Below are 72089 nucleotides of genomic sequence, written 5' to 3'. Positions count from 1 at the left end.
GCACTTCACTCAAGTGAATCAACTGATAATTCAGTAAAAGGTACTGTCAATGAAGCTGTAGCATCCAACTCGGCCTCATTCTTGCGGATATGCGATAAACGGTGATCTGAGTGCTCTAGCAAATCAACAAGTGACATTCTCCTATCCAAATTCTTATGAAGCCTAGAGTTTAGGCTTTCGCTACGCTGATTGCTCTGCATGCCAAGGAAATATCTACCTTTCGTATAGGCCCTAGACCACTTCTTCCTTAGCTCGTACATCCTCATAATCCAAGCATCTTTTTAAAAGATATCATAATCCACCATAAACTCAACCCAACGTCTCTCAAACTCATCGACATCCTAGATTTCATAAACAAATTTCCTAAAATCCTTGAGCTTTTGCTTCCGTAGGTGTCATATCATGTTTTGCTCGATGTGCTAGCTGCACAACCGGCAATCTGTATTGGGAAACACCACCGCTATTGCCTTCGCAATTGCATGGTCACCATCGGTGATTACTGATCTAGGATGTTTCTGCTGCATTGACTCCAAAAATGCTTCAAGAAACCACACAAAAGATGCCTCAGTCTCAGCTGAAATAATACCGAAGCCAAACACGGCCGTGCCGCGATGGTGATTCACTCCTATGAAGGGGACAAATGGCAGGTTGTATTTGTTCACATGATAAGTTCTATCAAATATCACGATGCCACCAAAGGCATTGTAGTCAATCCGAGACCGTGCGTCTGCCCAAAAGATGTTTAGCAGATGCCCTTCACTATCTGTGGTGTACTTGTAAAAAAATAGACATCCATGTCTTTTCGGGCTGCCATATAATGGAGCACAAATTCAGCATCACGGCCTTCTATCATTTCCTTCTTGTACTTGGCAACAAAATTATACAAGTCCCGAGGAATAAAGCCTACCTTGCTGAAACCACCACTATCCTTCTCCATTAGTTCCATTATTTGATGTATTCAAAGGCCACCAATTCCATACTCAATGACATCAGCCTTTTGCACGTCACTCAGCCCATGATGTGACCTTATGTAAGTTGTCTGCTCAGGCTTAGCGAGTGGATGGTTGTGTTCGTCCACAAAATCTTTTACAAACCATTCACCATTATCCATACGAAGCTCAATATGCATCCGAGCGCCACATCCACAATGTGACAGCGGCCTAGGAGTTCACACCCGTTTACTTTCTTCAAAGTGCTTCCTCGCCCGATATCCTTCTTTAGAGCAGACGTGGAGGCGCAGAAAAGCTATGTTCATGTCCGACTTCCTAGTCAGTTCTTCCTTTCTAACACCAAAACCCTTTGACCGAGCATATACATTATAGTAATTGTAACCTTCTTCCTCACTGCCAAAATTTTGACTAATCACCGTGTCATATTCTGCAATGTCCTCCAGGGTGGCACTCCCATATTCCATGTCAAACACTGCAATTAGTCAACTTTGCAACTACAATTCATCATCTTTTCAGGAAGGGTCACATATCGGAGCCATTAGGCAAGTCCACATACTCAACCATCATTTAGTCTTCTATGACTGCTAACACTCATCGCATACACATGAGCAAAACGTTTCAACCGGACACAGAAAGATAGGGGCTTATAGTTTCGCCTCCCAACGAATTCACCTCAAGGGTGATGTCAACAATAATAACTCATGCAACCCATATTCAGCTGGACATATGTGCCTAGATATTTCCTCACCACATGATGCTTGCCAAAGGAGAAAAATAAAAATGAATAGAGAGTAAACTTTGACTCTTTGCATAAAAGTAAATACATAAAAGTAAATGATAGTCCCTTCGTAGAGGGAAGCAAAGGTCACCATGCGCTTATTTGTTTGTATGCTCAACCCCTTAGTGTAAAAGAACATCACGTTGTATTGCCCCTTGTGATGGCAACCTTTATTATGCAGTCTGTCGCTTTTATTCTTCACCATTGTCGGGGGTTGGGTGCGACATATGCCAAAGGATGGCTTATCATGGTGGGGGCGAGTAGAACGTCGCCGATGCCTGGAAACGGGATAAGGCGAAGACATGCACGCCGGCAAATCATACCCAGCTTCAGGGCTCTCCGGGGAGATAATACCCCTACTGCTGCTCTACGGGGTCTCCACATGATCACTATGGTAAAGTGTTTACACAGTTGCTCCTTGAGCTATTTCCTGGAGGTAGGAGAAGGCAAGGCTAGCTCTCTCCTTCCTATATGATCTGGTCTAGTGCTAATGGGTTCCAACCCTTTGCATGGATGCCTTGGGGGGGTTTATAGGCCTGCCCCCTAGGGGTACAATGGTAATCCGGCTGGGCACGGGCCCAGCCGTCAGTCCCTCTGCTCGCCGTCTTATCCGCCGACTACTGGGGCCCGCCGACGGGTGGGCCCCGCCGACTGGCTTGGTGTGGGGCCGACGGGCCGCGTCCGCCGCGGGCGGGTCTTTGCCGGCTGCAGATTACTGTAGCCGTGCCTCTAATGACGCATGCTCGGTCATGAGGTCGTGGCGACAGCCCCACCGTTTGGCGGGCGATCACTGTGGCCACTACTTGTCATGTCTGATTAATGGCGTGTGGGGCCCGTGGGAGGGGTCGGCCGAGTTCTGGTGGCCAACTCCCATCCGGGCCGACTGGTGGTGCTTTTGCCGTCTTTTGTACGCCCGCCGACTGGTGGGACCCATCGTCCCTGGGTCGTACCAGCAGGCCGTCGTGGGCACAGGGCTCCGGCCCCTGGGGCTGATGTTAGGGCCGGCATGGCAACAGTGTCGCGCCGTGCGGAAATCTTTGCGGGTACGGCATACTGTAGCCATGCCTACCCTTGGAAAAAGGGGTGGGAGTGGTCCTCACTGTGGCCACACCCCGTCTCGTCCCTCTTTATGAGGGCATGGGGGTTGTTGGCGTCGCGGGCCGACCCCCCAAGGCTGGCTTCTCTGGAAGTCGCCGGTCAGGAGTCGGCTTATCCTGTAGTCGTCCCTGGGACTCAGCCGTGAGTGAGCAACCGGCCGCCTCGCCGCCGACTCTCAGAAGGCGGCTCTTCGTCTTGGGGCCTCGAGGGGCGCAGTCTGTCGCAATGTCTTGAAAGGTTCTGGGCCTGGGTTGGCCTACCAATGGCCCATTACTCCGACAGTAGTCCCTGAAGCTGGTGAGGCTCTGAGGGCGACATGTCGTGGAGCCTCAACAGTTTCCTGTTTCCGGCGGTCGGATCTGGGCTTCGCTAGCCGTCTTCTGTCAAGCCGATTAGTCGGAGTCGGACTTGCTCAAGGCCGACTTGCCCCTTAAAAAAGTTTGAACGCGGCGGCGGAGTTCAGGTGGCGTGCCTGATAAGCTTCCGGGCCACCACCCGCGGTTGACCTATCGCGGGGCGCCACGTGGCAGAGCTAGTCTGATCGCCCACGCACGCGACAGGACAGGCCTACAGGCGGGGCCCGCCACTACCGCGCCTCGGCATGCGAACGGATCCGTTGCGGCCGCGCGGACGGTTGGGGTTCCCGCACGGTTATTGCGCGTGGTAACTTCGTGTGGTAAATCCTGGGGGTTGTGGGGTCCCGGGCGCAGTTAATCCCACGTCCGCCCCCTCGACTTCTTAGCCCACGAGCCTACAAGTAGGCAGGGGGAGGGGAGCGGCGAAGCGCGCGCGCCCATTCTCCCCACTTCCTTTTGCTCCTTCTTGCTTCTTCTTCTTCTTGCCGCTGCTGCTCCGAACCACGCCGTGCCCGCAGCGATGAGCTCCTCCTCCGCCGTCGTGCCTCCTGCTGTTCGCTCTGGAGTGTGGGACTGCTCCGAAGTTGACGACGATGACATCGAGATCCTCCGCCAGACACAGCGGCTGCCTGGCAGGGACTTAGTGCGGGTCCGCCTCGCGTCGGAGGGAGAGATATCGCCGGTGCCGGAGGAGGGCGAGCGGGTCATATTCCACTCGCACCTCTTGCGCGGCCTGGGACTGCCGGCGAGCGGCTTCTTCCGCTCCTTCTTGGAGTTCCACGGGCTCTAGCCGCAGCACCTTACTCCGAACACGGTGGTGCTGCTGGCTGCCTTCGCCACCCTGTGCGAAGGCTTCCTCGGCGTACTCCCCACCATCGAGCTCTGGGGGAGTTCTTCCAATCCAAGCTTGGCACACACGTTGCCGGCGTGCCGGCCCAGTGCGGTGCATTCATCGCGATGCAGAGATCAGTGGCCGACAATCCGTTTCCCACCATCACCCTGATTAAGTTGGTGAAGATGTGGCAACGGTCATATTTTTATGTGAAGAACGTCGCCCCAGAAGGTGACTGGGTCAACCTGCCAGCTTACGAAGCCGGAGCGCCGGTCGGAAGGCTCCCCAGCTGGTCACACCGAGCCAGGACGCTGTCTCCCGCTGGTGCCGCCGCCGTCGCGCGACTCCGAGTGCTGACACAGTCGGAAGGCCTGACCGGGGCCGACTTGCTGGCCGCCTTCGTGGCGCGCCGAGTCCTCCCACTCCAAGGCCGACCTCACCTGATCTGCCAGATGAGCGGTCATCGGGACCCGAGTTGGATGTGCTCCAAGGACATGCCTCACGCGGAGGTGGCGAACACGGTGAACTACATCGCGAACTGCGGTCTCTCGGTGGACTGGCTTTTCGGCAAGGAGCCGTATTCACGCGCCAACCCCCCGCCTCTTGTAAGTCGTCTTCCTTCTTCTTCTATTTCTTTTGCTTCCGAGTTCGACTTGTCAAGTCTGAACGTTTTTGTTTTGAATCAGAATCCTCTCGTCCCTCCCTCTGCCGGCACCGCGGGGCCGGCTCGTCTCAGTTTGTCCCCGATCGGGCGGAGAGCGACGTCGACAATCTCGACTTGGGGGCAGCAGCCATGGAAGCCGACGCCGAGGGAGGAGGAGGAGAGGCAAGCAGCTCCAGGCCTTCGGCCACTTTCACCGACTGGCCTGACTACGAGGCCGAGGAAGAAGTCGCCCCGCGTCGCCAGCCAAAAGCCGGCCAGCCAAGCGCGAGTTCCTCCGCCGGCTTGGACACTCAAGGCGGTGCGAAGAAGCGCCGGGCCGGGCCGAGTACGCTTGGTGGCCGGTCGAAGAAGTTCAAGGGAGCGGCCGCCGCGACCAAGCGGGAAGAGGCGGTCGCGAAAGCCAACCGCTTCCGCAAGGAGGTGAAGAAGCCGCCGCTGGTCTCTGCGTAAGCGCCTCCATCCCTTATGTTTATTTTCTCTTTGTTAATCTTGTCTGAGTTTTTCATATGCTTTTCTCGCCTCAGGGCTCCCCTCACTCTTGGGAGGGTTGCCGCCACCTCCGTCATGGGGTCGGTGGAGACGTCTACCACCACTCGGTGGATTGACCCCGCCGTCGACCTTCGGGAGGCGACGTAGCGGAACGCGCGGGAGAAGCGCGAGGAGGACGAGGCTGCTTGCCGGGACAAAGTGGAGGCCGAGAAGGCGGAGGCCTCCGCCTTGAAGAAGCTGGAGGCGGTCGAGGCCGCCCTTGCGGCAAAGCAGCCGGCTAAGGAAGTCGCGCCCCGGCGGTCGGCGGTGTTAGTCACCCCTTTGAACTCCGCGCCGCCGCCCCCGGAGTTCACGGGGCAGTCGGGGGAAGCCGGCGGCGAGTTCCCGATTGTGGAGAGAGGCGGCGGCGATGCCCCCGTGCCAGACGTGGTCGCGCCGCCACAGCCGCCCCTGCCGCCGTATAGAAGCGCGCCAGGCAAACAGCTGGCGGATCCGCCCTTGCCACTGACTGAAGATGAGGCCGTGGCGAGGCTGCTCCTTCAAGTCAGCTCGCCAACGCGCCGTCGTCTTGGGAAGGCGACTTCGGCGCCATGCCCCTTGGAGACCGGCACCGCCAGCTCGATGATTCTAGACGCCAAGGCGACGAGTGCCGCGCTCATTAGGTGGGTGCGAGGAGGCGGCACGGGCCCGCTGAACCAGGCGCTTCTGGATGTCCAGACGAAGCTGCGAGCCGAGAGCGACGCCATCCAGAACTGCACCAAGGCACACCTGGCGTCGCGGGCAGCCATCCAGGTATGCTTTCTTCTTTGTCCCTGTTTTCTTGTTTCTCTCTGTGGGGGCGCGCCAGCGCACCCACTGGGTGTAGTCCCCGAGTTATGGGCCGGCTGCAGAGCAGGCGGCCCGGAACTCCAATTGGTAAGTTCCGGGTACTAACCTTTGTTCTGAAATACTTGTTGCAGGACTATCACAACCTCCGTGTCACCGCCTTCAACCGCAACGTTGAAGAGCTGGGCAAGCGGACTGCCGACTTGTCGGAGAGCCAGAGTGAGTCCTTTTTCTTCTTTGTGGGGGCGCGCTGGTGCACCCGCGGGCTGTAGTCCCCGAGATTCGGGCCGACTGCTGAGCAGTCGGGCCGGGTCTCCCCGGCGACCTTCTTCGTTGATGACTTAACGCCTTCTTTCTTCTTTCTCTTCAGAGTCCAATGCCGCTCTTCAACAGCAGCTGAGCGAAGCCAACTCCGCATTGCGCGCCAAGGGGGACGAGTGCAGCAAGCTCGCCGCCGAGCGCGATCTGCTGGCCGCATAATTGGCGGAGCAGAAGGAGCTGCTTACGAAGACGCGGAAGAAGGCGGAAGAGGCGGAAGCCACCCTCCTGGCCGAGTTCGCGAGCGAGCGCTCCTCCTGGACAGACAAGGAGGCAATGCTGGTTTCCGGCTTCCACGAGATCGAGGACCTTGTCAACGGTGAGCTTCTTTGCTTTCCTTCTTCGAGCCGCTGACTATAGGTCGAGCCGACTCCTGGTTTTTTTTGACTTGTTCTTCATTCTTTCCGTCTTGGCAGACTTCTTCCCCGGCCACTCGCAGGCCGCCATTCAATCTATTGAGGTCGACCGCGAGGAGCGGAGGAAGGGTGGCACGGAGATCGCCGCTGATGCCCCTCGGACTCTTGACTAGCATATTCTGAGCACTGGGGCTCGCCTGCGGCTGGCCCACCAAATGATGCGCCGGCTTCAACATGTCGGCGCGATCGCCGCCTTGTGGCTAGACGTGCAGGCTCCACACACACCCAGTCGGACTGCCGACTGGCTGGAGGTCGCGGTTGGCCGTCTTGAGGCCTGGAAGGGTTCCTCGGCCCGGGTCGGAGCGCGCCGAGCCTTGGAATTTGTCAAGGCGTGGTACCCGGGGCTGGATATAGACCGGCTGGCCACACTCCGGTCAGAGGCCCAGCTGGAGCTGGCAGCCGCGGAAGATGCCCTTGTCAAGCGTGCGGCGGCGATCGCCGAGTACACCGACACCAGCATCTTTGTCCCCGAGCGGGCTGAAGACGGCGAGGAGGTGCCGCCGGAGTGGTTTGGGCTGAACCCCGACTACGGCGAGGACTCGGCAGAGGTGATTGACTCCAGCGTCGAGGAGGAAGATGAGGCGGAGGAAGGGAGCGAGATGGAGGCACCGGAAGACGGAGCAGACGGCCAGCCTCAGCTCGACCGCGCCTCCAGCAACGAGTCGTGCCCGCCCGAGGCGACTACTGCCGGAGGTGATCAAGCCGAGACCGCCTAGCCGGCCGCCCCAACGTCCAACACCGCCGTCTCCTCCGATCCTCCAAACCCGTCTGCCGCCCCCTAGACTGCCACCTTGTCTTTGTTTTATCTATTCTAATAGTTTTTGAAGAACTTGTTAATTTGCACAATTCCACCCACGGGGTGTATTTTGAAATTCTGCTCGAAAATTCGGCCAAGGGCTTTTGTTATGTAAATATTCATCCGACTTCTATCCTTCTTGCTCATTGTTCTTTTGGCTTTTTTCCTTTGTCGTCTTCCCTTAGTTGCCATCTTTGTCAGTCAGACAGCCGCTCCTCAGACTGCTGCTGGATCAAATTCTTGGTCACTTTGGGAAGGCAAGTACTTAGCCATTTTTAGGGTTGTTTTAACAAGTCGGATAGAAGGCGGCAAGCCGACTATTCAAGAGTCGGTTTGCGAAAAAAGGCTGGAAGCCAGCCTTAAGCTATGTTTGTGCTTTGAGTCCTTAGCCATTTTTCATGTGGACGCCCATTCTTCCTCACTCCTGCCCACTAGACAGTCGCTCTACGAGCTGCGGCTTCTGGCAGGAGACGGTTTAGACGCCCCACACTACTTGTCCGGCTGCAGGAAGCATTTCATAGCGCAGGTCGGCAAGTCCCCGAGCCGACTAGTCGAACCCGGTGCCAAACAGCATAACAAAGAGTAATATACTTGAAGGCATATTTCTTATCATATAGATAAAAGAGGGCAGTCCCCGAGCTCTTCTCGGGGGGCCCGAAGTCTTGGTACTTTTAATACAAAAGGTAGCATGATACATACTACGTTTAAATGTAAAATTTTCGGAGGAGATTTGCATTCCATGGCCGCTCTGTCTCTTTGCCGGAGTCGTCCCTCTTGCGTGCTCAGGGGCGTCGATCAGGTAGTAGGAGTCGTTGCCCATCACTTTGCTGATGATGAAGGGGCCTTCCCAAGGTGCCGACAGCTTGTGCTGGGCAGCTGTTCGCTGGATTAATCGGAGCACGAGGTCGCCCTCCTGGAAAGATCTCGGCCTGACCTTCCTGTTGTAGTATCTGCGTAGGCTCTGCTGGTAGATGCTGGACCGGCTGAGTGCCAACAGCCGTCCCTCTTCCAGCAGGTTGACATCATCTTGACGTGCTTCTTCTGCTTCTTCCTCGGTGTACATGGTGACTCGCGGGGAATCGAACTCTATGTCTGTTGGGATGACGGCTTCAGCACCGTAGACGAGGAAGAAAGGCGTGAAGCCGATTGACTTGTTTGGAGTCGTGCACAGACTCTAGAGGACGGCTGGCAACTCATCGAGCTAGCAGCCAGCCGAGCGCTCCAAAGGCTCGATCAGTCGGGGCTTGATGCCGGACAGGATGAGGCCGTTTGCTCGCTCCACCTGGTCGTTTGACTGTGGATGGGCGACGGATGCTAGGTCCAGTCGGATGCCCTGTGTCACACAGAAATGGGCCAAGGCGCCTTTGGCAAAATTCATGTTGTTGTCGTTGATGATGTTGTGTGGTATGCCGTACCGAATTGTGATGTCGGAGATGAAAGTCACGGCAGTCGGACCGTTCAGTTTCTTGATTGGCTTCGCTTCTATCCACTTGGTGAACTTGTCCACTGCGACAAGTAAGTGAGTTAAGCCGCCTCGTGCCGTCTTGAATGGTCCCACCATGTCTAGACCCCAAACTGCGAAAGGCCAGGCAATGGGGATGGTCTTGAGTGTAGAAGCCGGCTGATGCAGCTTGGAGCGAAACTTCTGGCACCCTTTGCATTTTTGGACCAATTCCTTGGCCTCTTCTAAGGCCGTTGGCCAAAAGAAACCATGTCGGAAAGCTTTGGCGACGAGTGCTCTTGAAGCCGCATGGTGGCCGCACTCGCCTTGATGGATGTCTTTGAGAATTGCTTAGCCTTGCTCTGGCTCTACGCAGCGCTGGTAGACACCAATGACGCCGCGCCTGACCAGCTCTCTGTTGACTATGGTGTAGGCTGCCGCTCGGCGTTGTACTTGCCGAGCTAAGGTCTCATCAGTCGGCAGCTCTTTGCTCACCAGAAATTTGAGGATGGGCTGAGCCCATGAGGGTGCTGCTATTTCTTCGACTGCCAGAACTGCGACTTGGACGAGGGCGGCTGGGCTGGGAGGCGGCGGGTTGGAGTCAACAACCGCTTGCTGGATTAATGAAGTCCCCGGGCCGACTGGCGCGACTCTTGGGCCGAGTTCTGGAGTCTTCTGGCCGGCCGCCGCAGTCCCCGGGCCGGGTTCTGCAGTCCCTGGGCCGGCCTCGACTGTGGCGGCTTTGGAGCCATCTGCCAAAATCCCCGTACCGTCTGCCGGGGCTCTGGAGTCGGATCCGACTTCTTCGGGAGGAGCCGGCACGAAGATGGAGTCTGATTCTGGTGAAGGATTGACAGACGGCTTGAGGAGGCGTTGAAGGGCGACGCCGAATGGTATTGCTTGGCGGGTAGAACCGATTCGTGCCAAGGCGTCTGCTTGGTTGTTGTCGTTTCTTGGCACATGGAGGAACTCGCACCCCTCGAAATACCCGCTGAGTTGCTGCACGAGGAAATGGCAACTCGCCATGTTTGCATCTTTGGCGTCCCAGTCGCCAGACGACTGCTGGACTACTAAGTCCGAGTCGCCATAACACAGGATCCGGCGAATACCAAGTTCTTTGGCAAGCCGGAGCCCATGAATGAGTGCCTCGTACTCGGCGACGTTGTTGGAGGCGGCGAAATGGATTTGCAGTGCGTATTTGAGCTTGTCGCCTTTAGGAGAAGTGAGTACAACGCCGGCTCCCAAGCCGGTGCGCATCTTGGAGCCGTCGAAATGCATCCGCCAATGGGTGGTGTCGGGTGCTGGAGGTAGGTACTGGGTCTCGGCCCAGTCGACGAGAAAGTCAGCCAGTGCTTGTGACTTGATGGCGGTGCGGGGCTGGTAGTGGATGGTGTAGGGAGCCAGCTCTATGGCCCACTTGGCCACTCGGCCAGAAGCATCTCGGCTTCCGATGATCTCGGCAAGTGGGGTCGTGCAGACCACAGTGATTGGATGCTCTTGGAAGTAAGGCTTCAATTTCTTGGCGGCAAAGTGCACGCCATAGCACATCTTCTGGTAGTGGGGGTAGTTCTGCTTGGAGGCCGACAGTACTTCGCTCAGGTAATATACCGGTCTCTGGACAGGTAGTGCCTTGCCTTCCTCCTTGCGTTCCACTACAATGACTGTGCTGACTACCCGACTGGTGGCAGCGATGTACAGGAGCATAGGTTCCTTAGGAGTCGGAGCCGCCAGAACGGGTGGAGTAGTCAACATCTTCTTCAACTGGAGAAAAGCTTCGTCTGCCTTGTGGTTCCACTCGAAAAAAGTGGTCTTCTTCATGAGCTAGTATAAGGGGAGAGCTTTCTCGCCCAGCCGACTGATGAATCGGCTGATGGATGCCAAGCAGACGGTGAACTTTTGCACGTCCAGCAGTCGGCTGGGTACCTCCATCCTCTCAATGGCCTTGATCTTTACAGGGTTGCACTCTATGCCGCGTTCAGAGACCAGGAAGCCAAGGAGTTGGCCGGCTGGTACTCCGAAGACGCACTTCTCAGGGTTGAGCTTGATCTGGAATCGACGCAGGTTCTCAAAGGTCTCCTTGAGGTCTTCCAGCAGTGTTCCACGCTTTTCCGTCTTCACCACCACATCGTCCACGTAGACGTGGGCGTTTCTGCCGAGTTGCTTGAGGAGGCACTTCTGCATGCAACGCTGGAAGGTGGCGCCGGCATTCCTCAAGCCGAATGTCATGGTGAGGTAGCAGAAGGCTCCAAACGGCGTGATGAAGGCGGTCTTCAGTCTGTCAGCCGGGTTCAGCTTGATCTGGTGATATCCTGAATATGCGTCCAAAAAGCTCAACAGCTCGCATCCGGCAGTGGAGTCTATCACCTGATCAATTCTTGGTAGAGCAAACGGGTCCTTGGGACAGGCCTTGTTGAGGCTTGTGTAGTTAATACACATTCGCCACTGCTTGTTCTTCTTCAGTACTAGGACCGGGTTGGGTAGCCATTCTGGAAAGAATACTTCCATAATGAAGCCGGCTGCTAGGAGTCGGGCTATCTCTTCTCCGACGACTCTTCTCTTTTCTTTTGACAGGCGGCGCAAGGGCTGCCTGACCGGCTTAGCATCGGATCGGACATGTAACTTGTGCTCGGCGAATTCCGTCGGTACACCTGGCATGTCTTTGGGGGACCATGCGAAGATGTCCCGATTCTCACGGAGGAAATCGATGAGCTCGCCTTCCTATTTGTTGTCGAGGTTTGCGCCTACGACAGCGTACCTCTCTGGGTGCTCCGGATCCAAGGGTATCTTCTTTGTCTCCTTGGCCCACTTGAACGAACCCTCAGCCTCCGACTCCTTTGGGTTAGGCGACACCTCTAGCTGCTTGCCAGCCATCGCCACAACCCAGTTAAGGAGCCACTTCTCGGCCGCGATCACCAGGGACTCGGCCAGCCGACTACTCTCAGCCGCACAGGCAGACGACTTCCGGTAGTCGCCGGCTACGGTCAGAATCCCCCTGGAACTGGGCATCTTCATTTTGAGGTAGGCGTAGTGGGGGACCGCCATGAACTTGGCCAGGGCGGGTCGGCCAAGTAGTGCATGGTATGGGCTCTCAAGGTCCACCACCTCGAACCAAACTGACTCTTGGCGGAAGTGATCTTTGTCTCCAAAGAGGACGTCCATCAGGATCTTGCTGATTGGTGAGTAGGAAAGCCCAGGAACAATGTCATGGAACACAGTCCGGCTGTTCTGAAGCTGTCTTTGCTTGATTCCTAATTTCTCCATGGTGTCCTTGTACAGGATGTTGATGATGCTGCCTCCGTCTATCAGAACTCACGAGAAACGAGCAGCTCGTCTATCCATGGCAAAGGTGGCATCCAAGACCAAGGCATAAGAGCCCGAACTCGGCATCACCTCTAGGTGATCAGCCCTGCTCCAGCTAATAGGCTTCTCGGACCAGTGCATGAACTCCGGCGTCTCTGACGCTACTGCATTCACCTCTTGTCGCTGCAGCCGCTTGCTGCGTCGATCATCAGCCATGCTGGTAAATATCACATAGGCTCCGTGCTCTTTGGGGTACTCGTCTTGTACTACGCCGATTGGCCTGACAGCCAGCTGCTGGGGCGGAGGCGGAGGCTGCTGCCCAGCAGGCGGGCGAGGTAGGAGGCTGTCTCCTTTGGCGATCCTGGTGAGCCAGTGGCACTTCCGGGTGGTGTGATTCGACTGCTTCGCGCCGCTATGGAACTTGCAGGGACCATCCAGAGTCTGCTCGTATGAGAAGCCGGCAACCAATTGGGCTTGCCACCTTTCTGTCGCTTGGGTGGAGGCTGCCCATCCGGCTGCTGGCCTTCAACTGTCGCGACCTGCTGGCTGCTGGAAGCCGGCTGCGGGGCCTTGCGCTTGTGGTCGTTCTGCTGTTGCCGCCGACTGGCGTCTCCTGCCGGAGTTCTTGGAGCCTGTGGGGCCACTTTGCCAATTGCGCTAACTTGAATCTCCGCCTTCATGGAGGAGTCGGCCGTGGCATACTTGTCTACTATGATCAGCAGCTTGTCGAGGGTTTCTGGCTCGTCGCAGAGGAGCTTGTGCTTGAGGAGGGTGCCTTCTCTGCACCCGGCGGTGAAATATTCGATAGCCTGCACCTCATGCACGCCCTAGCAGGAGTGCCGAAGCTCGGCCCAACGCGTGAGGTAGTCGCGGGTCGACTCGTTGGGGCCTTGCATGCACAAGGAAAGATGACGAGGCTTGGGAGGACGCTTGTACGTGCTTGTGAAGTTGCGGATGAATGCTTCGATGAAGTCGACCCAGCTGTTGATGCTGTGGGGCTTCAGGCTGTTCAGCCATGTCCGGGCCGTGCCCTGGAGCATGAGCGGAACGTATTTTACGACGACACGCTTGTTGCCATTCGCTATGTTGACACCCGTGGAGTAGTCAACCAGCCAGTCCTCCAGCTTCACGGAGCCGGTGTACTTGGGCGTGTCTCTTGGGAGCGTGAACCCCTTGGGAAAAGGCTCGTCTCGAATGCGGGGCCCGAAACAAGGCGGACCCAACTCGTCTTCTTCTTCCAGCGCTAGGGATCGGTGAAGTCGATCGATCCGGTGGCGGCGTCGTTTTCCCTGACTCCCTCTCGGCGGCCAAGGCGGTCGCCGAGAGTCGGATGGTCAACAGGCGGCGGGGAGACTTGCCTTTCCTTGCGAGGAGGAGGAGGCGGACAGTCGTCCCGTCGTTCTACTGCTCTCGGGTGGCCGCCTTGGTCGCGCTCTATGGTAATGTGAGTCCGACTGTGGCTGACAGTCGGATCCTTGCCTTTCCTTCCTCGGGCGCCGCCAGTCAGCGTCCGAGACGTCGCACCTTGATCTCGGCGAAGGTCGTCGTTTTGCCGCTGCGGGGCCTCCGTGCGGCAGCCGGCCTCGTTCTGCGCGGTAGCCGCGTCGAGGAGCCGCTGGACTCGCTCCATCATCAGCGGCGCTCTTCGCCCTCGAAGTTGTCCAGCTCATCCGCCGCCGCCTGGGCGGCTCGAATGTTCTCCGCAGGCGTGGCATACACAGGGTGACTTGCCCCGAACAGGTTGGCGATGGCCACGCCGCGCTGCTGGACCGTGCCAAGGCGGCTAGGCCCAGCTGGGGCCGGCGAGCCACCAACAGCGTGATCTATCTCACGCTGGTAGGCTTCTGACAAGCGTCTCATGCTAGCCAGCTTCTTCGCGCCTTCGGCGAGCTGAAGCCGGCGCGCCTCCAATGTCTTCGCGTCAGCGTCTTCCGGAATGGGCGCAATCAGGTCTTGTAGTGCCGCGCCAAGTGGGTCATGCGCTCCTCCGCCGGGAGCCTCGTCATGACCGATGACGAGCACCTCGGTGACGGTGCTTCCGTCGCTCTTCGCGTGAGGGAGAGGTTCATCGTAGACCACCACGTTGGTGGGGAACGCGTCGAGCGACGCGATGTCGGAGTCGACCAGCATCGGGTCGGTGGAACCTACAGACTCCAAGTCCATGGCAGGCTAGCCAGCGACGTGGAGTTGGTCGAGGAGGCCCGCGAGGAGGCTCTTGGGGCCGCCCGTGCCTGCGTTGGATGCAGGTTCGTCGAAGAGGCGAACCTCACCGACAAGTTCGGCGAGGCAGCTGGCTGCGCAGGCGATCTCAACGCCGTGCAGCGCGTCAGTGCAAACTCCGTCTGGCGTGCCTGGCTGGCTGCACTCGCCAGGGAGGAAAAGGGTTCCCGTCCAGAGCAGATCTCCGGACGACAGTGCACCATGCCCCACGGTGGGCGCCAAATGTCGGGGGTTGGGTGCGACATATGCCCAAGGATGGCTTATCATGGTGGGGGCGAGTAGAACGTCGCCGGTGCCTGGAAATGGGATAAGGTGAAGACATGCACGCCGGCGAATCTTACCTAGCTTCAGGGCTCTCCGGGAAGATAATACCCCTATTGCTGCTCTTCGGGGTCTCCGCATGATCACTATGGTAAAGTGTTTACACAGTTGCTCCTTGAGCTGTTTCCTGGAGGTAGGAGAAGGCAAGGCTAGCTCTCTCCTTCCTATATGATCTGGTCTAGTGCTAATGGGTTCCAACCCTTTGCATGGATGCCGTGGGGGGTTTATATAGGCCTACCCCCCAGGGGTACAATGGTAATCCGGCTGGGTGCGGGCCCAGCCGTCAGTCCCTCTGGCCGCCGTCTTATCCGCCGACTCCCGGGGCCCGCTAACGGGTGGGCCCCGCCGACTGGCTTGGTGTGGGGCCGACGGGCCGCGTCCGCCGCGGGCGGGTCTTTGCCGGCTGCAGATTACTGTAGTCATGCCTCTAATGACGCAGGCTCGGTCATGAGGTCGTGGCGACAGCCCCGCCGTCTGGCGGGCGATCACAGTGGCCACTACTTGTCGTGTATGATTAATGGCGCGTGGGGCCCGTGGGAGGGGTCGGCCGACTTCTGGTGGCCGACTCCCATACGGGCCGACTGGTGGTGCTTTCGTTGTCTTTCGTACGCCTGCCGACTGGTGGGACCCATCATCCTTGGGTCGTACCAGCAGGCCGTCGTGGGCACAGGGCTCCGCCCCCTGGGGCTGATGTCAGGACCGGCATGGCAACAGTGTCGCGCCACGCGGAAATCTTCGCGGGTACGGCATACTGTAGCCACGCCTGCCGTTGGAAAAAGGGGTAGGAGTGGTCCTCACTGTGGCCACTCCCCGTCCCGTCCCTCTTTATGAGGGCATGGGGGTTGTTGGCGTCGCGGGCCGACTCCCCAAGGCTGGCTTCTCTGGAAGTCGCCGGTCAGGAGTCGGCTTATCCTGAAGTCGTCCCTGGGACTCGGCCGTGAGTGAGCAGCCGGCCGCCTCGCCGCCGACTCTCAGAAGGCGGCTCTTCATCCTGGGGCCTCGAGGGGCGCAGTCTGCCCCAATGTCTTGAAAGGTTCTGGGCCTGGGTTGGCCTACCCGTGGCCCACTACTCCGACAACCATCACAAGTTTGTACAACGCTCAATTTTCTCTTACACTAAATGATATCAGACTTTTAGAAGCAATTTTTACTGCCTTATTTTACCGATGACAACTTACTTGAAGGTTCTGACTCAATGCTTAGGTAGGTATGGTGGACACTTCAAAATAAGATTTGGGTTTAAGGGGTTTTGGATGCACAAGTAGTATCTTTACTTAGTGTGGAATTTTTGGCTAGCAAAGATAGGGGCAAGCATCACATGTTAAAGGATCCATGACAATATGACTTCTTTGTGAATATGGACAAACATAAATCATTAAGTTGTCTTCCTTATCCAACGTCAACAATTTTGGCATATAATATTTTGATGGGGGCTCACAATCACAAAAGATTTCTAGGATAGTATATTTATATGTGAATCTTCTCTTCCCTTATTAATTCTTTCATGAGTTGCATCATTGACCAATGCTATGTTTGTCAATCTCTAATAAAATTTTCTACTTATAGTTTTCCTTATGTGGTGTCGTCACCTACCATAAGATTAGCATATGATCTTCTTGATTATTTCCTTTCCTTTTATTTATTTCCTTTCTTTTTATTGCTACAAGAAAGTAAAGAAAGCAAAAACTCAAACTAAACTTTATTATATATCTCACACACGATTACAAGTATAGATCACTAAGGAAACTCTCGAAAAGAAAGGATCAAACTAGACTTTTATTCATCTAAAGCAAAAGATAACTATGGATCGAACTAAAATAAGTGAAGGCAACAGATAGTGGGGATGATACGATGCCGGGGCACCTCCCCCAAGCTTGGCGGAAGCCAAGGGGAGTGCCCATGCCTGATACTCAAATTTTCTTTCCGTGATGAAGAAGAAGATGGTGGTGGTGTAGTATTCTCCAATATAACCATGAGTAGATCCTTCAAACCTTGAATCTCCCAAAGGCTTGATGAAGTAACTCACTTTTTTTCTCCACTTCAGCCATTATGTGTTTATTTTCCGGCCCCAGGAGTTCGTTCTTGCATTGTTTTCTCTTGGGCGAGATATGTCTCAATTGGACGGTATGTGCCTACGAGGAGTATTCTCAAACCCATAATTGTGAATCATAATGTCAAAATTGCCACGATGTAACCTGTCTAGAGGCCTTCTTGGTGGGATTTCTTCTTGCACTTCGAGGCCCTCTTGATTATTTGATGATCTCGTAGCTTGATGAGGATTCGGATGAGTAGAGATATCAGCCAATGTGTCTCTCTCGGAAGCCGGAGAGTGAAACCCAAAAGGATTTTCCTCTTCTTCCTCCATAGCAACTTCTTCAGCTTCCTCTCTCCTTAGATCTCCCTAAAACACCTCTGCGTCTTCTTCTCTGTTGTTGGAGGGTGAGGAAGACATGATGCTAGACTTACTAAATCTGTCAGGAAACAGTAGGAAAAGAAAACAGAAGATTTCTCCGTGATAAGGTGACCAATAGGTTCGGGGGGTATATAAAGATTTTTTTATCTTGGGGGACAAGAAAACTGTAGAAAAATGGAGTCCAAAAAGTACACGAGGTGGGCACAACCCACCTGGGGGCGCCTGCTAGGCGCGCCCTGGTGTCTTGTGCCCACTAGGGTACGCTTCCTGATTGTTTCTTATTTTCCTAATTTTTGTTATATTCCAAAACTGACAAAAAATATTTTTGCAGATTTTTTGGAGTCTGTTTACTTACCGTATCACGTACCTCCTTATTTTCACGATTCTGGAGTGTTCCGGAAGGACTCTTTTATGTGTTCTTCCAACATCAAAGTTTGGATAATATTACTTTCAACATTAATGGGCGTACCTGGAATATAATGTTTTATTCGTTGCCCATTAACAACCTTCGGGTTAGTACCTTCGGCATTATTTATTTTGATAGCTCCAGACTGATAAACCTCCTCGATAACATAGGGTCCTTCCCATTTGGAAAGAAGTTTCCTTGCAAAGAATCTGAAACGAGAGTTGTACAAAAGAACATATTCTCCAACTTTAAACTCGCGCTTTTGGATTCTTTTATCATGCCATCTTTAACTTTTTCTTTAAATAACTTGGCATTTTCATAAGCTTGGGTTCTCCATTCATCTAATGAACTAATATCAAATAACCTCTTTTCACCCACAAGTTTGAAATCATAGTTGAGTTCTTTGATTGCCCAATATGCTTTATGTTCTAAATCAAGAGGCAAATGACAAGCTTTTCCATAAACCATTTTATAAAGAGACATACCCATGGGATTTTTATATGTTGTTCTATAAGCCCAAAGTGCATAATCTAATTTCTTAGACCAATTCTTTCGGGACCTATTGACAGTCTTTTGCAAAATTAATTTTATTTCTCTATTGCTAAGTTCAACTTGACCACTAGACTGAGGATGATAAGGTGATGCAATTCTATTGTTGACATCATACTTGGCAAGCATTTTAGGGAAAGCACCATGAATAAAGTGTGAACCACCATCAGTCATTAAATATCTAGGGACCCCAAACCTTGGGAAAATAACTTCCTTAAGCATTTTAATAGAGATGTTGTGATCAGCACTACTAGTTGGAATAGTTTCTACCCACTTAGTAATATAATCAAAAGAAATGAGGGCTCCTTTGTAATACCAAAGGCAGGGTTTCAAATTCCAAATTATGGAATTAGGGTTTTGATGGGGGTTTGGGTGATGCAGATGGGTCTTGGCCAGCATTCAAGACAAGGGCAAGGTTTTGAAATGTTGAAAATTGCCTGGATCCACCTGATCATCCAGCAAATTTCGGAGGAAGATTTTGAAAAAGAAAGCTAGGAAGGAATAACAACACAAAAATTGATAACCCAAGTTTTGGAGTGTTATAGATAACCACTCCGCCCAAGTTCCCTTCGCTGTTAGAACAAGGGGTCGCATCCTACTTGAGTTATTCGAGCTAGTTTTCTTCGGTTTTTATTTGTTTTCTTTTCTTTTTTCTTCATTTCTTGTTTGGTTTCCCTTTTTCTTCTCCATTCTTTCTTTTTTCTTATGTTTATTTTCGTTTTCACTGTATATTTTCTTATATGTCAAAAACATTTTTTAGTAAGTGATCAACATTTTTTGTGTACACGTTCAACATTGTCAATATTTTTAAATACTTGTTTAACATTTTAATACTCATTCAAAAAATTCAAATACATGTTCTACATTTCCAAATACTCGTTCAACAATTTTTTATTACTTATTCAACATTTTTGAATACCTTTTCAACATTTTTAGTACTTATTCAACATTTTGAAAAATGTGTTCAACATTTTTTGCAAATACTCATTCACTAATTTTTAATACTTATTCAACATTTGTCAAATACTTCTTCAACATTTTTAGGACTTATTTAACATGTTCAAATACTTGTTTAATATTTTAAAAATTCTTGTTCAACATATTTTAATACTTGTTCAACATTTTTCAAATGTGTTTTTAAACAGTGTTTTTTCTATATATCTATCTATCTGGGGCTCCTCCAGACACGAGCCACGAGAGCTATTTAACTATTTAAGCGATACAAAGGAATCTTCCTCCCATTTTCTTCTACTAGACTTAAAAACAAAAGAGAAAAACATGGAGGACTGGAGGATCAAACACCGGTCTCCGAAATGATGCGGCTCACGCCTTCCACTAGGTTACCGTGCTAAGTTGCTGGGCGCAACCTTTGTTGAAGGTGAAGATCTGGTTTTTCACCAGATCTCCTGTTTCTGTTTTTTCTTTTCTTTTTCTTCTCCATTTTTTCATTCTTTTTTTGCACTTTGTTTTCTTTTTTTTCTTTTTTTTGTTTGTTTTTTTTTCTTATCATTTTTTGTTTTGTTTTCTTTTTTCTTCTCCATTTTATGTTTTTATTCCATTATTTGTTATGTTTGTTTTTGTTTTCACTCTACATTTTCATATATATATAAAAGATAAAAATTGTAACAAAGTAGACATTGCCTAACGCCACACACGGCCAACAAATGTCCCTACTCTTTCAGGCTCACATCAAGCTCACATCCAGTCGCCACCATCAAGACGGTGTCCTTGACTTCAAAGAAATTCGTCAGTGGGCGGTTCTCAGGAACGGAGGTCGCAACAACATGAGTGGAGACCTTGCTACAGCGCGACTCGAGCGTGCAAGCACGAGTCGGGCTCCTTCCTTGGCGGCAGCTTCTTGGAGGTCGACCAGCGATCCCGGGCTCCGGCTACACGTTCGATCAACGGACCCAAGTGGACATCAACATCCTGCGAGATCCACACCGAACCTGCTGCACGGGTCAGCGCCTAGTGACAACACCAAGGCTGTCTTGATCCGGCACAACATACATTTACGGAAGAATACCTACAACAAGTAACCACAATTAGCAAACATGGCGAGACGTGTCACATCCCTAGCTTTACCCTGGCCTTGGACTAGCTTGGTTGCTGCATCATGTTTAAATTCAAATGAAATTTGAATTGAGGAATTTTCAAAGCCTCAGAATCCTTTAAAAAAAATGAATGATCAAGATAAAAATTGCTTCAAATAAGTCCAAGAAAATGTTCTTGTTATCCTCTGGAAATATTGGCAAGAGGTAAAATCCAAACCAATATTTTCGGTATCTCAAAAACATTTATTTTGGGTATTTGAATTAAATCAATAGCTATTTGAATTGGACTTATATCTACTGTTAAATAAATATAGGTCCAATAATTCTGAAATATTTTTGTGGAGCATTGTTTTAATTCTTTTAGCTCCTAAAAATATTATCAGAAGCAAAATAAATTGATTTGGTTTCAAAACCAAATTCAAAACAAACCTGCAAAATAGAAAACAGAATTAAAACAGAAAGAGAGAGAGAGAGAGAGTAAGTTACCTGGCGCCTACCAAGCCCACCTGGGCCTCACCTGGCCGGCCCAGCTAGCAGCCCGGCCACCGGCCCAGCCCACCTCCTTCCCCCCCCTTGTCATCTTCCTCCTTTGCCAGGAGGACAGACACCGCACGCACGCGCGCACGCGGAGGCCTCCACCTCCTGCTTCGCCGTGGCAGCCTCCCCGACTGCCTCGCGGCGCCACGGAGACGCCCTCGACCCCCTCGACCGCCTCTCTCTCTCTGGACCCCCTCCTCCTCCTATGTTCTCCCTCCCTCTCGTCACCGAACGCACCTGAGAGCGCCGCTCGCCGTAGCCATGACCACAGCCACCCCCTCTCCTCTCCGACGCGCTTCCGAACTCCGCCACGACGTCGTCGTCCTCTCCATCGAGTCACGCGGCGCTAGAAGCTCTGCTGCATCTCCAACGCCGCCGTTTCCGACCTCGGGTGCCGGTGATCCCCGCCGTCGATTCGCCGGACCCCGTGCCTCCCCTGCCTCGCCAGCAGCACCAGAAGAACCGCGGTGAGCCGCTGCACCGTTTCCCCCATGCCTCGTTGCCTAATTCGCCCCCTAGCCGCTCCCTCCACCGGAGCCGAGACGCTCCGCCGCACGGGCTCGTCGCCGGTGAAGCCCCGGTGACCAAATGGCCCCGCGCGTGCGTCCGTTGCACTCGCAACGACCCGTGGAGCAACGCTAGCGTGGCAGCTAGCTCGTTTGCAAGCCGCGGCGCTAACCCCGCACCCACCCGAGCTCCGGCCGCCGCCTCGCTCGCCGCCGTTGCTGATTCCGACCACCTCAGCACCTCCCGCTGCTACCAAACGACGCGCCTCACGACGACGCGTCCGTAGAGATCAACCGCGGCTCAAACCGCTGTCTGTACGCGAAACCCGAGCAACTCCGGCGTGTCGCCGCCCCGGGTTTGGTCGCCGCCGGCTGGTCTCCGGTGACGCCGACGTGGCGCACTTACTTAGTCGCTAATGACCCTGTTAACTAACCCTGTGACACTGACAGTGGGCCCCGTAGCGGGTCAAAGCCCGGGTCAACGCGGGATTAGCCCCCGTGTCACTGACGTGTGGACCCCACACGTCAGGTTTGACCCGAGCCGGCCCCTGTTAACTTGCTGACGTCATGCCAACGTCATGCTGACGCAGTAATGCTTTCTGGATTTAATTTAATTCTGAAATTCCAGAAAAATGCCTAAAACTTCTAAAATTCATAGAAATTTAACCGTAACTCCAAATTAAATAAATTATATATGAAAAATTATCAGAAAAATTCAAGGAATCCATCTGTACCATTTTCATGCATGTTAGAACAACTTATAGGTGCTGTTTAGCACAAATCAATTAAATGACATTTAAATAACCACATATGGAGTTTGAATTTGAATCTTGGATTCAAACCAACTTCATTTAATCTGGTTTTAGATGCATTAGCCCAAAACACATTCATTTTGCCATGTCATGATCATGCATCATATTGTGCATTGCATTGATTGTGTTCCCTTCTGTGTTGCCGGTATTTGTCCCCTCTCGATAGACGTGATACCGATGATGCGATCGTTGACACTGATGAAGACTCAATGCTATCTTCAGAAGTGCCAGGCAAGCAAAACCCCCTTGTTCATTCCGATACAATCCTACTCTCTCGCTCCTGCTCTCTTTTACTGCATTAGGACAACACCGATTCATCTGTTACCTGCTGCGGTAGCTGAACCCCTTTATCCTTTGCATGACTTGTCATTGCCACAGTAAATAGATGAAACCCACTAGCATGAGTAGGAGTTGTTTGAGCCCTGATGTGCCTACTCATTTATGTTTGTTGTCATGCCTGCTACTGCTTAGAGTTGAGTCAGGTCTGATTCATCGGGGATGAATCAGAGGCGTGTGAACATGTCCTACTGTGTGTGAGCTAAGTGTGTGAACACGTTTTGGTAAAGGTAGCGGTGAGAGGCCATGTAGGAGTACATGGTGGGTTGTCTCATTGCAGCCGTCCTCAGGAACTGAGTTCTGTGTTTGTGATCCATGATTCAGCTACTACCACGCATTGGGCCCGAAACCAATGGACCCTCTCGGCTTCTTGATCACCCTTGTCCTCTGTCCAGGAGTTGCAAGTAGTTTCTGGTGTTTGTAGTATGCTGGAGGCCGTGGGCAGCGCTGACCGTAGGGGTGGACTGTGATGCGGTAGGCACGTGGCACGGTGTACCGGGCGCCCGTTTGGTGTCTCAGGAACCCTGTTCACATCGTTTGGGGCTGTGAGCGAAACTCCGGCCGGATCTCCTCATGGATGGAACCCGAATAGGCGATAAACCTGGACTAGAGACTTAGGTGATTAGGTAGGTCGTGGCCGACACCCACGTTGGGCTTCCGCTTGAAGGTTGCCGAGTACATGTCGTGTAAACGGCGGTAAGTGGTGAGAGCGTGTGTGAAGAAGTACACCCCTGCAGGGTTAACATCATCTATTCGAATAGCCGTGTCCACGGAAAAGGACTTCTGGGTTGCTTATATCAGTTCATAGACAAGTGAAAGTGGATACTCTAAAATACGCAAGATAAGCGTGAGTGCTATGGATGGCGTTCTCGTAGGGAGACGGGAGCGGATCCATAGTGGTGTATTGATATGGTGAATATGTGGACTCGTGTGCGCCACCTCAAAAGAGTTACTCGCAGTCGTAGTTCAGGATAGCCACCGAGTCAAAGCTGGCTTGCTGCAGTTAAACCCCACCATCCCCTTTGTTGATAATGATGCATATGTAGATAGTTCTGATGTAAGTCTTGCTGGGTACATTTGTACTCACGTTTGCCTATTTATGTTTTTGCAGAGAGACTTCGGTCTCGCTAGTAGTTCCGCGTGGACTTCGACGTTTAGCTTGATACCTCAGCTACGATCTTGTGCCCTCGACAGGATCTGATAGATAGTCAGGCTTCTCAGCCTTTTTCATTTATAGATGTCTGTACTCAGACATGATAGCTTCCGCTTGTGCTTTGACTTGTATGCTCTGATTGTTGGGTCATGAGACCCATGATTGTAATATCTCGCTCCTCGGAGCCTATTGAATTAAATACTTGAGTCGTAGAGTCATGTTGTGATGCCATGTTGTATTTGCACATATCGAGCATACTGTGTGTATGTTATTGAAATGCTTGGTATGTGTGGGATCTGACCATCTAGTTGTTTATCTTTAGTAGCCTCTCTTACCGGGAAATGTCTCCTAGTGTTTCCACTGAGCCATGGTAGCTTGCTACTGCTCCGGAACACTTAGGCTGGCCGGCATGTGTCCTTCTTCGTTCCTGTGTCTGTCCCTTCGGGGAAATGTCACGCGATGAATACCGGAGTCCTGTTAGCCCGCTACAGCCCGGTTCACCGGAGTCCTGCTAGCCCAGTGCTACAGCCTGGATTCACTCGCTGATGACCGACACGTTCGATGCTGGGTCATGGATGCCTGTCCCTGTAGGTCTGTGCCACTTTGGGTTTACGACTAGTCATGTCAGCCCGGGCTCCTTATCATATGGATGCTAGCGACACTATCATATACGTGAGCCAAAAGGCGCAAACGGTCCCGGACAAAGGTAAGGCGACACCCGTGGGGATACCGTGCGTGAGGCCGCAAAGTGATATGAGGTGCTACAGGCTAGATCGATGTGACATTGAGTCGGGGTCCTGGCAGCGTTGGTATCAGAGCTTGACTGCCTGTAGGATTACCAAGCCAAACTGGTCGAAGTTGAGTTTAGAAATGCTTTAGTTATATAAGGAAATTGATTGTGGGATGGAACGTAAGGCTCTTTTTACTCCTTATACCTTATGCCCCTCTGATCTGAGTCATCTTATCTTTCCTACGGGGTTAAGGAACTAGGTCTTCTCATCTTTCTATCAAGATCACGTATTACTAATCCATAGACTTATAAGATTGTTGATTCAAGCCTCGTTTCAGTTCCTAGTACTTCTGTATGTTAATTATTGATCTCGAGACCTTGATATTGTGCCTCTGAGTGGTTATGCCACCATTTTTGTGAATGTCTCAAATCTTTTCTGAGCATTTACAGCCGTTATGCTGTCCGAGTCATCCCAGGTTTCTAAGTAGTCTGATGCATTTGCAAATCCTTTCTTCCATTTCAACGTTCCCATGGGCCAGATTAACCACACTAATCAGCGAGTTGAGGTACTCCGTTACCTTGGCATATATGTTGGAGATATTATTATGACCCTAGGTGTCTTAGGGGATCACCTAGTAATTTAGCCATGATTGGTGTCCCAGTGTGATGATTCTGGCCTTTATCCTCGAAAGCATTCCGTGATGCTACTTAGTAGTAGGTATTCTATTCCTGGGTTCTTGAACCCGAAATTCACTCTACTTACTTCATGTTGATAGTAATTGCTAGCGCCTTTAGGATATTAGTAACCTTTGCAGTAGTTCTCGAGGTCCGTGGTATATCCTTCTTCCAAATACCATGAACCACTTACGGCAAAAGTTTGTTGGATCAAAAGATCACAACAGGAGTGCTCTCGATGGGTTCTCCATTCAGAATTGTGACTCTGCCAGTTCTACCTTTCCGCATGGATTGTCCGGAAGAAATATGTTGAACTCGTTCGACATGCTAATCTATGCATTCACAACTCAGAAAATCATATGTTCCTTTGAGTTGTCCCTCTTTAGTTGTTTTCTGGCCCTCGTCTATCAATTGATAGTCAAGAGTATGCGTGCGTTCGTTTATCGATGCCTATTACTCTTGTGGTCCGTCAAGCCATTCTATAGCAGAATGACTAGGAGAAATAAACTCCAGTACCTCTTCCCTATCCAGGATTGGGTCAAAGAAGTTGTGCTCCGCAGATCAAAATGCCAGTCCAGCTTTTGTTCTGCTCTACCTTGGAGTATTACATATTTTATATCGAGATTGTTGTAGGAATTGCACACCATCCTATGAACTCTTGGTACCGTGATACTTCCTGCCATCATTGTCATTCCTCGGCCCTCATGTTGATGCAACCGGAATACCGACAAATGAATTGTGATGTGCGAAATCAATACTCCTAGCAACTCCGTTGCTTGGTAGTTAATGGACAATATTCTCATTCTTAGCATGCTGGTTATTGAATTATCATTCTAAGACTGATCGTGCTACCTAGTCCTTATTTCCGGTGCACTCTTCGATCAATGAGCTAGGATTGTGTCAATCCCTCATTTTTTCTTTTTGATCATATCATCTTGCCCTGAAAAGCAAGATTGTTCTCGAGCTTAGTAACATATCGGTGGTTCGTGATTTTCCGAATATCCTCTCGGAAGTATTACCCGGTTGTCACCTGACTGTTATGTTGAACTCGTGATCAAGTTGGTCTATCCTGTAAACCACCCCTTTCTCCAAGAATCCGTGTTGGATACCCCTAAGCTAGTTGGTTAAGCTAGACAACAACTTGGAGAGTTGGAAGATAAAAGCTTGCCTAACTTAGTTCGTTCCAAAGGGATATTCTTGTGTAGTGTGTGTTGAAGAAAGATGATATCTTCATCGATTGGTCCTTGTGATCAGTTGCTGGACCTATTGTCTTATCAATCCTTTGATTTGAGTGTGGGCTATCGTCAAATCAAATCAGTACCAACGATGCTCGTAATGTTGTCTTATTCGTGGTTGATCCCTCGAGCATACACCATTACATCTTTGGTCTGACCAATGCTATCACCGCGTTCACTTAACTATGGAATGCCTTTTAAAAGGAAACCCGGATGAATTGTTGTTGAGCCCATTGACAACATCCTTATCTCCTCCATGATTTTGTTGAACATTAAGCTAGTGTTGGAAACTTTTGAAAGCATTTGTTCATGCTAGTTCATGAAGCATATGTTCGGATGTAAGTAGTGACTTCCTTTAATTCATGTGCATCTGATGCAAGTTGCCGCCGTGGATTCGAGAAAGTCAATGTTGCTTTCTTTGGAATCATTCCAAATCAGTCATGCACACGTGCGAAGAATGCTGTGGTTTGAAGACTTGCAACCTTCAATCTATATGTATCCCTAGCACACCAAGCCACTGATTGATTTGTTCAAGGAGAAGGAGTTCCTTCATAAGAGCTAATCCGGACTTATGAAAGAACTTCGATATCCTCGCTGATGGTTCCCAACCAGAACTCGTTAGTGTTTTATCGTAAGACTACCATGTGGGCATGCTTGTCTGGGACAACGTGTTCACATATTTGTAGCAGAACCAGCTCATGTTTTGGAGCTTGCTATCGTAGTTCATCTCCCAAGAATCCCGCAACGTCATCTCGTCGATTTGTGTTGCAAACTTCCGTTTTTCTTCCTAGACTCGATGAGTCTGGAATATCCTGACACCAACCAGATCTGAATCTCAGGCAGATATGATGGTTGGAATATTTCCCAAGAATTATAATATTGGTCGCGCGATAACCGGTAAAGTGGATGTCGTGGCCAACACACCCAGCCGGAAGACCTGTTATTATAATATCTTGATTGATGAAGTTGGCCACCTCCCCATAGGGATTTCGTAGGATTTACTCCCTAGTTACCCCTATGGATTTCTGTGTTCCGAAGTCCGACCTTTTACTTGATGTTCTAGTTATCAAACTGTATCTATGAATGGGATACACTAGCACATCAAGGAGAACATTAGAAGCGGAGTGCTAAATGTCTCTCGGTCGATCATCCAGATTTTATTTCCTTGGCCCCGCCAAGGGTGAAATCTGAGAAGGTGTTATCTTCCTTTGCATCTGCATCCTCCATCACCATTCATCATGGTAGTAAGTTGTGTTACCGGACCCTTGACACGGATGTTGATAAAACCTTGATGATTATGGGAATGCTCAAGTTCTTGAGAGCACGCACAAGCGCTAGGTGTTATCATCGGCACTAACTGGGTTTGCTCTCAGTTTCCTCGGCAATGCTATGACCTTTTCAAACAGTGAATTCACCCTCTATTGTTGGGTTCTTCCCCAGTTACCAGAATCATTCCCAGCATTTGCATTTTGTTCCCAGCTTGCACCACCAATGTGCCATTCTACCATGGGTCTCTTCCATTTCCGGTGGTAAGCAAATTCATCCATTACGTTGTCTTCAACAAGGTAATCCACATCATCCAAGTCCGAGTATGCCATTCTACCGAACCCCTCCAAACGATCACTCAAGAATTGCCTTAGGCTGGTATAAAGAGTTTCAATGATCTCGGTATCAAAAGTAATTCTTTTTGCCACTTAAGGGGATATATCTTCGAGTCACCTTCCCTAAGGTGCATCATTATGGTGTCATGTCAACTTAACTCCTCGCTACGTTGACAATCGTTTACCACCTTCTTAAGTGTGGAATTATTGTCCACCTAGTGAACCTTCGTCATCCGTTTCTTTCCACCCCTCTTGATGTGTATCTCGTGTCTCAACCCGAGAGATGGCTCTATGTCTCATTCCATGAGTTGTTCGGTCTTCAAGAAGATCGATCCTGCTAGAGTTTCCATTTCCTCTCTTTGTCATGTCAATTGAAGTTCTCAGAACAAGACGACAAGACAAAGATGGTGATCGAAACAACGTTCATTTGAAGTGCAACCTGAATCGTGAAGATTATACTAGTTTGCGTTTCCCCTTCATCTTACCCTACGCTTGAATATCGAGACGAGATTCTTGTTTAGTGGGGGTGAGTTGTCACATCCCTAGCTTTACCCTGGCCTTGGACTAGCTTGGTTGCTGCATCATGTTTAAATTCAAATGAAATTTGAATTGAGGAATTTTCAAAGCCTCAGAATCCTTTAAAAAAATGAATGATCAAGATAAAAATTGCTTCAAATAAGTCCAAGAAAATGTTCTTGTTATCCTCTGGAAATATTGGCAAGAGGTAAAATCCAAACCAATATTTTCGGTATCTCAGAAACATTTATTTTGGGTATTTAAATTAAATCAATAGCTATTTGAATTGGACTTATATCTACTGTTAAATAAATATAGGTCCAATAATTCTGAAATATTTTTGTGGAGCATTGTTTCAATTCTTTTAGCTCCTAAAAATATTGTCAGAAGCAAAATAAATTGATTTGGTTTCAAAACCAAATTCAAAACAAACCTGCAAAATAGAAAACAGAATTAAAACAGAAAGAGAGAGAGAGAGTAAGTTACCTGGCGCCTACCAAGCCCACCTGGGCCTCACCTGGCCGGCCCAGCTAGCAGCCCGGCCACCGGCCCAGCCCACCTCCTTCCCCCCCTTGTCATCTTCCTCCTTTGCCAGGAGGACAGACACCGCACGCACGCGCGCACGCGGAGGCCTCCACCTCCTGCTTCGCCGTGGCAGCCTCCCCGACTCCCTCGCGGCGCCACGGAGACGCCCTCGACCCCCTCGACCGCCTCTCTCTCTCTGGACCCCCTCCTCCTCCTCTGCTCTCCCTCCCTCTCGTCACCGAACGCACCTGAGAGCGCCGCTCGCCGTAGCCATGACCACAGCCACCCCCTCTCCTCTCCGACGCGCTTCCGAGCTCCGCCACGACGTCGTCGTCCTCTCCATCGAGTCGCGCGGCGCCAGAAGCTCTGCTGCATCTCCAACGCCGCCGTTTCCGACCTCGGGTGCCGGTGATCCCCGCCGTCGATTCGCCGGACCCCGTGCCTCCCCTGCCTCGCCAGCAGCACCAGAAGAACCGCGGTGAGCCGCTGCATCGTTTCCCCCATGCCTCGTTGCCTAATTCGCCCCCTAGCCGCTCCCTCCACCGGAGCCGAGACGCTCCGCCGCACGGGCTCGTCGCCGGTGAAGCCCTGGTGACCAAATGGCCCCGCGCGTGCGTCCGTTGCACTCGCAACGACCCGTGGAGCAACGCTAGCGTGGCAGCTAGCTCGTTTGCAAGCCGCAGCGCTAACCCCGCACCCACCCGAGCTCCGGCCGCCGCCTCGCTCGCCGCCGTTGCTGATTCCGACCACCTCAGCACCTCCCGCTGCTACCAAACGACGCGCCTCACCACGACGCGTCCGTAGAGATCAACCGCGGCTCAAACCGCTGTCTGTACGCGAAACCCGAGCAACTCCGGCGTGTTGCCGCCCCGGGTTTGGTCGCCGCCGGCTGGTCTCCGGTGACGCCGACGTGGCGCACTTACTTAGTCGCTAATGACCCTGTTAACTAACCCTGTGACACTGACAGTGGGCCCCGTAGCGGGTCAAAGCCCGGGTCAACGCGGGATTAGCCCCTGTGTCACTGACGTGTGGACCCCACACGTCAGGTTTGACCCGAGCCGACCCCTGTTGACTTGCTGACATCATGCCAACGTCATGCTGACGCAGTAATGCTTTCTGGATTTAATTTAATTCTGAAATTCCAGAAAAATGCCTAAAACTTCTAAAATTCATAGAAATTTAACCGTAACTCCAAATTAAATAAATTATATATGAAAAATTATCAGAAAAATTCAAGGAATCCATCTGTACCATTTTCATGCATGTTAGAACAACTTATAGGTGCTGTTTAGCACAAATCAATTAAATGACATTTAAATAACCACATATGGAGTTTGAATTTGAATCTTGGATTCAAACCAACTTCATTTAATCTGGTTTTAGATGCATTAGCCCAAAACACATTCATTTTGCCATGTCATGATCATGCATCATATTGTGCATTGCATTGATTGTGTTCCCTTCTGTGTTGCCGGTATTTGTCCCCTCTCGATAGACGTGATACCGATGATGCGATCGTTGACACTGATGAAGACTCAATGCTATCTTCAGAAGTGCCAGGCAAGCAAAACCCCCTTGTTCATTCCGATACAATCCTACTCTCTCGCTCCTGCTCTCTTTTACTGCATTAGGACAACACCGATTCATCTGTTACCTGCTGCAGTAGCTGAACCCCTTTATCCTTTGCATGACCTGTCATTGCCACAGTAAATAGATGAAACTCACTAGCATGAGTAGGAGTTGTTTGAGCCCTGATGTGCCTACTCATTTATGTTTGTTGTCATGCCTGCTACTGCTTAGAGTTGAGTCAGGTCTGATTCATCGGGGATGAATCAGAGGCGTGTGAACATGTCCTACTGTGTGTGAGCTAAGTGTGTGAACACGTTTTGGTAAAGGTAGCGGTGAGAGGCCATGTAGGAGTACATGGTGGGTTGTCTCATTGCAGCCGTCCTCAGGAACTGAGTTCTGTGTTTGTGATCCATGATTCAGCTACTACCACGCATTGGGCCCGAAACCAATGGACCCTCTCGGCTTCTTGATCACCCTTGTCCTCTGTCCAGGAGTTGCAAGTAGTTTCTGGTGTTTGTAGTATGCTGGAGGCCGTGGGCAGCGCTGACCGTAGGGGTGGACTGTGATGCGGTAGGCACGTGGCACGGTGTACCGGGCGCCCGTTTGGTGTCTCAGGAACCCTGTTCACATCGTTTGGGGCTGTGAGCGAAACTCCGGCCGGATCTCCTCATGGATGGAACCCGAATAGGCGATAAACCTGGACTAGAGACTTAGGTGATTAGGTAGGTCGTGGCCGACACCCACGTTGGGCTTCCGCTTGAAGGTTGCCGAGTACATGTCGTGTAAACGGCGGTAAGTGGTGAGAGCGTGTGTGAAGAAGTACACCCCTGCAGGGTTAACATCATCTATTCGAATAGCCGTGTCCACGGAAAAGGACTTCTGGGTTGCTTATATCAGTTCATAGACAAGTGAAAGTGGATACTCTAAAATACGCAAGATAAGCGTGAGTGCTATGGATGGCGTTCTCGTAGGGAGACGGGAGCGGATCCATAGTGGTGTATTGATATGGTGAATATGTGGACTCGTGTGCGCCACCTCAAAAGAGTTACTCGCAGTCGTAGTTCAGGATAGCCACCGAGTCAAAGCTGGCTTGCTGCAGTTAAACCCCACCATCCCCTTTGTTGATAATGATGCATATGTAGATAGTTCTGATGTAAGTCTTGCTGGGTACATTTGTACTCACGTTTGCCTATTTATGTTTTTGCAGAGAGACTTCGGTCTCGCTAGTAGTTCCGCGTGGACTTCGACGTTTAGCTTGATACCTCAGCTACGATCTTGTGCCCTCGACAGGATCTGATAGATAGTCAGGCTTCTCAGCCTTTTTCATTTATAGATGTCTGTACTCAGACATGATAGCTTCCGCTTGTGCTTTGACTTGTATGCTCTGATTGTTGGGTCATGAGACCCATGATTGTAATATCTCGCTCCTCGGAGCCTATTGAATTAAATACTTGAGTCGTAGAGTCATGTTGTGATGCCATGTTGTATTTGCACATATCGAGCATACTGTGTGTATGTTATTGAAATGCTTGGTATGTGTGGGATCTGACCATCTAGTTGTTTATCTTTAGTAGCCTCTCTTACCGGGAAATGTCTCCTAGTGTTTCCACTGAGCCATGGTAGCTTGCTACTGCTCCGGAACACTTAGGCTGGCCGGCATGTGTCCTTCTTCGTTCCTGTGTCTGTCCCTTCGGGGAAATGTCACGCGATGAATACCGGAGTCCTGTTAGCCCGCTACAGCCCGGTTCACCGGAGTCCTGCTAGCCCAGTGCTACAGCCTGGATTCACTCGCTGATGACCGACACGTTCGATGCTGGGTCATGGATGCCTGTCCCTGTAGGTCTGTGCCACTTTGGGTTTACGACTAGTCATGTCAGCCCGGGCTCCTTATCATATGGATGCTAGCGACACTATCATATACGTGAGCCAAAAGGCGCAAACGGTCCCGGGCAAAGGTAAGGCGACACCCGTGGGGATACCGTGCGTGAGGCCGCAAAGTGATATGAGGTGCTACAGGCTAGATCGATGTGACATCAAGTCGGGGTCCTGACAAGACGCCAGACAAAAAGCACGTCACAGAAGGACAAAGAAAGGGCATCCACCTTGGGCGGCCTCCTGGAGCTTGGCTATTTGGCCGTATTGATCTGACAATTCCACCGACATGCATTGACCGACCTCTCGCAGGGCGGTCCCTGAAGCTTCAATCTCATCCCGGATGGACTGGATTTGTCACCGCAGGTTGGCCTCTGCCACTCTCTCATTTTGCACCATTGCCCGGAGACCGGAGGTAATGTTTTGGTTGGAATCTCCAGCGTCTCGCATTTTCAACAATAATTCCTGGCAGGAACAGGCCTCCAAAGCATCCAACTCGGTGATGCTCTGATAATTGCTGGCCTCCTTCCAAACCAAGCTAAGACAACGACGCATCTAGCAATATTGCTCCTCGGCTGCTTCATCACAGCAATAACAAGCTATATCAGCAAAAAACAAGTCTACACCAATTAAATGCCAGTAAGCAGAAGGTAGATACTCACAGATGCAATCGGATACTGAGGCCTCCAACGCAGCAGTTCGGGCCTTCTCGCTCTCTAGCAATTGGCGCCCCCTCTCAATCTTCTTGGTCAGCAAAGCGCCGCGCTCCTGCAGGACCTACCAATGCGATCAAAAATCAGTACATTTACATGCTGGGGTCTACAACACAAGCAATTACGAAAACAAGTGCACACATCCTGTCCATAGGCAATTACGAAATATAAGCAGCACGACGCGAAATAGAACACGACACGTCGGCCTAATCCAGAATGTAAAATCATCACTTAACTAACAAGCATCACAAGAGTATAATGAAAACAAAGCTAATGCATTAAAAGAAGGGAGCAAACAACAAAGAAAAAGCAGACTGGATAGATGGATTCCAGGCGAAACATTCAAAACTATACCCCAAATATCGTTCTTCTGTTACAGAAGATGCATAAACAATGGGGTTCCTTGCCCGAAATTCATCATAGTAAGCTTGGTGCAGATTACTGTATCATGAATAGGATATTTAAGACCAGAAGAAAAAAGAGTTGCTGTTACATGCATATGCAAAAAAATAAGCTCTAAAATTTGAACAGAGATGTTATTCTCTTACTAAGCTCTTAAATTTCTTCTCCTCGAACAGAGATGCTATTCTTTTGCAAAGCTTTTAAATTTATACACAATTTTGATAGAAACATGTGAGACGTCCCTTGCTTATTGCTGATACTGCAACTGTAGTTTACATGAGTCTACTTTTATGAAGCATTCATCCTGACAAAAAAAAACAAAGGATGACATTGGAGAGAGAGAACTGGAACAAGGGCTCCAAGAGGAGGAAGCAAGCGAGGGGAGGAGGCGGCGCGCTAGTTGCTCTGCTCGCTTCTCTGCACTTACGCAGCTGCCTGGCTTCTGGTCCAAGCCAGAGAGGAGCAGCCGCCATTTGAGGAGCCCTGGCTTCCCTTCATCTTCTTCAGTGGCCCGTGCTGGACAGTGGGAGATAAAGCCCTACCATTCCCCCTGCTACTCCTTGCGCCCCACGCCAGCCTCTCCTCCAGGGCCGGCCCTGAAGGGGGGCAGAGGGGGCGGCCGCCCCGGGCCCCCCAAGCTGCAGGGGGCCCCACCCAAGGTACGTACGCTGCTAGCTTAGGCTAGCCCACACACACAGCTACGCATTATTTTGTTTTGGAAAATGAGCTAAGCACTACATGGGCTGGACATGCAGATGTAAGCACGGCAAGCCCACACACGCAATCGCTAGTTCCTCGACTCATCATAACCGTACGTACTAGCCTCGAACGCGCTCCTGTTCGCTTTCCTAATTCCCCTTTCTTTCAAGATCCAATCTTCCTGACCCCCCGGATCTGATTGCAAGTCGCCGTTTCGCCGGCGATCTCCGCTCTCCTGTCTCCACTTGAGATGTCATCCACGTCATGTCATCTCCGAGCGCACCATAATGACACGCCAGGTTGCCAATGGCAGTCCCCTTCGTGTCATGGCGGAGCGCCCGATCAGGCCATTAGAGAAGCAGATCCAACCGCTCTAAGGTATACCATGTTATTCACTATTACTCCCGCCGTTCCTAATTATATGTCTTCCTAGTGATTCCAAAAAGACTGCATATGGATGTATATAGACGTATTTTAGAGTGTAAATTCACTTATTTTGCTTCGTATCTAGTTCAAAAAAACTTATATTTAGGAACGGAGAAAGTAGTTTATTATAAGTAGCCCTTCTTTGCACATATTCAACTTATGTTCTATTTTATTTATTTACAATATCATTTTTGTGTGTATAAACTATTTCATATAAATATTCATTTTGATTTGATTAACGTATATATACACATACTAGAAAATTACTCGTGCATTGCAACAAATCTAAAATAAACTGATACATGTTGATAAGCTTGAAACAAACACCCCGCTCTCGGTATATATATCACTACAAATATGTTAGGACTCATCCATAGTATATTCCTCTTATTTGTTTGGATGATGTCGGGAAAGGTTGGGGCTGGTTCGGACACACTAACGGATTTACTACAAACATGATGCATAGTGGGGATCTCTTTTCAATACCATTACCTACATCGCATGCATTAGATGCAAACCGAATGATCAAATTTAGGGATAACACAGATGCCATCGTCGTCGGCTGATCTTTTAAAGAGCAAAGATGGTTATTAGTATTATTATTATGATTTTCATGTGAAGGGGGCCCTGAGTTTTGGTTTCGCCCGGGGCCCCCAAAATCTCAGGACCGGCCCTGCTCTCCTCCACCCCGCGATGGGTGCAACGCCTAGAGCTCAGGCCTCGCGCTTCATCCCCCCGCCACTAGCCTAATGACCACCCCTGCTCCTCCACCCCCACAGTAAAGACCCTGTTGCCCTGGTCTTCCACGACGACAACCTGCGCCCGATCCGGGCAAAAGGCAAGCAATGGGGAGGCAAGGATGAGGAAAGCAGGAGGTGCAAGAGGAGGCTGGATAGCAAGTTGAGATGGGCGTCGGCAAACGAGGGATGGAGGAGGGACATATGCGTGATTGGGGCTAGGGTTCATATGGGGTTGGACGCAAAAGCGGAGATGCCAAATACGGGCAATACAACATGCGGCGTGTGAGGATAGGGTCGCTCGCACCCATGAAGGGCTCACCAGAGCCACTAGGGAGGAAGAACGAGCCCACCGGTGAGGGATATTGAAAATTAACCGCACGGTGAAAACTAGCAGAACAGATCTCCGAGACGAACCAGTTGGCCAAAAGCAACTCAATCGAACGGCCAACAAAGCTTCAATCTGGGGGAGCGCTGGGAGGCTGAGTTGGCTAGCCTCATTATAGATTAGAATGTTGATGACATGATCATGAATGGCGACGACCCTGAGTATATTGCCTTTGTGAAGGCACGTCTTAGTGAGCAGTTTCTTATGTCTAATCTTGGCTTCCTTCGCTACTTTCTTCAGATAAAGGTCTCTTCTACTTCTGGTGGATATATTTTTCTCATCATGGTTGAACTCTTCTTTTCTATATGTTGATGACATGATCATCAATTGGGACGACCCTGAGTATATTGCCTTTGAGAAGGCACTTCTTAGTGAGCAGTTTCTTTTTCTTATGTCTGATCTTGGCCATCTTCCATACTTTCTTGGGATAGAGGTCTCTTCTACCACTAATGGCTTTACTCCCTCCGTCCGAAAATACTTGTCGGAGAAATTTCAGGGAGTATTTCCCAAGACAAATATATCCAGAATCTTCTTGCTCGTGCTACTCTTACTAAGGAGTGCACTATTGAGACTCCCATGGAGCTCAATGTTCACCTTCGTGCTACTGATGGTGACCGTGTCTGATCTGACACGTTATCGTCATCTTGATGGGCGTCTTGTCTATCTAGATGTCACTCGTCCAGGTATCTTCGATCATGTCCATATTTTCAGTCAGTTTGTCTCTGCGCCCACATTGGTTCACTATAGTCACCTCCTTTGTGTTCTCCGACATCTTCGTGGCATTATCTCTCACTGTCTATTCTTTCCCTGCTCCAGTTCATTACAGCGTCAGGCCTACTCAAATGCTATGTGGGCTAGTGATCCGTAGGATTGTTGTTCACTTTTTGTTTACTGTGTTTTTCTTGGTGGTTCTCTCATTGCCTCTAAGACAAAGAAACAGACTGCAGTTTCAGGTTCGAGTGAAGAGGCTGAGTCGCAAGCTATGGCTCTTTTGACGGCAGAGGTGACTTGGTTACGATGCTTACTTCAGAAGTTTGGTGTTTCTGTCACTACACTCTGCTCTTTTCTGACATTACATGTGCTCCTAGTATTGTGAGCGACCCTGTGAAGAATGAGCTCACCAAGCATATTGGTGTTGATGCTTCTTTTGTGCATGCCGTTGTGCAAGATTCAGGTTATTACCCCTCAGTATGTGCCTACCGAGTTACAGTTGGCGGATTTCTTTAGATAGGCCCAGACTAGAGCACAACATGACTTCTATCTCTCCAAACTTGATGTTGATCCATCATGAGTTTGGGAGGGGGGGGGGTTAAGAGTTATATATGTAGCCGTGTACCCCTTTGTATTTTCCCCGTTCTATAATGTTTTTTTTTCATATTGTAACACACTTGCGTGTTTGTGTATAATGGCATATGGCCACCTCGAAATACAAGTTGCATAATTCCTAACAGGTACGATCCCTCCTGGTTAATGGCCAAGGACTTCTTAGCATTTCATTTTTTCATGTTCCTCGATTTACCATGCAGCTCATTTTTTGTGGTCAAATTGTTGACTCTGGTTGTCGGGTAATTCTCGACTTTGACTCATGCTTTGTTCCAGAACGTCACACTAGTGCTCTCCTTGGTGCTGGCCCCCGGTGGCTTGACTCAAAGGGCCTCTAGGAGCTTGATTGGCTTCACCTTCCCTCCGTTGCCACCATCACAAGTCTCTCCACCTTTGTTTCCTTGTCTACCAGCTCTTTTCAGCATTGTGAATCGCCTTGGACACTTGTGTGACTCTCGTGTCTTGTCCTTCGTTCGGTGTGGTCTTCTTGAAACGTGTGGGGCCTTAATGCACTAACGCGAAGCATTTCCCTCTGTGTTCGTCTCAAGCACCCCCTTGTGATTGTCAACCTTATATGGTCCTTTGGCTGATGTAGATCGCTTTGCTTTGCTCCAAGAGCTATGAGTTCCGCTCCTCGCACCATGGTCCTTGGGTCGTTACCGGTGACTACTTTATCTAGCAGGCAAGGGATAAGAATAATACTAACCAAAAAATAGATAGATGGTCAAATTTCAGCGTTTCCTTAATGACCTTGAGCTTCGCAAGATCAACCTCGTCGGTCGGAACTACAGTTGGACCAACAAGCTCCTTCAACCCTCATGCTCAAGGTTGACACTGCGAAGGCATTCGGTTTAGTCTCATGGCCCTTCCTCCTATGAACGCATGGCACACTGACATTGGCGGCAGATTCACCGAGTGGGTCTGAATGATTCTACCATGGACATCCTCAAAAGACATCCTCAACAAGGTGCCCGGAAGGCATATTCTTCACCATCGTGGCATGTGGCAACATGACCACTTTTTGTCGTTGTTGTTTCTTCTTTTGTGCTGGTGGTGCTCGACGCCTTGTTGGTCCATGTGAAGAGCGTTGTCATGTCGGAGCCATCGCACTGGCATCCATGAAGCACCTCATGTCACCGTACGGTGCCGACATGGGCATCCTCCTGTCTTCGACGTGCGGCAACCTGATCTTGGTGGCGTGTCAAACTTATGCACCAACTTTGGCAAGTGCTCCTTTGCGCCAAACTGCTACAGCATCATCCAGATTTAGGTGATCAAGTTAAGCTTCGCATGTGCTTTCTCATTGCTCCCGTGCACCTACCTCAGCCTCCCCTTGTCGTGCAAGAAGACTCAAACGGTCCACCTGTGGCCTCTTACAGACAAAGTTCTCAACTTCCTCCCCACTTGGATTGAGAGTCTACTCAACATGAGACCTCCTGTCTTCGATGTGCGTCAACCTGATCTTGGTGGCGTGTCAAACTTATGCACCAACTTTGACAAGTGCTCCTTTGCGCCAAACTGCTGTAGCATCATCCAGATTTAGGTGATCAAGTTAAGCTTCGTATGTGCTTTCTCATTCCTCCCGTGCACCTACCTCGGCCTCCCCTTGTCGTGCAAGAAGATTCAAATGGTCCACCTGTGGCCTCTTCCAGACAAAGTTCTCAACTTCCTCCCCACTTGGATTGAGAATCTACTCAACATGAGAGGCTTCTCAAATTTGCTCTCCATCCCAGATTATCGCCATAAAACTACCTCTGTGGTTACTTGCAGAGATCGAGAAGTGCATTTGTGCTTTCCTTTAGAGCGGGGCCGACATAGTTAACGATGGGCAATTTATGGTCACCTGGAGCAAGGTGTGCTCCGTGTGGAACTCAGCGGCTTCAGAATCCTTGAGTGTATCTCTCATTTGTTGGGCGGATTCCTTGTTGAGCAGGGTACAGTTCCTTAGTTCTCTTGTCCTGGTGCTCATTCTCAGAATGATGTTGCTGAGCGCAAGCATGGTCACCTTATTGAGGTGGCTCGTGCATTGTTGATTGTCGCCTCTCTTACACCTCACTTTTGGGTTGACGTAGTTTCTACTTCCACCTATGTCATCAACATTCATCCTTCCTCTGCTCTACAAGGTGACATTCCTCTCGAGCATTTTTTTGGTCATTCTCCTAACTCAATGATTCCTTTGTTTGCTTACATTTGCTACATTTTTCTCCCCCCCCCCCTCTCGAATGCAGCAAACTAACTGCTCAGTTTGTTGAATGTGTCTTCTTAGGTTACCGTGATGAGCAAGGGCTATCGGGTTGGGATTCTGTCAGTCGTCAGTTTCTCGGGATGTGACTTTTGATAAGTCTCGTCCTTTATATGCCGGTGCTACATATCAACGCGCCATGGCTAAGATCTTTGATGAGATCATACATAAGATTGGCGAGTGTTATGTAGATGATCTCATTGTAAAGGTGGTATCCTATGAAGAACATCTTCAACATCTCCAAATCGTACTCGACCGCCTAAGGCAACATGCACTCAAGTTAACCCTGTTGAAGTGCGCCTTCATGGTCTCGTCAGGCATTCCAACGGTTTCTCATTCGACATCAGGTAATAGAAATCAACCTGAGTAAAATCAAGGCCATACTCGAAATGCCTCGTCCTCAAAACCTTAAGGAGCTGTGTTTGCTCATCCATCCTCTCCTTTGGCCTACCCCATTGAGGATATTTGTTTCCTCACTTTTTCCAATACACCTATCACTCAAGTATTTTCTCTCGTCCACCCATCCCACCGTGTCTTCCCGTAGTACTATTATAGACCCCACACCGTCGTCACCTGCGGCTTCCCCACCCCGTTTATTACCTGAGACTACCTCTCCTAGCTCGTCCCCTGAGGCCGCCCTATTGACTCCACCTCATCTTCGTTACTTCATTGACCATCCGCGTATTTTGGGTTCATCTGATGAGCCATCTCCCTCGACTACTATCTTCTTATATTGGTAACGCACTACCTCCAGCTCAACCTACTTATGGCTTCCGAGCTCGCCCACTTCCTCTTATTGACGCTTATGGTTAGTCTGGGGCCACACTTCTTGAGACGACTTCTTATCTTGACAGCGTTGTTCGTGCCAAATGGCAGCATGCGACGACAGCTGAGATTGATGCTCCTGCGTGCATCGGCACGAGGGATCTCATTTCCCTTCGTCCTCCTGCTCGTCTCATCACTTATAAGTGGGTCTACAAGGTTAGTTAAGCCTCTGACGGTTCTATTGAGCATTAAAAAGCTCGTCTAGTGGTGAGAACATGGTCATGACTATGATGAGATATTTGCTCCTATACAGCCCAGATGACCACTCTTCGCACACTTTTTGATGTGGCTTCTGTTCGCCACTAGTCTCTCTCTCTCGCTCCCTCCCTCTCTCTCAGCTTGATGTCAAGAATGCCTATATGTAGCCACCACCTGGGTGTTCCCTTCCTAATGGCATGGTCTATCGTCTTCGTCACTCTATATGGTCTTAAGAAAACCCCTCGTGCCTGGTTTGAGCACTTTGTCTTAGTAGTGACTATGGCTGGTTTTTCGGCCAGTGCTCATGATCCTTCACGTTCTATCCACCATTCAACTCGTGGTCCAACACTTGTTCTATATGCCAATCATCACTGGCGACAAAGTACATTGCATTTGTGAAGGCTCGTCATAGTGAGTTTCTTATGTTCGATATTGGTCCTCTTCGTTACTTCCTTGAGACTGAGGTTTCTTCTACCTCTAATGGCTTCTTTATTTGCTATAAGAGAAGTATAGCTAGGATCTTCTTGCTCGTGTTGCTCCTACTGATGAGCACACTGTTGAGACTCCTATGATTTTCTTGGAGATATTGTTCTCTTAAAGTTTGGGGTCCATCTCCCTTTGCCTCGAAAGGAGGTCATCGCTACTATACTATCTTTATAGATGACTTCTCTCAGCACACCTAGATATACTTTATTTCTTCTCATAATGGTGTCTTATCCATATAAGTGTTTTGATGACATGGTTCACACTAAGTTCTCTACGCCTAGTCTTGTATTCTGTGATGACTCTGGTGGAGAATACATCTCCATGTTGTTGCTTTGAGTCCTTGTCGAGCAGGGTACTATTGCTCAGTTCTCTTATCCTGGTGCTCATGCTCAGAATGGCGTGGTTGAGCGCAAGCATCATCACCTTCTTGAGAAGGCTCATCCATTGATGGTCACTGTCTCTCTTCTACCACACTTTTGGGCCGAGTCTGTCTCCAGTTCCATCTATCTCATCGACCTTCGGCAATCCAATCCACTGCACTGTAGAGTGGGGGTCTCCTTTCGAGCGTCTATTTGATCGTTTCCTGATTGTTCGACGCTTCAATTGTTTGGTTGTGTTTGTTGTGTCCTTCTTGCCCCTCGTGAATGCACCAAACTTACAACAATGAGCATAAAGGATATCATTGTTAGGACCATGTTGGTCGTCAGATGACTATTTCTTGGGATATGACTTTTGATGAGTCTCGTCCCTTCTACCCGCGTCCATCTTCCCCGACCTTTTCCATGGAGGATATTCGTTTCCTCACTTTTCCCGACACTCCTATCACCCTTGTTGAGCCCTAATCCATTCCTCGTACTACTGCTTCTCTGATTATTCCAGATTCAACACCATCATCACCTATGATTTCCTCACCTCGCCTGTCACAGGATTCTACACCTTCATCACCGGTGGCTTCCTTAAATTCTAAAACTTTGGTATTTCTTTTTCTTACAGACAAAATAATTCCCGTAGCGAGAATGGCATTTCCACAACGATCGCAAACCCTTCAGATAGAATCTGAGAATAAAACTCAGAATAAAAATAATTTTTGTTTCTAGAATTACCCCTGCTACGTAGAATGGGATAGTGTCGACGTCCTTCATTATAGTAACGAAGATGCTCGTAGGCTGGTCGATGGAAAGGATGGCTTTTATTCAAAGAGATGGAGATCCTGGTTTAGACGAATAAAGAGCACTTGCTGCTCCACCCGCAGCGCTTCCTGCCTCTCCTCCAAACCCTCTATGCGTTCTCTGGTAGCGCGAATGCACGCTCTTCATCACTTGAGTTTATCTCATTGAATCTTCCTCGTATTCTTCCATATTTGCCTCAATTTTATACACGTCATTCACGTGTTGTGGATGTGTCTACTGATGTGCCATCTTCCCCGTCTCATCCTACTTATGGCATGCGTCCACGTCCGCTTTTGCCTGTTGCCCGCCTTAGTCTTTCAGTCTCTCAGCTTGATGTCAAGAATGGCTACATGTAGCCACCACCTGGGTCTCTTCCTAAGGGGCAAACCCCTCGTGCCTGATTTGAGCGCTTCAGTGGTGCCTGTGGCTAGTTTTTTTACGAGTGCTCATGATCCTGAACATTCTGTCCACCATTCAACTCATGGCCAAACACTTACCCTATATGTCAATCATCATTGGCGACGACTAAGTACATTGCCTATGTGAAGGCTCGTCATAGTGAGTTTCTTATGTACGATTTTAGTCCTCTTCGCTACTTAAGATTGAGATTTCTTCTACGTCTAATGGCTTCTTTATTTCCTATAACAGAAGTATATCCAGGATCTTGCTCGTGCTGCTCTTACTAATGGCGCACTGTTGAGACTCGAATGGAGTCAACGTCCACCATTGTGTCCACCTCCACTCCCTGTCAGTCTGGATGGGCATCCTTTGCTTTGCTGTGGAGCAGCACCAATGGCAAGCAGGAGCTCGCACAGTCGAAGCAGAGGACACAACGCAACCTAAAGTCGGGGCCAAGGGCGCATAGTAGTAGATGTGGGGTGCTTAATTAAGTGTGTGGCACAAAAACCACAAACAGGAGAACAACACCAAGCCAAATCAGCGGTGAACAGAGAATGCACAGGCACATGGGATGCTGGATCAAGTTCCTCTGCTGCCACCGCCACCAGTCTCTCTGCCTTTGTTGCATTGTCTACGAGTTATTTTCAATAGTGACATCATCACCTTCGGTCACTTGTGTGGCTCTCATCTCTCATCATTAGTTCAACGTGGTCTTCTTGCATACGTCTCGAACGACGTATTTAAACCATCGAGTTGTCACCTTGGTAAACAGGTCTAGTTTCCTTATACTCATATTGAGACAGTGTCTCAGCGTCCTTTTGACCTTGTTCACTATGATGTGTGGGGCCCATATCCCTTTGCCTTGAAAGGAGGTCATTGCCAGTATATTATCTTTATAGATGACTTCTCTCGACACACCTGGATATACTTTATTTCTTCTCGTAGTGAGGTCTTATCTACGCCTATTCGTGTGTTCTGTGACGACTCTAGTGGGGAGTATATCTCCAAGTTGTTGCATGTAGTCCTTGTTGAGCGGGGTACACTTTCTCAGTTATCTTGTCCTGGTGCTCATGCTCAGATGGTGTGGCTAAGCGCAGGCATCATAAGCTTCTTGCGACGGCTCGTGCGTTGATGGTCACTGCCTCTCATCCACCGCACATTTGGGTCGAGTCTGTCTCCACTTCCATCTATCTCATCAACCTCCATCCACTACTTTGTCGGGTGGCACTGCTTTCGAGCGTCTCTTTGATCGTTTCCTGATTATTCGGCGCTTCAATTGTTTGGTTGTGTTACTATGTCCTTGCCCCTCGTGAACACACCAAACTGACTGCTAAGTCCGTTGAGTGTGTCTTCTCATGATACAATGATAAGCATAAGGGATATCGTTGTTGGGATCATGTTGGTCGTCAGATGCCTATTTCTCAGGATATGGCTTTTGATGAACCATGTCCCTTCTAGCCGCGTCCACTTCGACCTTTTCAGTGGAGGATATCTATTTCCACAATTTTCCCAACACTCCTATCACTCCGGTTGAGCCCTTATCCACTCGCCGTACTGCTCTTGCTTCTCCGATTATTGCAGATCCAACGCCATCATCCCTGATGATTTCCTCACCTCACTTATCATAGGATTCTACACATTCATCGCCGGTGGCTTCCTCGTTCCATCACCTGAGTTTATTCTAATGATTTCTACTCGTATTCTTCCATCTTTTCCTCACTTTGATACACGCTATGTATGAGTTGTGTCGTCTTCCCCATCTCAGCCTACTTATGGCTTGCATCCTCGTTCTATTCTGCGTGTTGACTGCCTTGGTCATTGGCACTGCTTTTCTTAAGCCGGCTTCTCATTGTGATGTTGCTCATACCAAATGGAACCTTGTGATGGTAGAGGAGAATGCTTGAGCGCATCGGCACATGGGATATTATTTCTGTTCCTCCTCTTGTTTGTCCCATCACCTGGTGGGTCTACAAGATTAAGACTCGCTTTGATGCTTCTCTTGAGGGTTACAAAGCTCGTACTATGACTCGTGGCTTTCAACATAAGCATGGTGTTGATTACGATGAGACTTTTTGCTCCTGCAAACCATATGATCTCTGTTCGCCACTAGTTTGTGTCCTGGCTTGATGTTATGAATGCCTTTCTTAATGGTGAGCTGCGTGAGGAGGTTTACATGCACCCATGACCTGGTTATTCTGCTCCTGATGACATGCTTTGTCGTCTTTATTGCTCTCTCTATGGCTTTAAGCAAGCCCCTCGTGCCTGATTTGAGTATTCTGCCTTTGTGGTGGCTGTCGTTGAGCGAGTGCTCATGATCCTACACTATTTGTCCACCTTTTTGCTCTTGGTAGGACTCTTCTGCCATATGTTGATGACATGACATTCACTGGCAAAGACCCCGAGTATATTGCCTTTGTGAAGGCACGTCTTAGTAAGCAGTTTCTTATGTCTGATCTTGGCCCTCTTTCAAGAAAAATAATCCATGATCTTCTTGCTCGTGCCGCTCTTACTGATGAGTACTAAGTACACTGTTGAAACTCCCATGGAGCTCAATGTTCGCCTCTGCTACTGAAGATGACTCTTTGTCGGATCTAACACCTTATTGTCATCTTGTTGGAGTCTTGTCAATCTGGCTGCCACTCGCCTGAAAGAAGAAATAGACTGCAGTGCCCCTTCTTCGAGTGCAACTCCTCCCGAAGCGTCGTTGCTCCACCGTCATACACCCTCTACCATATGCTCTGCAGCATTGCCGTCGTGGTCAGGATGGTGGCAACCTTGCTAGTGGCGATGCCTCTCGCACGATGTCGCAAGAGCCTTCATCCTCTCAAGTGGCATGAAAGGAGGGGATAATGCCGCCATGGCCGCTGGCGTTCCCTCTCTACGATCGTGAAGTTTTTTTTTTTGAATTGCTTACCACATGTGACACGTGCTGATCGTGAAGTGTTTGGGAATGAGACTAAGAAATATGGGAAATGAGATAATGGCTGGCGCATTAGGGGAATGAGGCCTAAACATAATTGTTGAGATGAGTTATAGCTACCAAAATGATTGGTGCATTCTTCTCCAAAGTAGGCCACGCTTTTGATGCAAACAGGATCGAGTGGGATTTACTTATACTCTATCCAGTCCGAATGATAATCTTCTTTTATTTGGCAAACTTTAACCCTTGCTTTCAAAAAATAATTTGACCCAAACAGTAAATATATCATTGACCATAATTCTTTATACATCACACCATATCCTTAGTGTTAAGCTTCATGAACTAGCCAATGCAAACCAAATGTCCAAAATAATGGAAAGGGCTAGACAATTCACGCAACTTAAAGTCTGAACTAATGAAAAGGGCTAGGCAATCCACATACACACTTTAACACTTACAATCTAATAACATATAAGGCGAATTTGACAAAATAGTTAGAAATTCAATAAATGTTCACAAATTCAAAATATATGTTTGTGAATACGAAAAATGTTCACCAATTCCAAAAAAGATTGTGGATGCAAAAAATGTTCACTAATTCCAGAATATTCACGGATTCCAAAAAACTTGTGAATTCCAAAATTGTTCATGTATTCAAAAGATGATCACATATTCGAAAATTTCAAGCATTCAAAACAAGTTCATGAATTCAAAAAATGCACATGAATACAAAAAACTATTCACATATACAAGAATACGTGAATTCATAAAATGTTCGAGTCGAATTCAAAATATGTTCGCGGATCACCCTTAACTACTATGTCTTCTTCTGTTGGCAACACACCACCTCCAACTCAGCCTACTTATGGCTTCCGAGCTCGCTCACTTCTACCTATTGACCGCTATGGTTATTGCACCGCTCTTTCCGAGGCGACTTCTTATCCCGTATGGCAACATGTGATGGCATCGAGGAATGATGCTCTTGCCCACATCGATGCGTGGAATCTCATTTGCATTCCTCATCGTGCTCGTCTCATCACTTGTAAGTGGGTCTACAAGCGTAAGACTAATGGTTCTCTTGAGCATTACAAAGCTTGTCTATTGGTGAGAACATGGTCATGACTACGATGAGACATTTGCTCCTATACGGTCCAGATTACAAAGCTTGTCTATTGGTGAGAACATGGTCATGACTACGATGAGACATTTGCTCCTATACGGTCCAGATGACCACTCTTCACACACTTTTCGATGTGGCTTATGTTCGCCACTAGTCTCTCTCTCAGCTTGATGTCAAGAATGCCTACATGTAGCCACCGCCTGGGTATTATCTTTTTGATGGCATGGTCTGTCGTCTTCGTTGCTCTCTATATGGTATCCTCGTGTCTGGTTTGAGCGCTTCGTCTCAATGGTGACTGTGGCTGGTTTTTTGGATGCTCATGATCCTTCACATCTTGTCCACCATTCAACTCATGGTCGAACATTTGTTCTATATGTCAATCATCACTGGCGACAAAGTATATCATTTGTAAAGGCTCGTCATAGTGAGTTTCTTATGTCTGATCTTGGTCCTTGTCACTACTTCCCTGAGACTGAGGTTTCGTCTACCTCTAATGGCTTCTTTATTTCCTAAGAGAAGTATATCCAGGATCATCTTGTGTGTGCTGCTCTTACTAATGAGCGCACTGTTGAGACTCCTATGGTGTCAACATCCACCTTTGTGTCCACCTTCGCTCCCTACCAGTCTACATGGGCATCCTTCGCCTTGCTGCTAGTTGCTATGGGAACTGTCTCAATCCCACATCCCTTGTTCCCTCGTTGGGCGACACCAAAGACCGGACACTCAAGCAACACCAATGGTGAGCATGAGCATGGACAGTCGGCGCATACCTAAAGCCGAGGCCAAGGGCGCACAGTAGAAGAACGTGCGGTGCTTAATCAAGTGTGTGCCACACAACCTGCAAACAGGAGAAGCACACCAAGCGAGATCGGCGGGAACAGAGAGTGCACAGGTAGATGTTATGCAATCAAGTCACTATGCTGCCACCGCCGCCAGTCTCTCTGCCTCTGTTGCCTTGTCTAACAGTTATTTTCAGCAGTGGCATCATTGCCTTGGACACTTGTGTGGGTCTCATCTCTCATCATTAGTTCAACGTGGTCTTCTTGGATCCATCTCCAACGATGTCTCTAAACCACCAGGGTTGTCGGCTTGGTAAACAGGTACCGTTACCTCATACTCGTAGCGAGACAGTGCCTCGGCGTCCTTTCGACCATGTTCTTTGATGTATGGGGTCCATCTGCCTTTGCCTCAAAAGGAGGTCATTGCTAGTATACTATCTTTATAGATGACTTCTCTGAACAGCTGGATATCTTTTATTTCTTCTAGTAGTAAGGTCTTATCTATATAAGTGTTTTGCCGCCTTGGTTCCACTCAATTCATTACGCCTATTCATGTGTTCTGTGATGACTCCGATGGAGTGTATATCTCCAAGCTATTGCGTGGAGTCCTTGCTGAGTAGGGTGCTCTTACGCAGTTCTCTTATCCTGGTGCTCATGCTCAGAATTGCATGGCTGAGCGCAAGCATCATCACTTTCTTAAGGCTCATCTATTGATGGACATTACCTCTCTTCCGCCACACTTCTCGGCCGAGTCTATCTCCACTTCCATCTAACTCATCAACCTTCGGCAATCCAATCCACTGCTATGTAGGGTGCTCTCCTTTCGAGTGTCTATTTGATCGTTTCCTGATTGTTCGGCGCTTCAATTATTTGGTTGTGTTTGTTGTCTCCTTCTTGCCCCTTGTGAACGCACCAAACTTATTGCTCGGTCTGTTGAGTGTGGCTTATTAGGATACAACAATGAGCATAAGGGATATCGTTGCTCAGATCGTGTTCGTCGTCGGATGACTATTTCTCAGGATATGACTTTCGATGAGTCTCGTCCCTTTTACCCGCGTCCATCTCCCCCGACCTTTTCAGTGGAGGGCATCTGTTTCCACACTTTTCCCGACACTCCTATCACTCTCGTTGAGCCCTAATCCATTCCTCGTACTGCTCTTGCTTCTCCGATTATTCAAGATTCAACACCGTCATCTCCTACGATTTTCTCACCTGCTTATCACAAGATTTGACACATTTATCACGGGTGGTTTCCTTGTCTTCATCACCTGAGTTTATCTCGATGATTCTTGCTCGTATTCTTTCATATTTGCCTCACTTTTATACACGTCGTTCGTGTGTTGTGGATGCGTCTACTCATGTGCCATCTTCCCCGTCTCAGCCTACTTGTGGCCTGCGTCCTCGTCCTCTTTCGCCTACTTACCGCCTTAGTCTTTCAAACATTGGCGCTGTTGTTCTTGAGCAGAATTCTTATCTTGATGTTGTTCATACGAAATGGCACCTTGCCATGATAGAGGATATTGCTACTGTTGAGCGCATCCGCACATGGGATATTGTTTCTCTTCCTCCTCGTGTTCTTCCCATTATTTGGTGGGTCTACAAGGTTAAGACTCGCTCTACTGGTTCTCTTAAGCATTACAAAGCTCGTCTTGTGGCTTGTGGCTTTCAGCGGTAGCATGGCCCTGATTATGATGAGACTTTTAGCTCTCGCGGGCCATATTCATCATGTGTTTGCGTCTTGGCTTGATGTTAAGAATGTCTTTCTTAATGGTGAGCTGTGTGAGGACTGAGGAGGTCTACGTGCAGCCGCCACTTGGGTATTCCACATCTAGATTCCCCTATTCATGTTTTTACTGTCAAATGGAACTTCCCTACCAGTTGATAGTCGAGTCACTCTTGCACTTCGTCTTTTCATCTTCCTTCTTTTGCTCATCTTCCATGACTTTACTGCAATAATTGTTTCATGTGTTGTGCTTTCTTCTAATGAGTCATCTTCTTCGACTACCATGTCTTCTTCTACTGGCAACACATGGCCTCCAGATCACCCTACAGCCTACTAATGCCTACTGAGCTCGCCGGCTTCTGCCTATTAACTACTATGGTTATTGCGCTGCTCTTCTCAAGAAGACTTCTTACCGTGACATTTTTGTTCATGCAGAATAGCAGCATGTAATGGCATTGAATGCTCTTCCCCGCGTCGGCTAGTGAAATCTCATTTCCCTTCGTCTTGCTCGTCACATCACTTGTAAGTGAGCCTACAAGGGTAAGACTCGGATGTTTCTCTTGAGCTTTACGAAGCTCTTCTAGTGGTGAGAACATAGTCAAGACTACGATTACACATTTGCTCCTGTATGGCCTAGATGACCACTCTTCGCACACTTTCCGTTGTGGCTTCCGTTCGCCACTAGTCTCTCTCTCAACTTGATGTCAAGAATGCCTACATGTAGCCACCACATGGTATTCTCTTCCGGATGGCATGGTTTCTCGTCTTCGTCGCTCCCTATATGGTCTTAAGCAAAGACCTCGCGTGCCCGGTTTGAGGGCTTCATCTCAGCAGTGAATGCGGCTGGTTTTTAGTGAGTGCTCATGATCCTGCATATTCTGTCCACCAACCAACTTGTGGTCTAACATTTGTTCCATATGTCGATCATCACTAGGGACAACTCTTACATTGCCTTTGTGAAGGCTTGTCATAGTGAATTTCTTATGTATGATCTTGGTCCTCTTCGCTACTTCCTTGAGAATGAGGTTTCTTCTACCTCTGATGGCTTCTTTATTTTCTAAGAGAAGTATATCCAGGATCTTCTTTGCTCGTGCTGCTCTTACTACGAGCGCACTGTTGAGACTCAACGTCCACCTTTGTGTCCACCTCCGCTCCCTGCCAGTCTGGATGGCCATCCTTTGCCTTGGTGCGGGTTGCTATGTGAACTGTCTCAATCCCACATCCCGTGCTCCCTTGCTGAGCGACACCATAACCCTCGAGCAACACCAATGGTGAGCAGGAGCTTGGACAGTCGGCGCGTACCTGGATTATGCACGACAAGCCGAGGATAGGTGCTACCTAAAGCCAGGGCCAAGGGCACACAATAGGAGAACGTGGGGTGCTTAATCAAGTGTGTGCCACACAACCTGCAGACAAGAGAAGCACACCAAGCCGGATCGGCAGGTAACGGAGAGTGCATAGGCACGTGGGATGCTAGACCAAGTAACTCTGCCGCTATCGCCGCCAGTCTCTCCACCTCTATTGCCTTGTCTACCAATTGTTTTTAGAAGTGGCATCATCGCTAGGAGTCACTTGTGTGGCTCTCATCTCTCATCCTTAGTTTGGCGTGGTCTTCTTGGATCCGTCTCCAACGATGTCTCTAAACCGCTAGGGTTGTCAGCTTGGTAAAGAGGTACAGTTACCTTATGCTCACAGCGAGACAGTGTCTCAGCATCCTTTCGACATTGTTCTGTTTTATGTCGGGGGTCCATCTCCCTTTGCCTCGAAAGGAGGTCATCGCTAGTATCCGATCTTTATAGATGACTTCTCTCAACACAACTACCTATACTTTATTTCTTATCGCAGTGATATCTTATCTATAAGTGTTTTGATGCCATTGTTCAAACTAAGTTCTCTATGCCTAGTCTTGTATTCTGTGATGACTCTAGTGGAGAATACATCTCCAAGTTGTTGCTTTGAGTCCTTGCTGAGCAATGTACTATTGCTCAGTTCGCTTATCCTGGTGCTCATGCTCAGAATGGCATGGCTGAGCGCAAGCAACGTCGCGTTCTTGAGACGGCTCGTTAGTTCATGGTCACTGCTCTATCTTCCGTCGCACTTTTTTGTCAAGTCTGCCTCCACTTCCATCTATCTCATCAACCTTCAGCAATTCATTTCCCTAGAGGGTGGCGCTCCTTTGGAGCGTCACTTTGATTGTTTTCTGATTATTTAGCGCTTCAATTGATTGGTTGTGTTTGCTATGTTCTTCTTTCCCTTCATGAACGCACCAAACTAACTGCTTGGTATGTTAAGTGTCTTCTTAGGATATTGGAATGAGCGTAAGGGATATCGTTGCTGAGATCATGTCGATCAACGGATTCCTATTTCTCGGTATATGACTTTCCATTAGTCTCGTACTTTCTACACACATTCATCTTCCTCGACCTTTTCAGTGAAGGATATCTCTTACTACAATTTTCTCGACCCTCCTATCATTCCTATTGATCCCTTATCCATTCACTTCTCCGATTATAACAGATCCAACATCACCATGTCCTATGATTTCCTGACCTCGCTTATCACAGGATTCTACACCATCACCGGTGGCTTCCTCGCCTTCATCACCTGAGTTTACCCCGATGATTCCTCCTCATGGTCTTCCATCTTTTCCTACTCATTGGCCACGTGTTGTGCATGCGTCTACTGATGTGCCATCTTCCCCGTCTCAGCCTACTTACGGCTTGCCTTCTCATATGTTTCTGCCAATTGACCGCCCTAATTTTTCAAGCACTCGTGTTGCTGCTCTTAATCTGATTTCTTATCGTGAGGTTGTTGCTTATCCAAAATGGCAGTTTGCGATGTCAGAGGAGATTGTTGCTCTTGAGCACACCGACACATGGGATCTTGTTTCCCTTCCTCTTTGTGTTTGTCCCGTTACTTGTAAGGGGTCTACAAGGTTAAGACTCGCTCTGATGGTTCCGTTGAGCATTACAAAACTCGTTTTTGTGGCTCATGGCTTTCAGGAGGAACGTGGTATTGATTACAATAAGACTATTTGCTCATGTGAACCATATGACCACTGATCGCACATTTCGCCACTTATCTGTATCTCAACTTGATGTTAAGAATGTCTTACTTAATGGTGAGCTACGCGAGGAGGTTTACATGCAGCCACCACCTAGCTATTTTGTTACTTATGACATGCTTTGTCGTCTTCATCGCTCTCCATGGCCTGAAGCAAAGCCCTCGAGACTGGTTTGAGCGTTTTGCCTCTACGGCGGCTGCCGCTGGTTTCAACAAGTGCTCATGATCCTGTGTTGTTTGTCCACCTTTTTGCTCTTTGGTCGAACTCTTCTTCTAAGTTGATGACATGTTCACCACTGGCAAAGACACAAGAGTTTATTGCCTTTGTGAAGGCACATCTTAGTGAGCACTTTCTTATGTCTGATCTTGGCCCACTTTGCTACTTTCTTAGGATTAAGGTCTCTTCTTGGTCAAGAAAAGTAATCCAGGATCTTGCTCGTGTTGCTCTTATGAATGAGTGCACCGTTGACTCTCATGCAACTCAATGTTCACCTCCGTGCTACTGATGGTGACCCTTTGTCAGCTCCGACACGTTATCATCATCTTGTTGGGAGTCTGCTAGCTACCACTCGCCTGGATATCTCCTATCATGTCCATATTTTGAGTTAGTTCATCTCTTCCCCCACCTCGGTTCATTATAGTTATCTTCTTCGTTTTTTTATATCTTCGTGGCACAATTCCTCATTGTATATTCTTTCCCCGTTCCCGTTCATTACAGCTCCCAAGCATATTGAGATGCTATGTGGGCTAGTGATCCCTTGGATTGTCGTTCACTTCTGCTTACTATGCATTTCTAGTGGTTCTTTCATTGCTTGAAAGAACCAGACTGCAGTTCCCTTGTTGGGCGACACCAAGACCAGACACTCGGGCAACACCAATGGCGAGCACGAGCACGGACAGTCGGCGCATACCTGGATTATGCACGACAAGCCGAGGACACGGCGCTACCTAAAGCCGGGGCCAAGGGCGCACGGTAGGAGAAAATGCGGCGCTTAATCAAGTGTGTGCCACACAACCGGCAAACAGGAGAAGCACACCAAGCTAGATCGGCGGGAACGGAGAGTTCACAAGCAGATGGGATGCAATCAAGTTCCTCTGCTGCCACCGCCGCAGTCTCTCCGCCTCTGTTACCTTGTCTACTAGTTATTTTCAGCAATGGCATCATTGCCTTGGGACACTTGCATGGGTCTCATCTCTCATCATTAGTTCAACATGGTCTTCTTGGATCCATCTCCGACGATGTCTCCAAATCACCAGGGTTATCGGCTTGGTAAATAGTTACCTCATACTCATAGCGAGACAGTATCTCAGCGTCCTTTTGACCTTGTTCTCTTTGATGTTTAGGGTCCATCTGCCTTTGCCTCAAAAGGAGGTCATTGCTAGTATACTATCTTTATAGATGACTTCTCTAAACAACTGGATATCTTTTATTTCTTCTAATAATGAGGTCTTATGTCTATATAAGTGTTTTGCCGCCTTGGTTCCACTCAGTACTCTACGCCTATTCATGTGTTCTGTGATGACCCTGATGGAGCGTATATCTCCAAGTTGTTGCGTGGAGGTCCTTGCTGAGCAGGGTGCTCTTACTCAGTTCTCTTATCCTGGTGCTCATGCTCAGAATGGCGTGGCTGAGCGCAAGCATCATCATTTTCTTAAGGCTCATCTATTGATGGACACTACCTCTCTTTCGCCACACTTTTGGGCTGAGTCTATCTCCACTTCCATTTAACTCATCAACCTTCGGCAATCCAATCCACTACTATGTAGGGTGGTCTCCTTTCGAGCGTCTATTTGATCGTTTCCTGATTGTTCGGCGCTTTAATTGTTTGGTTGTGTTTGTTGTGTCCTTGCCCCTCAGGAACGCATCAAACTTATTGCTCGATCCGTTGAGTGTGGCTTATTAGGATACACCAATGAGCATAAGGTATATCATTGCTCGGATCATGTTGGTCGTCGGATGACTATTTCTCGGGATATGACTTTCGATGAGTCTCGTCCCTTCTACCCGCATCCATCTTCCCCAACCTTTTCAGTGGACGACATATGTTTCCACACTTTTCCCAACACTCCTATCACTCTTGTTGAGCCTTAATTCATCGACACTCCTATCACTCTTGTTGAGCCCTAATTCATTCCTTGTACCGCTCTTGCTTCTCCGATTATTTAATATTCAACACCATCATTTCCTCACCTGCTTATCACAGGATTCGACACATTTATCACCGGTGGCTTCCTTGTCTTCATCACCTGAGTTTATCTCGATGATTCTTGCTCGTATTCTTTCATATTTGCCTCAGTTTTATACACGCCGTTCGTGTGTTGTGGATGCGTCTACTAATGTGCAATCTTCCCCGTCTCAGCCTACTTGTGGCCCGCGTCCTCGTCCTCTTTCGCTTACTTACCGCCTTAGTCTTTCAAACATTGGCGTTGTTGTTCTTGAGCAGACTTCTTATCTTAATGTTGTTCGTACCAAATGCCACCTTGCCATGATAGAGGATATTGCTACTGTTGAGCGCATCGGCACGTGGGATATTGTTTCTCTTCCTCCTCGTGTTCTTCCTATTACTTGGTGGGTCTACAAGGTTAAGACTCGCTCTAATGGTTCTCTTGAGCATTACAAAGCTCGTCTTGTGGCTCGTAGCTTTCAGCGGTAGCATGGCCCTAATTACGATGAGACTTTTTGCTCCCACGGGCCATATGACATTGTTTGCACACTTCTTGTCGTGGCTTCTATTCGTCATGTGTGTACGCCTCGGCTCGATGTTAAAAATGTCTTTCTTAATGGTGAGTTGTGTGAGGAGGTTTACGTGTAGCCGCCACTTGGGTATTCCACATCTAGATTCTCTATTCATGTTTTTACTGTCAAATGGAACTTCCCTACCAGTTGATAGTCGAGTCACTCTTGCACTTAGTCTTTTCATCTTCCTTCTTTGCTCATCTTCCTTGACTTTACTACAATAATTGTCCTTGTGTTGTGGATTCTTCTAATGAGTCATCTTCCTTGACTACTATGTCTTCTTCTGTTGGCAACACATGGCCTCCAGATCAGCCTACAGCCTACTAATGGCTTCTGAGCTCACCGGCTTCTGCTATTAACTACTATGGTTATTGTGCTGCTCCCCAAGAAGACTTCTTACCATGAGATTTTTGTTCATGTAGAATAGCAGCATGTAGTGGCATTGAATGCTCTTCCCGCGTCGGCCAATGGAATCTCATTTTCCTTCCTCTTGCTCGTCACATCACTTGTATGTGGGCCTACAAGGGTAAGACTGATGTTTCTCTTGAGGTTTACGAAGCTCTTCTAGTGGTGAGAACATAGTTAAGACTACGATTAGACACTTGCTCCTGTATGGCCCAGATGACCACTCTTCGCACACTTTTCGTTGTGGCTTCCGTTCGCCACTAGTCTCTCTCTCAGCTTGATGTCAAGAATGCCTACATGTAGCCACCACCTGGGTATTCTCTTCCGGATGTCATGGTTTCTCGTCTTCGTCGCTCCCTATATGGTCTTAAGCAAACCCCTCGCGTGCCTGGTTTGATCGCTTCATCTCAGCAGTGAATGCGGCTGGTTTTTAGTGAGTGCTCATGATCCTGCACATTCTGTCCACCAACCAACTCGTGGTCTGACATTTGTTACATATGCCGACCATCACTAGGGACAACTCTTACATTGCCTTCATGAAGGCTCGTCATAGTGAATTTCTTATGTATGATCTTGGTCCTTTTCGCTACTTCCTTGAGAATGAGGTTTCTTCTACCTCTGATGGCTTCTTTATTTTCTAAGAGAAATATATCCAGGATCTTCTTGCTCGTGCTGCTCTTACTACGAGCGCACTGTTGAGACTCAACGTCCACCTTTGTGTCCACCTCCGCTCCCTGCCAGTCTGGATGGGCATCCTTTGCCTTGCTGCGGGCTGCTATGTGTACTGTCTCAATCCCACATCCCGTGCTCCCTTGCTGAGCGACACCATAACCCTCGAGCAACACCAATGGTGAGCAGGAGCTTGGACAGTCGGCGCGTACCTGGATTATGCACGACAAGCCGAGGACAGGCGCTACCTAAAGCCAGGGCCAAGGACGCACAGTAGGAGAACGTGGGGTGCTTAATCAAGTGCGTGCCACACAACCTGCAGACAGGAGAAGCACACCAAGCCGGATCGGCGGGTAATGGAAAGTGCACAGGCACGTGGGATGCTAGACCAAGTAACTCTGCTGCTATCGCCGCCAGTCTCTCCACCTCTGTTGCCTTGTCTACCAATTGTTTTTAGAAGTGGCATCATCGCTAGGAGTCACTTGTGTGGCTCTCATCTCTCATCCTTAGTTTGACGTGGTCTTCTTGGATCCGTCTCCAACGATGTCCCTAAACCGCCGGGGTTGTCAGCTTGGTAAAGACAGTGTCTCAGCATCCGTTCGACATTGTTCTCTTTTATGTCTAGGGTCCATCTCCCTTTGCCTCGAAAGAAGGTCATCGCTAGTATACAATCTTTATGGATGACTGCTCTCAACACACCTGGATATACTTTATTTTTTCTCGTAGTAATATCTTATCTATATAAGTGTTTTGATGCCATTGTTCAAACTAAGTTCTCTATGCCTAGTCTTGTATTCTGTGATGACTCTGGTGGAGAATACATCTCCAAGTTGTTGCTTTGAGTCCTTGCTGAGAAGGGTACTCTTGCTCAGTTCTCTTATCTTGGTGCTCATGCTTAGAATGGCGGGGCTGAGCGCAAGCATCGTCGTCTTCTTCAGACGACTCGTTAGTTGATGGTCACTTCTCTATCTTCTGCTGCACTTCTCGGTCAAGTCTGCCTCCACTTCCATCTATCTCATCAACCTTCAGCAATTCATTTCCCTACAGGGTGGCGCTCCTTTGGAGTGTCACTTTGATTGTTTTCTGATTATTTAGCGCTTCAATTGTTTGGTTGTGTTTGCTATGTTCTTCTTTTCCCTCATGAGCGCACCAAACTAATTGTTCGGTCTCTTAAGTGCCTTCTTAGGATATGGCGATGAGCGCAAGGGATATCGTTGTTGAGATCGCGTCGATCGACGAATGCCTATTTCTCGGTATATGACTTTCGATTAGTCTCGTCCCTTCTACATGCATTCATCTTCCTCGACCTTTTCAGTGAAGGGTATCTCTTTCTACAATTTTCTCGACACTTCTATCATTCCTATTGAGCCTTTATCCATTCACTTCTCCGATTGTAACAGATCCAACGCCATCATCTCCTATGATGTCCTGACCTTGCTTATCACAGGATTCTACACCATCACCGGTGGCTTCCTCGTCTCCATCACCTGAGTTTACCCCGATGATTCCTCATGGTCTTCCATCTTTTACTCACTTTCACACTCGTTGACTGCGTGTTGTGTATGCATCAATTGATGTGCCATCTTCCCTGTCTCAGCCTACTTACGGCTTGCCTTCTCATATGTTTCCGCCAATTGACCACCGTGATTTTTCAAGCGCTCGCGCTGCTTTTCTTGAGCTGATTTCTTATCGTGACGTTGTTGCTTATCTGAAATGGCAGTTTACGATGGTAGAGGAGATTGCTGCTCTTGAACGTATTGGCACGTGGGATCTTGTTTCTCTTCCTCTTTGTGTTCATCCCGTCACTTGTAAGGGGTCTACAAGGTTAAGACTCGCTCTGATGGTTCCATTGTGCATTACAAAACTCGTCTTGTGGCTCGTGGCTTTCAGGAGGAGCATGGTCTTGATTACAATAAGACTTTTTGCTCATGCGAGCCATATGACCCCTGTTCGCACATTCGCCACTTATCTATACCTCAACTTGATGTTAAGAACGTCTTTCTTAATGATGAGTTACGTGAGGAGGTTTACATGCAGCCACCACCTAGGTATTTTGTTCCTTACGACATGCTTTATCGTCTGTCGCTCTCCATGGCCTGAAGCAAGCCCTCAAGACTAGTGTGAGTGTTTTCCTCTACAGTGGCTGCCGTTGGTTTCAGCGAGTGCTCATGATCCTGCATTGTTTGGCCAACTTTATGCTCTTGGTTGGACTCTTCTATAAGTTGATGACATGTTCACCACTGGCAAAGACACCGAGTATATTACCTTTGTGAAGGCATGTCTTAGTGAGCACTTTCTTATATCTGATCTTGGCCCACTTTGCTACTTTCTTAGGATTAAGGTCTCTTGGTCAAGAAAAATAATCCAGGATCTTCTTGCTCATGTTGCTCTTACTGATGAGCGCACCGTTGACTCCCATGTAGCTCAATGTTCATCTTCGTGCTACTGATGGTGAACTTTGTCAGCTCCGACACATTATCGTCATCTTGTTGGGAGTCTTCTGGCTATCACTCGCCATGATATCTCCTAGCATGTCCATATTTTGAGTTAGTTCGTCTCTGCCCCCACCTCGGTTCACTATAGTCATCTTCGTGTTTTTTTATATCTTCCTGGTTTTTGATATCTTTGTGACACGATCCCTCACTATATATTCTTTCCCCGTTCACGTTCATTACAGCTCCCAGGCATATTGAGATGCTATGTGGGCTACTGATCCCTTGAATTGTCGTTCACTTTTTGTTTACTGTGCATTTCTAATGGTTCTCTGATTGCTTGGAAGAAGAAACAGATTGCAGTGCTCGTACAAGTGCACCTCCTCCTGCAACGTCGGCACGCCACCATCCAGCTCTACCCTCTATTATATGCTCTACGGCATTGCCGCCGTGGCTCAGATGGTGGCAAACTCGCTAGCGCTAATGCCTCTCGCACGATGTCGCAAGAGCCTTCATTCTCTCAAGTGGCATGAATGGCCGGGAGGACAATGGTGCCATGGGCGCTGGCATTCCCTCTCTCAAATCATGAAGTGAATAAGAGAAATAGTCTAGCATATTAGGGGAACGAGGCCCAAACAGAATTGTTGAGATGAGTTAGGCTCACTACCAAAATGGTTGTGTATTCTTCTCCAAAGTGGGCCATGTTTGCATAACATGACCCCATGGGATATAGTCATACCTTATCAAGCCCAAATGATAATCTTCTTTTCTCAATAAACTTTAACCCCGACTTTCAAATAATAATTTGGCGCAAACACTAGACATAGCATTGACCATAATTTTTTATACATCACACCATATTTTTAGAATCTACTAACATGTAAGTCATATGAAAAAAGGAATAAATCTACGCATGTAATTTACATGTAACCATTATATTATATTGTTTCAGAAATCCTAGGTAGGTCTCACTAGATGTCTAGACCCATGTTTATACTCTACAACATTGTACATTTGTAAATAGAAGGGTTTGGTTTAATTTATAACCATCGTCTAGACGGTAATCTCTAGTTCCCAACCTAGGGGTGTGCATTACATGATGGAGAATACAATAATCTCTGAACTTTGCCAAAAACTTACGAAAGTAATTTCAACTCAATAAACAATTGTGTTTGCGATTTCAAAAGGAAGATATAATGATAAGGTGTTTAACAAATATGCATGCATGTATCATGCTTATCGAGTGAACAAAACAAATATTAGGATAGATACTAGGAAATAGAATGCATACCAATATGAATACAACCACTGGCTCCATCACGAAAGGTTGCGTGATAAAAGCCCGCGCCCGCCATGCTAACTCAGCAGCTTCCTCAACTGACACGTTGAATTTGTAACTGAAATGTACAACACAAACATAAGGGATGCAATTTCAAGATAATATAGAGGTATAAAAGAACATACCCCTCATCCAAGATACCATGAGCATACAATAAGCATACAGAGAGTTAGAGAACCGGCTTCCCTTGAGCCTTGCACCCTCGCTTATCAACATAGTACCAAGACCGAACCCTAGAAAAAGAGCAGTATTGTTAAGCATAGCCCTAAGTACAGCTTAACGACACTAAAATATGTCAAAAGGCCACTCATAGTTCCATCAAATCTCTAAAGGAAGAAACTATTGTTATGCTAACTGTCTTTTACTATCAAAGGGGAGTGCGGTTGTGTTGGTAGATCATGGTACATCGATTCGCATGTTCGTGTGTCGCTTCCTCCGCTCTCAACCAAATTATCACCGACGAGTGGACCCGCCCGCTCTCTTCCCTGCCTCATCGACTCGCTCGACCCAATCTGATTTATTCTTCCTCTCTCGTGAAGAGTGAGTGCGACCAGCTAGGGTTACTATCGCGTTCAGTCGTCACCGCCTCGCATAACATTTGTCGAACACAAGCCTAGGTCACCCTCATTTGTACATGCAAGATGTAGCTCACCATCTTCTATGTCACGTACGACCTTCATCTATACCTGCTTCCTAGCGCATCGAACAGTGGCACCGCAGCAGGTCTCCGAGTGCAGCAGCTACTCCAGTTGTACGTGAGCCATGGGTTCAAGAGAGGTTCTTGGAGTTCTCATGGTCCACGGCCGCCGAAAGGGTGTAAGAGTAGATTTGTTAAGGCTTCCAGGTGTTTGTCTTCAATACCAACGTATTCTTTTCTCATCACTAAGCATTTGTCTCGCTCACTAATTGTTTCTTGCACTATATGGCCAGATCTAGCTTCTTCATTTATCCATGATTTTTCTTTAAAGTCCATCGACTAAATGTACAAGAGCTTGGCGGCTCTTTTCTAGCTGCGGCTAAAACTTTATATTAAAGTAAACTTTAGTTTTGTTGGTTTCTTGTTCATAGAAACCAGCGGCAAGAAATAAGGCCAGATTAGCCACAGCAACATCAACCAACTTTATGAGCATGTACCTGGCCCTCCTGTATGGCAGTTGATCCACCTTACATGAAGATTAATGTCATCTACATCAATATATTAATTTTGCTCCTGGTATGCATTTCTTGGAGAAATCTTAGGGCAAATATTTTTTTATTTTTGCTTTCTTCAGAAATCTTGGGAGAAATTTAGTGTCGGCACCTTCAGTTCTATTACGTCCATCCCAAAAAGTTTGTCTTAAATTTATCTAGATACGGATGAATCTAACACTAAAAATTAGCTTTGTAATCACAACTGTGGGCTAATTCTGTAAAGAAATGCAATGATGTAATGTTCTTGGTTAATCTTCAGTTCTGTATATACTCCCTTCGTCCCAAAGTAAGTGCCGCTGATTTAGTACAAAGTTAGTGACACTTATTTTGGGATGGAGGGAGTACTTAGTAATGCAAATTCAAGAATGTTGCAGGCATGTTGTCATTGAAGTTTTGATAGATATTTTGCTTATGCGTATTTAACATTAACAGAGTTACTAACATTGTTTCGATATTTCGCCAGTAGAAGACTGGATTGTGTCTATAGCCATTGTGCATCAATGCGATCCAAAAATAGGTAATTCGAGGTGGATTTCACTTGTGGTAGCACATAGTTCAGATAGCAACGCGGGAATTTTACAGAAGCCTTCTACAAAAGCTTTCTACAAACCACAAACATGCATCAAGCAAAAGCCTTCTACAACGACTAACAAACATGCAAGGGCAATTTTACAGAAGGATCAACACTTGTGGAAAAATAGACATTTTATACAATAACAACAGCTTTCTATTGGCTTACTCCAAACCACAAAGACACAAATCAATATGCACAAATGTTGGACCTACAGATAAGCAGACTTGAATTCAATATTAAGTATTAGCAAAACTATCTTTTTTGTGTGTGTGATATCAGTATCACATCAATTCACAACTCTCTATCATTAACAATCCCACTACAGATTACCTCCCTTCTCAGTTCCTACAGATAATTAGCATCCAAACTCAATAAGTATCTTTGTATTCACCGCGTAATCCAAATGAACCGCCACATCCAAGCACGGTCCCCACAACTGGTGTGAGGTTATGGCACTGCAATTGGTGGCTCAGCTATTGTGAGGTTGCGATATGTTTTTCTCTGTTGTACACTAGAACCTAAGCAGAAGTTCTTCACACCCAAATCAAGTTGGTTTGAGATTTCATAGATGTATGAATCACTGCCCTGAATTACTAGATATGAAAATGTACAGCCCTGGTACGCAAGAGTAAAGAAACACACCCCTGACCACCAAATTGTCCTCCCAGAGATAATCAACGGACAAAGGAGCCAGATTTCGCTAGGACATCTATAAACATCCCGACCCTAAATCACGCGTCCACGCCAGCAAATCGAATCCCCGCAGCACCAAACCCTAGCACGAATGCGAGGCCAAGGGACAGGGGACTCACATGTGTACCCGCCCATGCTGGCCCGGGAGTCGGCGGCGACGATGACGCCTTGTCGAAGATGGAGAGCGTGTTCGTCCCATTCTTGTTGCTCACCATCTCCTTGGTCGCCTTCTGGAACCCATCGAACTGCCACCGGGAAACGAAAACGGGGCGCAAACGGATCAGAGGCCGGCGGAGAGAGAAGGGGATTGAGGGAGGGGATGGCTCACGCACGTGGTTGCAGGTGGGGAACTCGAGGGCGAGTTGGTCGGCGGTGTCGGCGGAGAAGAGGCCGCCGAAGTCGTCACTGCCGGCCGTGGCGGCGCCGGTTCTCTAGGGCGGACAGGTTGGGAACTCGAGGGCAATCAGGTCGTCGGTATCGGCGGAGAGGAGGCCGCCGAAGTCTTCGCTACCGGCCGCGGCGGTGCCGAAGTGCTTCTCGACGGCGTGGATGTGTAGCGGCGGAGGCGATCAATTGAGATCTTTTTTCTCCTCTCCTCTTCGCGTCGGTCTCCCCCTTCCTTCTTGCGGCAGGCCTTCGCGTCAGGATCGGGCCGGGCTGTGCACCCCGACTTGGATGGAGGCGGTTATGGCGCCCCATGGGCTGCGGCCCATAAGCGGGAGGTGGTGGTTCGCTCCCAGCAGAGCATTAAAAAAGGAAACTTTTTTTTAAAGATTACTAGTACTAGTAAGCGTGACATGAAACATATTAAAAAATCGCTATAGTTTAGCACTGCATAGAGAGCAAAAACACGACCATTTCCTAATATATGTCTAAAAATAAAGTATAATATCAGTAATCTTGAGTGCATCTTCATTCTTGTTGTACTTGAGTCGGTAATTTTCGTCTGTCATAGAAAATTCCGAACGTCATCTCATGTTCGTTTGTCCGTGCACTTGTCTACAACTAGGAAAGTCTGTCGTATCATATTCGTAGCTTCCTGAACGACGTCGCTGCAATCCAATGGAATTACCTTTTTTTAGAATTAGTGCATATACCCGTGAGTTGCAACATATCTCTTTCCCATCTCGCTTACTAGCATGCACTGTGGAGTGAGACGGCAGGCCTCCAAAACCCCCGTGCTCTCGTGGTCCAGTACGGGGAAGGGGTAATGAGGTTTTGAGGGAGTTCTTCCGCATGACTGTTGGATCTCTCTTCATCGTGGTTGCGAACGACGACATCCCTGATGACGATTTCTTCCCCGACGTTGCCAGCATCTTCGACGACATCCCTGATGGCGTATGCATCTTCTGTTGTTGTTCCGTATGTTAGTTATCCTCTCTGATAGGCTAGTGTTTGGTTTGCTGCTACTAGTGACCAACATGGATATGTTGCTTGTTGCTTATGATCTCAATTGCATGACTAGTATCAACAATCAGTTGCATGTCGCAATTATTCTCTCTATCATTTTGATCATGTTTCACCTATTGTTTTTCTGTATTAAATTTAATGAAAAAATGCCTAATTTTTCAACAATCCAAAAGCCTAAAATGTGTAGGCAATTTTCTCCTATTCCTTTTGCTGCATCTCTCAAGTCTGCACCGTTTGAGGGTGTGAACTATAAGAGGTGGTGTGCGAGGGTAGTTCTTTGTCTTACCACCATGAACTGTTTTCACGCCTCTAAAGGAAAGCCAGAGGGAGAGCTGATTGTTGAGCAGGAGCAAGCTTTCCAGCCTACAAACACCCTCTTCAGAGGTGCTGTTCTAAGTGTTCTTGGTGACAAGATTTTCGATCCATTCATGATCATCATGGTCGGTAAGGATATGTGGGATGCGCTCGAGACCAAGTTTGGGGTCGTGGACACAGGAAGTGAGTTGTATATCATGGAACAATATCATGACTATAAGATGACTAATGATCGCTCTGTTGTTGAGCAGGCTCATGAGATTCAGTCGCTCACTAAGGAACTTGAGCATGTCAAATGTGTGTTACCAGACAATTCATTGCCAAGCTTCCACCTTCGTGAAGGAATTTTCAACCTCTATGAAGCACAAGAGGCAAGAGTTTACTGTTGACAGTCTTATTGGCACTCTTGATGTGGAAGAGAAGGCGAGGGAAAAAGACATGCGTCATTTACCATGAGGGGAATTCTAGTGCCAATTCGGTATAGAAGAAAAAATTCCAGCCCGAAAAACCCAACAAAAACAACTATGCAGGCAAAGGAAAGTTTGATGGCAAGAACAAAGTCCAACAACCCGCCAACTTCAAGAAGAATAAGGAGACCTATAAGAAAAAGGAAAATGCCTTGTATGCGGCAGTGAGAATCATTGGGCTTCATCCTGCAATGACCGCTGGGACATGCGTCAAAATGAGGCATGTTATTGGCGATGTTGAGATGAAATATGTCGAGTATGGTAAATTTCCTACCATTCTTTCAGTATGTCATTCTCCTGATTGGTGGATTGACACTGGTGCCAATATACATGTGTGTTCTGACATCAACATGTTTCTTTTCTGATCAGGTCACAAGAATTATACATGTGTTTATGGTGAACAAGTCTCATGCTTCTATTCATTGTGTAGGTACGGTCGATATGTAGTTTACTTCGGAAAGATCGTGTGGTTGAAGAATGCGCAGCATGTCCCTTCTATAAATAAACATCTTTGTCAGTGGCTCTCGTTTGTGTCGAGGTGGCTATAAGTTGGTGTTTGAGTCCAATAAGGTTGTAGTGTCCTTGTATGGACAATTTGTTGAAAAGGGTTATGAGAGCGGAGGTTTGTTCCGATTATCTTTGTCAGACTTCTACACCGAAGTTATTAATCATGTTTGCAGTGAAGCTGAATCAAAACTACACCCATGGAACTGAAGGAAATATGCCCTAGAGGCAATATAAAGTTATTATTTATTTCCTTATATCATGATAAATGTTTATTATTCATGCTAGAATTGTATTAACCGGAAACTTAGTACATGTGTGAATACATAGACAAACAGAGTGTCACTAGTATGCCTCTACTTGACTAGCTCGTTAATCAAAGATGGTTAAGTTTCCTAGCCATGGACAAGAGTTGTCAATTGATGAATGGGGTCACATCATTAGAGAATGATGTTATTGACTTGACCCATCCGTTAGCTTAGCACGATGATCGTTTAGTTTGTTGCTATTGCTTTCTTCATAACTTATACATGTTCCTATGGCTATGAGATTATGCAACTCCTGATTACCAGAGGAACACTTTGTGTGCTACCAAACGTCACAACATAACTGGGTAATTATAAAGGTGCTCTACAGGTGTCTCTAATGGTACTTGTTGAGTTGGCGTAGATCGAGATTAGGATTTGTCACTCCGATTGTCGGAGAGGTATCTCTGGGCCCTCTTGGTAATGCACATCACTATAAGCCTTGCAAACAATGCAACTAATGAGTTAGTTGCAGGATGACGCATTACGGAAACGAGTAAAGAGACTTGCCGGTAACGAGATTGAACTATGTATTGAGATACCGACGATCGAATCTCGGGCAAGTAACATACCGATGACAAAGGGAACAACGTATGTTGTTATGCGGTTTGACCGATAAATATCTTCGTAGAATATGTAGGAGCCAATATGAACATCCAGGTTCCGCTATTGGTTATTGACCGGAGACGTGTCTCGGTCATGTCTACATAGTTCTCGAACCCGTAGGGTCCGCATGCTTAACATTCGGTGACGATCGGTAATATGAGTTTATGTGTTTTGATGTACCGAAGGTAGTTCGGAGTCCCGGATGAGATCGGGGACATGGCGAGGAGTCTCGAAATGGTCGAGATGTAAAGATCGATATATTGGACGACTATATTCGGACATCGGAAATGTTCCGAGTGATTCGGGTATTTTTCGGAGTAGCGGAGAGTTACGAGAATTCGCCGGGGAGTATATGGGCCTTATTGGGCTTTAGGGGAAAGAGAGAGGGGAGGCTGCACCCCTAGGCTTAGTCCGAATTGGACTAGGGGGAGGGGCTGCGCCCCCTCCTTCCTTCTCTTCTCTTTTCCCTTTCCTTCTCTCCTACTCCTATTACATGGAAGGGGGGAATCCTACTCCCGGTGGGAGTAGGACTCCCCAGGGCACGCCATGGTAGTGGGCCGGCCCTTCCCCTCCTCTACTCCTTTATATACGGGGGAGGGGGCACCCTAGGACACACAAGTTGATTGTTCCAAGCCGTGTGCGGTGCCCCCCCACCACAATCCACCTCGATCATATCGTACCGGTGCTTAGGCGAAACCCTGCGTCTGTAGCAGCAACATCACCGTCATCACACCATCGTGCTGACGGAACTCTCCCGTGAAGCTCTGCTGGACCGGAGTTCGTGGGACGTCATCGAGTTGAACGTGTGCTGAACTCGGAGGTGCCGTGCGTTCAGTACTTGGATCAGTCGGATCGTGAAGACGTACGACTACATCAACCGCGTTCTCATAACGCTTCTGCTTACGGTCTACGAGGGTACGTGGCCGATACTCTTCCCTCTCGTTGCTATGCATCACCATGATCTTGCGTGTGCGTAGGAATTTTTTTGAAATTACTATGTTCCCCAACAGTGGTATGAGAGCCAGGTTTATGCGTATATGTTATATGCACGAGTAGAACACAAAGGAGTTGTGGGCGTGGGTATATACATATTACTTGTTGTCAATAGTTGATTCTTGATTCAGCGGCATTGTTGGATGAAGCGACCCAGACCGAAATTACGCGTACGCTTACACGAGACTGGTTCTACTAACGTGCTTCACACACAGGTGGCTAGTGGGGGTGTGTTTCTCCAGCTTTAGTTGAATAGGATTCAATGAACAGGGTTCTTTCTGAAGATAAAAAAGCAATCACTATACCGCGTTGTGGTTTTTGATGCGTAGGTAAGAACGGTTCTTGCTCAACCCGTAGCAGCTACGTAAAACTTGCAACAACAAAGTAGATGACGCCTAACTTGTTTTTGCAGGGCATGTTGGGATGTGATATGGTCAAGACATGATGCTAAATTTTATTATATGAGATGATCATGTTTTGTAACACAGTTATCGGCAACTGGCAGGAGCCATATGGTTGTCGCTTTATTGTATGAAATTCAATCGCCATGTAATTGCTTTACTTTATCACTAAGCGGTAGTGATAGTCGTGGAGGCAATAGTTGGCGTGACGACAACAATACTTCGATGGAGATCAAGGTGTCAAGCCGGTGACGATGGTGATCATGACGGTGCTTTGAAGATGGAGATCACAGGCACAAGATGATGATGGCCATATCGTATCACTTATATCGATTGCATGTGATGTTTATCATTTATAAATCTTATTTTTCTTAGTTCGGCGGTAGCTTTATAAGATGATCCCTTACTATAAATTTCAAGGTACAAGTGTTCTCCCTGAGTATGCACCATTGCCAAAGTTCGTCGTGCCGAGACTCCGCGTGATGACCGGGTGTGATAAGCTCTACGTTCACATACAATGGGTGCAGGCCAGTTTTGCACACGCAGAAATACTCAGGTTAAACTTGACGAGCCTAGCATATGCATATATGGCCTCGGAACACTGGAGACCGAAAGGTCGAGCGTGAATCATATAGTAGATATGATCAACATAATGATGTTCACCATTGAAAACTACTCCATCTCACGTGATCATCGGACATGGTTTAGTTGATTTGGATCACGTGATCATTTAGATGACTAGAGGGGTGTCTATCTAAGTGGGAGTTCTTAAGTAATATGATTAATTGAACTTAAATTTATCATGAACTTAGTCCTGATAGTATTTGCATATCTATGTTGTAGATCAATAGCTCACACATAGCTTCCCCGTTTATTTTTGATATGTTCCTAGAGAAAAATAAATGAAAGATGTTAGTAGCAATGATGCGGATTGGATCCGTGATCTGAGGATTATCCTCATTGTTGCACAGAATAATTATGTCTTTGATGCACCGCTAGGTGACGAACCTATTGCAGGAGCATATACAGACATTATGAACGTTTGGCAAGCTCGGTATGATGTCTACTTGATAGTTTAGTGCACCATGCTTTACGGCTTAGAACCGGGACTTCAAAAATGTTTTGAACGCCACAGAGCATATAAGATGTTCCAAGAGTTGAAATTAGTATTTCAGACTCATGCCCATGTCTAAAGGTATGAGACCTTTGACAAGTACTTTTCCTACAAAATGGAGGAGAATAGCTCAACTAGTGAGCATGTGCTCAGAATGTCTGAGTGCTACAATCACTTTAATCAAGTGGGAGTTAATCTTCCAGATAAGATAGTGATTGACAGAATTCTCTAGTCACTATCACCAAGTTACTAGAACTTCATGATGAACTATAATATGCAAGGGATAACGGAAACGATTCCCAAGCTCTTCGTGATACGGAAATCGATGAAGGTAGAAATCAAGAAAAGCATCAAGTGTTGATGGTTGACAAGACCACTAGTTTCAAGAAAAGGGCAAAGGGAAGAAGGGGAAATTCAAGAAGAATGGCAAGCAAGTTGCTGCTCAAGTGAAGAAGCCCAAGTCTAGACCTAAGCCTGAGACTAAGTGCTTCTACTTCAAAGGGACTGGTCACTAGAAGCAGAACTTCCCCAAGTATTTGGCGGATAAGAAGGATGACAAAGTGAACAAAGGTATATTTGATATACATGTTATTGATGTGTACTTTACTAGTGTTTATAGCAACCCCTCGGTATTTGATACTAGTTCAGTTGCTCAGATTAGTAACTCGAAACGGGAGTTGCAGAATGAACAGAGACTAGTTAAGGGTGAAGTGACGATGTGTGTTGGAAGTGGTTCCAAAATTGATATGATGATCATCGCACACTCCCTATACTTTCGGGATTAGTGTTGAACCTAAAATAAATGTTATTTGGTGTTTGCGTTAAGCATGAATATGATTGGATCATGTTTATTGCAATATGGTTATTCATTTAAGTCAAAGAATAATTGTTGTTCTATTTACATGAATAAAACCGTCTATGTTCATACACTCAATATAAATGGTTTATTGAATCTTGATCGTAGTGATACACATATTCATAATATTGAAGCCAAAAGATGCAAAGTTAATAATGATAGTGCAACTTATTTGTGGCACTGCTGTTTAGGTCATATTGGTGTAAAGCGCATGAAAAAACTCCATGCTGATGGGTTTTTGGAATCACTTGATGCTTGCGAACCATGCCTCATGGGCAAGATGACCAAGACCCCGTTCTCTGGAACAATGGAGCGAGCAACTGACTTGTTAGAAATAATACATACTGATGTATGCGGACTGATGAGTGTTGAGGCTCGCGGCGGGTACCGTTATTTTCGGACCTTCACAGATGATTTGAGCAGATATGGGTATATCTACTTGATGAAACATAAGTCTGAAACATTTGAAAAGTTCAAAGAATTTTCAGAGTGAAGTGGAAAATCATCGTAACAAGAAAATAAAGTTTTTGCGATCTGATCGTGGAGGAGAATATTTGAGTTACGAGTTTGGTCTTCATTTGAAACAATGCGGAATTGTTTCGCAACTCACGCCACCTAGAACACCACAGCGTAATGGTGTGTCCGAACATCATAACCGTACTTTATTAGATATGGTGCGATCTATGATGTCTCTTACCGATTTATCACTATCATGTTGGGGTTATGCAATAGAGACAGTTGCATTCACGTTAAATAGGGCACCATCTAAATCCGTTGAGATGACACCATATGAACTGTGGTTTGGCTAGAAACCTAAGCTATCGTTTCTTACAGTTTGGGGCTGCGATGCTTATGTGAAAAAGTTTCAACCTGATAAGCTCGAACCCAAATCGGAGAAATGTGTCTTCATAGAATACCCAAAGGAAACTGTTGGGTACACCTTCTATCACAGATCCAAAGGCAAGATCTTTGTTGCTAAAAGTGGATACTTTCTAGAGAAGGAGTTTCTCTCGAAAGAAGTGAGTGGGAGGAATGTAGAACTTGATGAGGTAATTGTACCTTCTCCCGAATTGGAAAGTAGTTCATCACAGAAATCAGTTCTAGTGATGTGTACACCAATTACTGAGGAAGCTAATGATTATGATCATGAAACTTCAAGATCGAGTTACCACTGAACCTCGTAGGACAACCAGAGTATGGTCCGCACCAGAGTGGTACGGTAATCCTTTCTGGAAGTCATGTTACTAGACCATGACGAACCTACGAACTATGAGGAAGCGATGATGAGCCCAGATTCCGCGAAATGGCTTGAGGCCATGAAATCTGAGATGGGATCCATGTATGAGAACAAAGTATGGACTTTGATTGACTTGCCCGATGATCGGTGAGTCATTAAGAATAAATGGATCTTCAAGAGGAAGACGGACGCTGATAGTAGTGTTACTATCTACAAAGCTCGAATTGTCGCAAAATGTTTTCGACGGGTTCAAGGTGTTGACTACGATGAGATTTTCTCACTCGTATCGATGCTTAAAAGTCTGTCTGAATCATGTTAGCAGTTGCCCCATTTTATGAAATCTAGCAAATGGATGTCAAAACTGTATTCCTTCATGGATTTCTTAAAAGAAGAGTTGTATATGATGCAACCAGAAGGTTTTGTCGATCCTAAAGGTGTTAACAAAGTGAGCAAGCTCCAGCGATCCATCTATGGACTGGTGCAAGCATCTCGGAGTTGGAATATATGCTTTGATAAAGTGATCAAAGCATATGGTTTTATACAGACTTGCGGTGAAGCATGTATTTACAAGAAAGTGAGTGGGAGCACTACATCATTTCTGATAAGTATATGTGAATGACATATTATTGATCGGAAATAATGTATAATTTTCTGGAAAGCATAAAGGAGTGTTTGAAAAGAGTTTTTCAAAGAAAGACCTCGATGAAGCTGCTTACACATTGAGCATCAAGATCTATAGATATAGATCACGATGCTTGATAAGTTTTTTCAATGAGTACATACCTTGACAAGATTTTGAAGTAGTTCAAAATGGAACAGTCAAAGAAGGAGTTCTTGCCTGTGTTGCAAGGTGCGAAGTTGAGCAGAGACTCAAAACCCGATCGCGGCAGAAAATAGAAAGAGAATGAAAAGTCATTCCCTATGCGTCAGTCATAGGTTCTATAATGTATGCTATGCTATTTACCAGTCCTATTGTATACCTTAGCATTTTTCTGGCAAGGGAGTACAATAGTGATCTAGGAGTAGATCACTGGACAACGGTCAAAATTATCCTTAGAGGACTAAGGAAACATTTCTCGGTTATGGAGATGATAAAAGAGTTCGTCATAAAGAGTTATGTTGATGCAAGATTTTTACATCGATCTAGACAACTCTAAGTCTCGATCTGGATACATATTGAAAGTGGGAGCAATTAGCTAGAGTAGCTCCGTGCAGAGCATTCTAGACATAGAAATTTGCGAAATACATACGGATCTGAATGTTGCAGACCCGTAGACTTAACTTCTCTCACAAGCAAAACATGATCACTCTTTGGGTATTAATCACATAGCGATGTGAACTAGATTATTGACTCTAGTAAACCCTTTGGGTATTAGTCACATGGAGATGTGAACTAATCACATAAAGATGTGAACTAGATTATTGACTCTAGTGCAAGTGGGAGACTGAAGGAAATATGCCCTAGAGGCAATAATAAAGTTATTATTTATTTTCTTATATCATGATAAATATTTATTATTCATGCTAGAATTGTACTAACTGGAAACTTAGTACATGTGTGAATACATAGACAAACAGAGTGTCACTAGTATGCCTCTACTTGACTAGCTCGTTGATCAAAGATGGTTAAGTTTCCTAGCCATGGACAAGAGTTGTCATTTGATGAACGGGATCACATCATTAGAGAATGATGTGATTGACTTGACCCATCCCTTAGCTTAACACGATGATCCTATTGCTTTCTTCATAACTTATACATGTTCCTATGACTATGAGATTATGCAACTCCCGATTACCAGAGGAACACTTTGTGTTCTACCAATCGTCACAACGTAACTGGGTGATTATAAAGGTGCTCTATACGTGTCTCCGATGGTACTTGTTGAGTTGGCATAGATCGAGATTAGGATTTGTCACTCTGATTGTCGGAGAGGTA

At 47.6% G+C, this 72089-nt stretch overlaps 1 protein-coding gene across 3 annotated transcripts; it reads right to left on the bottom strand.

The window, feature by feature from the left end:
• Window positions 1-19789: 19789 nt before the first annotated feature.
• Window positions 19790-62524, bottom strand: LOC119288650. 3 transcript variants are annotated; one of them, XM_037568231.1, is made up of 7 exons: window positions 62278-62524; window positions 62065-62190; window positions 59651-59720; window positions 59440-59545; window positions 32956-33070; window positions 32524-32871; window positions 19790-20198 (listed from the first exon to the last, which is right to left on the bottom strand). In XM_037568231.1, the coding sequence occupies exons 2-6, from the start codon at window positions 62078-62080 to the stop codon at window positions 32849-32851; spliced, it is 330 nt and encodes a 109-aa protein (XP_037424128.1). In that variant the 5' UTR covers window positions 62081-62190; window positions 62278-62524; the 3' UTR covers window positions 19790-20198; window positions 32524-32848. The 3 variants fall into 3 exon arrangements, with proteins under 3 accessions (XP_037424128.1, XP_037424131.1, XP_037424130.1); XM_037568234.1 differs by having other exon boundaries at window positions 32524-32868; XM_037568233.1 differs by lacking the exon at window positions 19790-20198 and having other exon boundaries at window positions 32438-32871.
• Window positions 62525-72089: the final 9565 nt, after the last annotated feature.

The sequence above is a fragment of the Triticum dicoccoides genome, chromosome 4A (assembly GCF_002162155.2).
Source record: "Triticum dicoccoides isolate Atlit2015 ecotype Zavitan chromosome 4A, WEW_v2.0, whole genome shotgun sequence".
In the NCBI taxonomy this organism is placed as follows: Eukaryota; Viridiplantae; Streptophyta; class Magnoliopsida; order Poales; family Poaceae; genus Triticum; species Triticum dicoccoides.
The sequence above is the reverse complement of the archived record's forward strand: the minus strand, read 5'-3'. Positions and strand labels throughout refer to the sequence as shown.

Bases quoted from the DNA above. Each gene is read 5' to 3' on its own strand.
- LOC119288650 (XM_037568231.1), bottom strand. The intron at 33,071-59,439 runs GTATGCATTCTA...TCGCATTGGTAG, and splicing joins CAGTGGTTGTATTCATATTG to GTCCTGCAGGAGCGCGGCGC. The intron at 32,872-32,955 runs GTGAGTATCTAC...GCTGTGATGAAG, and splicing joins CTCAGTATCCGATTGCATCT to CAGCCGAGGAGCAATATTGC.